This window comes from Cyprinodon tularosa, unplaced genomic scaffold (assembly GCF_016077235.1).
Source record: "Cyprinodon tularosa strain WSP-4 unplaced genomic scaffold, ASM1607723v1 ctg824, whole genome shotgun sequence".
Lineage (NCBI taxonomy): Eukaryota > Metazoa > Chordata > Actinopteri > Cyprinodontiformes > Cyprinodontidae > Cyprinodon > Cyprinodon tularosa.
The window spans coordinates 202,227-274,315 of NW_024039590.1; the positions used below are offsets into that span (position 1 = coordinate 202,227).

Sequence of the window (72,089 nt, forward strand, 5' to 3'; positions counted from 1 at the left end):
CAATCTCGCCTGTAAACGAGGAGCTTGTCCATAAGGTGAAACATGATTTCCCCATTTTGCAGAGTTTTTCCAATGAAACAATATTTGTTTCAGGTTAAAACTGGTGTTACACTCTACTTGGCACCAGAAATGTCCACCATCTTAATTATTGCTACTGATACCAAAACCAACAGTAGAAAATGTTTCTCACTTAGACTGTTTTCGGTATTTATAATATAAGATTTAATCAGTCATTGACATAATTCTTTTCAGTGTTCAGAATAAGAAATATTTCAACACTGTTCACTTACAGAAAATATTGCTAGATCATTGTTGATATAGTGCTATACAAGTGGCAATATACAGGTGCTGGTCATAAAATTAGAATATCATGAAAAAGTAGATTGATTTCAGTAATTCCATTTAAAAAGTGAAACTTGTATATTATATTCATACATTACATACAAACTCATAAATTTCAGATGTTTATTTTGTTTAATTTTGATGATTACAAATGACAACAAATGAAAATCTCAAATTCATCATATCAGAAAATTAGAATATTGTGAAAAGGTTCAAAATTGATGGCCCCTGGTGCCACACTCTAATCAGCTAATTAACTCAAACCACCTGCAAAAGCCTTTAAATGGTCTTTCAGTCTAGTTCTATAGGCTACACAATCATGGGGAAGACTGCTGACTTGACAGTTGTCCAAAAGACGACCATCGACACCTTGCACAAGGAGGGCAAGACACAAAAGGTCATCGCTAAAGAGGCTGGCTGTTCACAGAGCTCAGTGTCCAAGCACATTAATAGAGAGGCGAAGGGAAGGAAAAGATGTGGTCGAAAAAAGTGTACAAGCAAGAGAGATAACCGCACCCTGGAGAGGATTGTGAAACAAAACCCATTCAAAAATGTGGGGGAGATTCACAAAGAGTGGACTGCAGCTGGAGTGAGTGCTTCAAGAACCATCACACACAGACGTATGAAAGACATGGGTTTCTGCTGTCGCATTCCTTGTGTCAAGCCACTCTTGAACCACAGACAGCGTCAGAAGCGTCTAAAGAGAAACAGGACTGGACTGCTGGTGAGTGGTCCAAAGTCATGTTCTCTGATGAAAGTAAATTTTGCATTTCCTTTGGAAATCAAGGTCCCAGAGTCTGGAGGAAAAGAAGAGAGGCACTTCATCCACGTTGCTTGAAGTCCAGTGTAAAGTTTCCACAGTCAGTGATGGTTTGGGGTGCCATGTCATCTGCTGGTGTTGGTCCATTGTGTTTTCTGAGGTCCAGGGTCAACGCAGCCACATACCAGGAAGTTTTAGAGCACTTCATGCTTCCTGCAGCTGACCAACTTTTTGGAGATGCAGATTTCATTTTCCAACAGGACTTGGCACCTGCACACAGTGCCAAAGCTACCAGTACCTGGTTGAAGGACCATGGTATCCCTGTTCTTAATTGGCCAGCAAACTCTCCTGACCTTAACCCCATAGAAAATCTATGGGGTATTGTGAAGAAGAAGATGCAATACACCAGACCCAACAATTCAGAAGAGCTAAAAGCCACTATTAGAGCAACCTGGGCTATCATAACACCTGAGCAGTGCCACAGACTGATCGACTCCATGCCACGCCGCATTGCTGCAGTAATACAGGCCAAAGGAGGCCCAACTAAATACTGAGTGCTGTACATGCTCATACTTTTCATGTTCATACTTTTCAGTTGGCCAACATTTCTATAAATCCTTTGTTTTTATTGGTCTTCAGTAATATTCTAATTTTCTGATATGATGAATTTGAGATTTTCATTTGTTGTCAATTGTAATCATCAAAATTAAACAAAATAAACATCTGAAATATATGAGTTTGTATGTAATGTATGAATATAATATACAAGTTTCACTTTTTAAATGGAATTACTGAAATCAATCTACTTTTTCATGATATTCTAATTTTATGACCAGCACCTGTAGAGGGATAGCAAATATGATTGTTCATGTTTCATTTTCCAACTTTTAAACAAGTTGAACCCTTGAATGCTATTGCTTAACTGCGTTTTTGGACTGACCTGCTGTTTTGGCCTCTATTCACCTGACTATGAGTATTCAACCCCAGATGGTTTCACCTTAAAAAGCTTTTGTTTGCAGTGATGTTCTTGTATATCAAAATGTAAAAACCCTTTATAAAAGAATATTCATTTTTGTCAAAGAAAACTAACATAGGATCTTTTGCACTTCAAGATCCTAGAAATTGGAGGGGGGGGGAAAGCAGAGGAAGGAGAAGTTTTAAGAGAGTTGATGACATGGTAGAGGTCTGTCTCCATGTTCGTGTGGAAACCGGTTAAGAACCAGTTCTGGTGGAGCTCTTAAACTGCTGTTATTGAAAAACTGTATTATTCAATATTTCTCCATTGGAGATTCCTGATGTATTTTTCTTATGAAAGTATAAAACTTACACAAAGTACCTCTTGGAGGCTTTAGAAAACTCTTTTAAGGCTGAATAGTTACAATTATTTTCTCTTCTTTCAAAACAGCTCTAATGGCAAAAAGTTAAAATTGATGATGAACCACATGCTGAGCTTTTGTAGCCACCTCTTTTAGAGAATGCAAAGAATAGCTGCCATCACATCAACAACAACCTTCGGATAAGAAACAACATAATATTTTCATATATTATAATGCTGGGGGAGAAACAGGTGTTTGTCACAGCAGTGATTGCTCTCTCTGCATTGCAGTAGAGGAGCTCCTTTAACTCAGACCTGTGACATCAAAATAGAGCAGAGTGAAAGCAAAAAGATGTAATTGGACTGCAGAGTTCCAACAGCTTCTGCTCACTCTGAGAGGTAGGACAAAACAAAACTGCAAATCATATCCATGTGTTTTATTCCGGGACAAGATTGACAACTTTTTGCTATATATCATTAAAAAAATAAATTAATTAAACTGAACATGATCCAGGCACAAAGACTAGCTATAATTTTAGCCAAAACCATAAAGCTTGCTATAAACCACTCTCAAGCCCTGCTCACAATATTTTATAATGCAATCACCCTTATCCTCATGCCAATGGTATGAGATGAAGAGATTTTCTAAAATTATATTATAAATATTTACATGTAGATTACTTGACAGTTATTCCACTTTGTTGTTTTGTACCATCTTACACATTGTATTATGACACTATCATCATTAATATTCAATTATGTTTTACATCCTTAAAACAGCCAGGAAATTCACTGACCATATGTGAGGGAATGAGAAGTTAACAAATAGAAGACATAGTACAAGTCTTTAAAATATTTTGAAATCTTTGTGTAAGTAAGTTGTTTTTACTTAAATTACCCACATTTTTATTTGCCAAGTATAGAGGTTAACCAGCAGCTGATGATATCGTTTTTATAAAAAAAAAAAACTGCTTTTTGTTATGCAGTTATCTAAACACCAGAATCAAAATAAATTTTTAATTATTATAATTTTTTTTTCTTGCATATGTGGTTCATATTATTATCACAATCTGCTTCAGATTTATAAAATGCCAAGTTTTTGTTTTTAACATCATCATTTAAGTAACCTATAATTCTAAAACAGACTCCTTTCACCAATAATTTATATCATTCAGTTTGTTGCTTTTTCATGCAAACTGCTAAAGAGGGGAACATAAAAAGCAACTACATAGTTACAGTATCTTATATAAACAATAGATTTAACATCTGACATGTTTAAATGCATCTGGGTCAATTTGCATGTTGTCTAAGCCAAAACTTTTTTTGGGCTACTCTATAAAGCTCCAAACTCACAATAAGTCTGATATTTTGAATTAAAAAAACTTCCTGGAAGGGAAGCAAAATGTCTTCAAACTTTGAAACAAAGTCCAGTAGATTGTTTTTTTTTTTTTTTTACTTTTTTTTTAGAATAAATCTTACAATGTTTTAGTACCATAAAGCTTGCTGTTGTGTTCTTTTCCTAAACCTTCCTCAGGTTCAAGACCTATTTTTGCTGTGTTTATTTTATCAGGTAAATATGTTCCTCGTGTATGTTAACTTTCCTTAATCAAGTTGACAAAATTGAAGGTGTTTCTTTAATTCAGTCTTCCTTGCTTTCTTGAAATATAGACATTAAATTAGATGTGGATAACATTTATTTTGTTCGGATCATAATGGTTAAAACCAGCACATTGTTACATAGTTGAGGTCTGACACAAGGGGTCAGCAAAGTGCCTTATTTCTATCTAGGTCCAAAGGTTGGATAATTTGATCCAGCAAAGACCACAAGTGATAGATCTATAAAACAGACTAATTCTTTCTTGCAGCAGCAATCTCACATTAAGACTTCAACAAAACATCAGCCTTTAAATTAAGTTTATTTGATGAGAGGGGCAAATTGTCACAGTCTTGGTTCTGTTATGTTTTCTTTTGAGTATTAAGTTTTACTTTGCTCCATGTTTTCTAGTTTTAGTGGTTTAATTCTTATTTTGTTTTGTTTTTTTGGTTGCTTTTTGTTTTTTGGCATTTTTTTTTTATGGTTTCTTGCCCCCATTCCCTGGTTCACCCTCCGCCCACCCTGGGTGGATTGTTTTTTTTTTTTGGACATTTTCCGGCATCTGGAATCCGCCCTTGAGTGGGGGGTACTGTCACAGTCTTGATTCTGTTATCTTTTCTTTTGAGTATTCATTTTTACTTTGCTCCATGTTTTCTAGTTTTAGTGGTTTAATTCTTATTTTGTTGTGTTTTCTGGTTATTTTTTCAGTTTTCAGGTTTTTATTTGTTGCCCTCTGCTGCCCTCTTGTGTTCTCCTTTTTTCCCTAGCTCCTTTCCTGTCTGCTCTGTTCACACCTGCTCCCAATCTGCTCATTAGTCCTCTCTTTGTTCTGTTTCCAATAAATACACTCTTTGTGCAGTTCCCCAGTGCTGGTTCCTCATCTAACTTCCTGAAACGCTGTCTCTCTGAGTCTACCTCGTCGTGATTGTTTTCCCTTGAAGTCCCCATGGTTTCTGGTTTGTTTTACTTTTTTCATGGTTGTTTTTTGGATTTTTGGATTCCTGCTTCAGTTGTCTGTTTACATTTCATTAAATCAACAAGAAACTCACCTCTGCCTCCCTGTTTCTGCATTTGGGTCCTCAAACCACAAACAAATCCTGACAGAATAAAGACATACTCCGAAATCTTACAAGCAATTGAAACAAATTTTAAATGATACATTTTTCTTTTTAAGAGGCACATATTGTTGCAGTATATTTAATTAGTCTGTGTCCATTTCCATTTCTTGCAGGAAAATTTATTTTTGGCAAAAATCGAGGGTCCCAATGTTCCTATTGGCCAAATGGAGTCTTGGACTTGCCCTGTCTGTATTAATACGTATAAGCTAGAAGGTGGCTACAAGACATCTACGTACTGCTTGTCATACACAAAAGATGAAGAATGTCACTAGAATTATTATGGGATTATAAATATGCGTTATTTTGAAAAGAGATTATCTTGTCTTAGCCCCATTAAGGGGGTGGGAAGGAGGGAAGGTTAACATTTCCTAAAGCAGCAAAGTTTTGAGTGCAAGAACATACAACTGGTTAAGGATCTATTTATTTTTTCCATCTGATAAGAAGTAAGCATTTAAGCTCTTACAACTATGGAGCTGTATGTATACAAGAAGAGGTAAAATGCATTGGTGGTCTTTTATCAAATATTTTCCTTGTCTTGTTTGCTTTTTTTGGTTTGAAGGTGACTATGTAATCATCTCTGGACCTTGAATTATTAATCTGTGAGCTTGTCCTGAGTAATGTCCTAGATGAGTCTTATGTCAGTTGTGATGGGTTCTGCATTAAATCTGAAGCAGTGGAGATGTAGGTCATGAGCTTGAGAGTGAATCCCTCCCTAACAAAGTGATCACTGACCTGCTCATGTGAAGCAGACAGGGTACGGTGTCCTGTTTAAGGACACTCAAACATACAGCTCAGAATTGAGGGATTCAATCGCCAACATTTTCATTACCAGATGGCCCACAGTTCCACCAGACCCTGTGGATTGTGTAATGCACTGCAGTATTTTGGGCAGGTTTAGGGATAAACTGCAAGATCCAATTATAAAAGCCTTTTTCATCAATGTCGCCTGTCACAGGACTGACCTTTGCTGCATGTCTTCAGCACGCCCTCTCAATCCCATTTCCTGTCAGCTGACTTCTCAAGTAAAGGCCATTAGTGCTAAAAAACAAATCATTAAAGATAGGCTTTACCACGATGTGTAAGACCATTATCAAGAATGTGTATTTACCACAGCTAAGCTTAGGGGTCGTCAATAGTGGGAGAATTTTGATGTACATCAATTACAAAAAATATACTGAGTGCATGTTGTGCACACAGTACAATGAAAAAATAAAGTTGGCATATTTACAGTTAACAGTATATCATACAAATCCTATTTTTTAGGTTTATGTCTCTATTTGGGTAAAAAAAAAACTTTTTTTTGTAATGAATAGGAATGGTTTTATTAATGTATAGCTATATTTATGCATTGATCATGCTCACCTAAAATGACAGCCCGAATTGCTTCTGTTTAGATAAGGATCTTTGCTATATCAGTGAAAAATGAACCTGCTGCTTTCTAATATATATCTTTGTGTGGAGCAAGCAGGTCTGTAGCAGCATGATGCATTCCCTTTACAAGTTGTCCCTTTGAGGCCTTAGCTTTTTGCCATTAATGCAGTCAAATTCTTGGAAAGCATGAGAACTTTACACAAAAGGTTTTTCAGTTATTGATGCTTCCTTCTGTAATGTTGCTCCATATTTAACTGTTTCATCCTTGCCAGTGCCTCATCACAAACTAAGCAAACAGCTTTTGTTTTCTCTTTATATGAAAGACAATCTTTCATCTATTTCTCTGGAAGATACATCATTCAGCAACCACTCTTCTCTTTTTGTAGTTACTATAATTGATACCCATAATTCAACCTCTTGATCATACAACAGCCCTCAGTTACTCAAGCTGTATGCTCACTGACCCTGATAAAGGTTCAGATATTATTTCTGTCTAGCTGTTCATTGCTGTCTAGTAATACAGAAATACTATGGTTTATTAGTCAGTTTTCCCTCCAAGTTTTTATTGTTTTGATTTAAATATTTAATATTTTACATAAGACTCAATTTCTTTTAAATTACATACAAATTATCACAAATCTTGTTGAGAACAAAATTTGTTTCCTACCTGCACTGCTATTTTATGTTGGCTTTTTGGTATCTTTTTTTTTTTTTGGTATACTTGGAAAATAATTTGGAAAATAACATTAAATACCAATTACAAAAGCTTATACGGTAACATTACATTTACCAAATGAGCAGGTGTCCATCTGGTAAAAGAGATATAGTTAACTGTATAGCCTTGTTAACTCTGAAAGCAGAACAACAAGCTCCCATTCATCCTCTGATTGAGAAATTATTTTGAAATCTTGTGATTAAAATCAAATTGATAATCCATTTGGTCATATGAGGCCCCTTTTGTCCCCTTATTTATTGAAATAATTTTAGAGATTCAAAAACACTCAACCATAGATTTAAAATTCCACAGTGTGTATTTTGGTCAAGAGGTTCAAACAATCTTTGCTGTTTCATGTCATCTAGTCTCCAGCTTGGAGCAGAATATGTAGTTTTATTTTCAGCATCCTATCTTTCCACACATCAAGAATGTTTCCTATATGAGAGAAAAATGAAATTGCTGGAGCATTTTTCTCTGTCCAATATAGCTGAACACATTTATCTTTCTCTACATATTCAGTAACTGCTTTATCCTGATACAGGCAGCTCACGGCCATCATATGGCCAACACAAAAACAAAGGACACACATCCATATATAAATCAGGATACTTATGGGTAATTGAGACCTACATAAACATATAATACATGTTTTTGTAGAGTTGAAGGAAATATGCAAACTCCAAGACTTAGAGGATCCATTCAACACCTGTTTAATCAAACGTAGCAGTAGGCAACTGATTGAGCCAACAGGTTTCACTGAAATGTCATTAATTATTTTGGTTTGACTCAGAACAGAGTTTCAGCAGATTGATTCAGCACACATAGTGTGCCATCTGCACACATTCATTCCTCATTACCTCAGCTTATTTTACGCACATTTGCAGCTCTGCCTGCAACATACAGTACAGTACAGCAAATAAATTACACAGAAAATAGCTTTCTGTAATAAAGATTTCACACCATTTTATTGCAGTTAGCTGATTAAAATATTGTGAAATGCACTCAGTCATTCGCAGTTTAATTTCCTAGTATAGTTGAGCTTTTCATGCTTCCCCATGTACAAAAAAGTGGCATTTTAAGTTGAGCTATGCTAATTTTACAAAGTTATGTCAAAGCCCTTTCTTTTTTTGAAGTAGTCTGGTCCTGTAAAATACAGATTATCACCACATTTTGTAGAATGCAGTCCAAAAAAAGGCTTTAATTAAGTGATTTCTTTCTGAACTTCTACTGTTTCTTATTTATTCTAAACCTATAAATGTAGTTTTTTTTTGCAATATATTTGACTGATTTTGTTTCATTTCACTAAAAGAAGGTAAGAACATCATGTCAACATCATTAAAAAAAAAGACAAATGTCTGCTTTTTCTTTTAAGACATGGATTTCACAGTGGAATAAAAATCAAAGTTTTTATGAATTAGTCAGCTTGTCTGGCTTTTTTTTAATATTACAGGGAGCGTGGAGTGAAAAGTGATTCAGAGAGGCAATTTGACCCCTTTCTTTTAATTCTTTCAACCCAATCATGATAAATTACTGCCCTCGGGGTACTAAAGGTTTTCCTGTTTGTCATTTTTAGTAGTCATTTATCTGCTAGTGCTTTATTTTCCTTTTTTATTACACAGTAATTCTCCCAGTCTATATGACACCCCCTGGCCTTCGAAATGTGCTACCTAACAGAAACTCAAATTCACTACATAATGGGCATCACGGCTTAAAAGCTATAATTTCCATCTACTTAAGGAAACAAAGACTTTGTGTTTTCTGTGGTCAAGTCTTCATCCAGAATATTCTTGATTATGGCCTCATATCATTTGTTGCTCTGATCAAACACCAACACCCCACCCATTCATTTTCCAAAAATCAAAATTTCTACTAGTCTACTAGTCTTTTACAGCACATGGAGCACACTTAAAATTACAACTTACCTTTGCTAAACACTCTTCTTAAGTCTAAGTGTTAACAAAGTTAGTACATGTGACTGTAACACCTTGGTTTACATCAACACAACCCATATTATGCTTTGACACAGACAAATTTCCATGAGACCAAAATCAAAGTCGATGTACCCCACTACTGACCTCTTCTGCAGAGCTGAGTGGCATCAGCTGTGGAGAGCATTTAAAAAGCTTTGACTTAATTTATTTCTGTGATGTGAGCCACATTTCATAGATCAGAAATCATAGAGTGAAAATTTCTAGCTAACATATCACACATATACACACACACACCTACACACACTCCTTTGTTTTCATGATATATAGGGATATTTCTTTCACTTGCATCCATTTTATATGGTCTAACCTAGACCCAACTATCACTAACATATATCTAACTCTAACCCTTACTTAAAGTGAATTCCCACCTTAGTCTTAAATGTAACCCCAACTCAAAGAACAGAACTTTACCGTATGAGGACAAGTTGAATGTTCCCATATGTACCTGTAATTCCCCCATGTAGGATATTTAACAAAATACTTGCTCAATATTATAAATAAAACAAGACCATATATCTATGGTGGTGTGTGTGTGTGTTAATAGTGATGGTTTTAGAAATCTTATAGGACATTTCCAGATTAATTATGTAGAACATGTTTCCATTTGTTTTTTGTTTTCTATTTTATCACAGATATTGCTGTCAAGCTAAACTACTTGAGGGAGGAAGGATAAACTGTGTTATGATGACCATATGGCCAGATACACTGCCAGGGTTTCTTAATGAGAGTCCTCAAACTGACAGTGACTTCCTTTTGATTCCACATCACAGACACATGCTCAGGTGCATTAACATGCAGGCACGTGGCAAACACACTCTTGAAGATTAAATTAACAAACCTTAATTACAGAAAAAATATGTTCAGTTATCTCAATGCACATTCATACAACTGAAATGAAAAAGATCATTCAAGCATTGACGCAAACCTTATTAGTTAAAGCTCTATAGTGACACACAGTGGTGATCAACACAGACAGGCTGAGTAATATTGACATGGTTGCTTTAAAAAGTATTTTTTTTATATATTTTTACACCCCTTAGCCTCCAATATCTGTAATCAATAATCATCTGTGGTGAGCTAAACATGTCTGGTGCAATTTGTTAAGAGAATGTGTCTTTATGAAGACTGCTTGTAATGCAGTATTTAAAAGTATGATTCCTTAGTTATCTGTTAGATGTTCACATTTTTCTACATTAAAACTGCAAAATTCAATATATTCGATTGCTTAAATGAAAGGACCAACACAATATCCAATATTTCACCAAGCATTGTTTGTATTTATATTAACCTAGATTATTCATTTCAGAAGCACCACATGTTGTCTGTGGAGCAAAATTTTCTAGTCTTGCCTCAAATCCAATTTCGGTTTTAGCATTTTACTTTGGCTGAGCCATTGTAACACATGAGTATTTTAATCAAAACTATTCAGAGTTTTTATGATGTCATTATAATGCAGGACATTTAATCTCCAACCAGATCTCCAGTCTTTTACTTCCTCTAACAGTTTTCTTCCGACATTGTCCTGTATTTAGCTTTCTGTAGCTTCCATGTCCCGGTCACAGTAAGGATAGTGCTCAGCGTATTCTGTTTATGTACAACAGCATTGCACACAGATGGCATATATAATTGCACTATCAAGAAGACACAGTAATGATTGATTTTCTATTTTGGAATGATAATGACTTGGGGGACTGAGAATCTTCACCAGCACAATTCAAATATTGGTAATTTTACAATTTTACCATTTTCTCTCTTTTTCCTGATGGTGGATTAAGAGATAAGTGAGAGATGTAAAAAGTTTTTAAAACCAAACTAAAACTTGCTATAAACCAACTTTATCTCTGGCCTGTTTATATCATTAATAACTCAATTATAAAGTAACTCAACATATTGTTATAAAATCTTTAAAACAAAAAGTGTTATTTGTACTTTATGTATTGCAGTATTCATGTATTACAACTGGGGCGCCAAAACAATAACACATGCCAAAGACCACACTCACATAAAAAAATTTCCTGGTTCATGGAATCTAAAGCTACATTTGAGGATACTGTTCAGCTATACTCCACCTTGTCATGTGTTTCAGTCTAAATGACCTTTGGACAATCTTACAGCTCTCATAAAAACTGCTTAGATAGCCTAAAGTTATTTATTACTGACAAAGTTTGATGAGTCTACTTCACACGCACACACAAACCCCAGATCTGGAGTTATTACTGTAACTTATGCTCATGGTGAATTGCTTATATATTTCCCTTAGACGTACTTCCTGGCTCGCTTATCTTTCATAAACTCTGATAACAGTGAACACACCTGAGAGGGCTGTAAATCACTGCATTTATGGGTGTTTCTTTTATAAGCTTCATAGATAACAGAAAATAAAACAGCTTTACAAAGACGAAGCTGCTTCACAGACTGGCAGTGACTGACTCGGTGGGAACTACACACGTAGCTGTCGATTACAATTAGTGATGTCTTATTTTTTTAAGGTTTGCTGACATTTGCCTACGGAAACGAAAATCAGGGTCTAAAGTTTGTCTAGAAGAGGCAGAACAATAATTTCGGATTGCTGTCATTTAATAGAAGAATTATCAAGGAATTGAATCTGCTATTTTCTCATTTCTTTTCTTTTGATGTTCCTAAAAGTTTCCCTTTTTTAAAATATGTTGTAATGTTGGTAATGAAAAAGGAACCATTACTGATTTCAGGCCCTCGCTGAAGCTGTGGATTAGACCAACCCAATGGAGGATCTAAAACACAGGGGGAGGAAGAGAGAGGGAAGGCACAGGTAAACAGCCCTGCTAATTTTGCTTTATTTGCTTTTTATTCAAAAAGAATCTTTTAAGAAGAGGAGCTGAGACCCATATTGACAATCTGTGAATGTAGAGTGGTGAATCACATGCAGGCTAATGGAGGTCCTATTAGCAGACTTTGATCATAATTATTTTTTTTTTACTTCTTAGTTTATCTATTTTGTTTAGGGAGGCAAATGTAAATGTTATGGACACCTGATATTTTTAAAAACGTCTAAAAAATGCCTAATATATTCCATTTTATACATGCAGTAGAAACTGATAACTATGTATAATAAAACCCCAAGTACTGTATTTAAATATGACTCCTAATATGTTTCTTTATTTTATGTCATTTAAAATTAAAAATATTTTCTATTCCTGAAATTCCAGAACTATGAGCAATTATTTTCTTATGTATTTTCAGTAACTTTCTTTGAAGTCCAATAATTACATACATTAACCTCCCTTTTTACAAGATAAGGTTAATTTTTAGTAAACCTTCCACAAGCTTTTCTCTTCGGTTTGCTGGAATTCTCAATCCTCACGACACAATTCATGGAACCACTTCCTAATATGTGTTGCAGTATGTTTATGATAACTGCTTATTGACAAGCTTCCAAACTTAGTAGTTAATGTCTTGAGATGCTTCTTATTTATTAGTTTCCAGATAATGCTATTTCCTTTTTATGTATTTTGTAAAGAACACCAGTCCTTCCTGTTGAAGAAATATAAAACAAAAACACAATTTCCACAACATGAGGTTGCTCCATAGTCCATAGTTGGGATGGTGTTTTTGTTATTCATAAATTTTCCATTTTCTTCCAAATGTAAAAGAAATCTGTTATTGTCAAAGCTTATCCATCTCCCTGCTGAACTGAATGATGCAGACATGTTTATATTTTTATTATTTCACAAGATAAATGAGACAACTTCCTGCTTCTGGATATTGTAATCAGGATGAATCAGGCCTGTGGAGGTCCACAAATCTCTTCCCAAAACCTTGACAGTTTTTATAAAATTTTCTCATGATGTCACACCATAAGGAAGCAATGGGTTTGTTAGGCGTTGCCATGAAATGCTCTCACAGGTGCACTATTTAAGTTAAATATGTAAACTAAGAAAGACCTCTTTAAAAATTAAAAATATATATTTTTTAAAGTGCCTAGGCTGAAAATAACATAGGAGTGAGTTTATTTTATTATTTCAACATCACATGTTCTTCAATAAACAGAGATCTGTAGGGCATTTTATCCAGTCGTCTCCTAATACCTGTTTTAAGAGAGAGTGAGAAACAAATTGAACAGACAGGTTAAATCTCAGAGTCTATTTTATTTCCTTGTGCATAGGCACACAATCAAGCTTTATTAACCTCTTCATCATTGTTAGGAGGTTAATTGTTGTTGGGGATAGATATTAGTATCGGATAAGATTAAAAAATGCTTGCTTGTATTACCAGGTTTCAATTAAATATTATTTACAGTTTGAGGGAACACTTAATTTCCCCTGAGTACTGCTGCGTTTCTCTTTATTGCTATGCCGGATATCATCCCCCGTTGATGTTGCCTGCTGTTAGATGGGGCATGAAAAATGTTAAATACGTACCACGGCTTTAATCATATCCTCTAAATTGGTAGCTGTGAGGGACATATGGAATCAGGTTACCTGGTTTAGAAATAGAAATAAACATTTTAGAATTTCTGAGACAAATCTTAGTCTGCAAGATTATGGTTACTAAGGTCATGCATTTTGATTTTATTTATCAAAATGTAAAGTATATTAAGTATATTTCCCAGTTTAACTTTGAGTCTTTTCATATTATGTTGTGATTTAATCTGGCCACTTTATAACACAAAATAAATTATGATTTTTTTAAATATAATTTAGGATTCAGTTAGTGTCTCTTTCAGCACTATATTGTAATTATGATTGACCATGATCTTGTCCAATGTGTTACCCACTCCCATTAGCAGCTGGAACAAGCTCTAGTCCCCCCCCCTTATTGGAAGAGTGATCAGAGAGGTACAGAAAACAAGTGAAAAATAAAGACATTAATTAAGTTTAGAGGGGAGTCTAAAAAGAAAGTATTGTATTGCTTCCAGTTGTTTATAATCTAAGCTAAAAACATATTTCTGTATTTTCAATCATGTCACTAGGTTAGCCTATAAACCCACAAATAATAAACCATCATTTACTACTTATAGTGACATATTTTCATGCAGATCCCTTACTGAAATTTAAGAACTAGAATACAATTCTGAAGATAAAATTAATGTTTTATTATTAATATAGCCAATATTTTGTATTTATTTCTTAATTGTTAGAATTTCAATTAGATATGTTGTTTTTTTATTCAAAAATTGGCAAAAGAACAAAAATTAAACAAAAGTTTTTAGAAATTTTAGCAACAATATTATGTATTCAAATATAAAAGTGCAAATTGTGCACTTTGAACATTTTTGTTACACAAACGCTGTTATTTTTTACTTTGTGTACATTAATTTGTTAAATAATAGTAGAATTTTTATAGTTTTGTGTATCTGAAATACAGGTACGTCTAAAATAGCAAACACATTAAATAATGAAATATGCCTTCAAAAAGTAGAAATGATCTAGTCAGAAAAGTGTCCACAGCGACTTAACTCAATAAAAAACTAACTCAATCTTACTAAACCATAAAAGCATATAATGTTTTTGTATTTGATCTTCTGGACATCAACACACAAACAGACTTCTAGTTTGCCCATTCTTCTATTTAATGCAGTAAAAGATTTTAAATGTTAAATGGCATGTACTTATATAGCACCTTTATTCAAGTCAGGTAACTTGACCAAAGCGCTTTACACTACATTCATTCACCCATTCACGCACACACTCATGGTGGCAAGCTACATTGTAGCCACAGCTGCCCTGGGGCTCACTGACAGAAGCGGGGCTGCCGTACACTGGCACCACTGGGCCCTCTGACCACCATCAGCAGGTGAAGTGTCTTTCCCAAGGACACAACGACACTGAAAGTCAGGGCCGGGGCTTGAACTGTCAATCCTTAGATTTCAGGGCAAACTCCTATATCCAACGCCACTGTCACCCCAATTTTAACTTTTGTGCCCATTTCTGCTGCCTTCATTCTTGCCAGACAAAGACGTCCCCTCATCTAAATTCAATCATACTTTAACAACAGTAGATTGCTCTATATACTAAATTGTGCTATACAAATAAACTTGCCTTGCCTTGCCAAGCCACAGCTTCAAATAGAAGGTAGGGTAATCTGGTTTTTAAACAAAATGTTGCTTGGGAAGAAGACATTTGGTTTCACAAAAAATACTCTTATACTTTCATAAATATATTGAAAATGTTTTCCGAGGCTGTTGGTTTTCTAACCTCACTATTAGAGTCTACTGTAACAATAACCTTAATTAGAACAGTACTGATGCTAAAAGTGTGGATGGGTAGGTGGGATTCAGGGAGTAAAAGTGCTCAGTATGATTAACTATAGTTCATCCAATCCAGTTCATTTTAAACAATTTGCTGCTAAAAAAGCTGAAAAAAATAAAATTTACTTCTAAAAGTTCTTGTAAAAAAAAAAAAAAAAAAAAAAAAGATAGCTTTCTTACTTAGCATCACAGTGATATCTATGAAGAGCCACAACCTTAAATATGCCTAATTTGTCTTCTGCCAGCAGCTTGTTTTGATTTGCAAAGTTATAGAAAATTGATGGAATGCATGAGAGCTGCTTTTTTTTTTCTTGAGTTGTTGCCAATTAGCCACAGAGCAGCTGTTACACAAGAGGGTTTTATTAGGTTGACCTAAGTGAAAGAAGAACAGCCATGTTGACTTAAAGCATTTATTACAGTTCAGGGGCTGTGATTTCTACAAAGATTCATCTAAAGGTGGACTTTGTGCTCTGTGTCTACATATTCACACAAAGCTGTAGAACAGGGAAAAGGAAATGGGAAAATTTTAAAAAGGTCAAAAGTCCTGTTTATCATTTTAGTGCCTGGAGATCAAGTAAATACTTACATCAGTAGTATTTGGAGAATACTTCCTTATTACCAGGTGTATTTTAGATTTATGTGCTTTGTATAGTGTGAAAAGAGGTTATTTTCACTTATTGTAAGAGATTCTGTTAAAATGCAATTTGCATTAATTATTTTATCCTAATTGTTAGTTTTACATTTGACAATATAATAAGTTAACTGAATAAATAATCACCAAAATGTTAATCAGTTTATATAACAACAGATTGTAAAGAGCCTTCTTGAAGCTGTATATCAGCTATATCCCATATAAACTAACCACCTTTGTGGCTTTGCTCATCCTCAATCTGAAGTGTTTTTATGGTTGTTATGCCAAAGCCAATGATAAATAAAGGGTTATCTGTCCAATAACAGCCTACACCCTGATTACCATTTTATTTATGATGATCAAACTAGCAGCAGTGGGGGTGCAAAAGTTAAGCAATTCGGTCGCCTGTCGTCTATCAAAGTCAGAGATATAAAGCTATATTAGTGGTTTAATATTGTTTCTTCATTTCGTGTTTGGGTTTGACTCATCAACTGCATTTACCTAAATTAGGATGTAAGAACTAATACAAACACAAATACAGAAAAAAAAAACATCAAAAACAAATCTATGTGATGATCTTTGACAGAATGTAAAATCCTTTATTTTCCCACAATGGAGAAATTGACTCTCTGCATCTAACCCATCCCCTTGGGAGGCAGTGGGCTGCCATTGTGTGGCACACAAGGAGCAGTATGGGAGTTAAAGGCTTTGCTCAGGGAGACACAGTGGAGGCTGTGGTAATGAACCTGGTACTTGCAACGTTCTTAGAGAACAAGTGCACTACTCTAACCACTAGGCCAACACTTCCCGTTTGCGAATTAAACCGTTTGCAAAGGAATTTGAAAAGCAAGGTAACACATAATTGACCACAACTGTACAGCATGTATTTTTTCCAACAAATTATAATAAATCAAATAACAATGATGAAAACTATTCATCTTACTGCGGACCGAAAAATAAAATGCAAAAGGAGATAGGAAAAACTCAAACTCAGAGTTTTTACACACAACGAGTCTTATCTCAATAAGAGGCATTTGATCCTACAGTAATTTTAAGAAATTGTTTTTAAAGAACATGTCAGATCAGCAGATTTATGCTATTGGTATTCAAAATAGCATCCTCTCAGAAAAGGAGGCTGAGCTTGTTTTGCTGTGTTATGTTTTATCATTCAGCATCATGTTTAAAAAGCTTGATTCTTGTATTTCTCCCTAGAGAAATCCTCTCAAATTCCAGCCCTTAAGGGCCAGTGTCCTAAAACTATTAGATACTTCTCTATTTCCACACATCTGAATGAAATATTATCTCTCAGAGAGCTCTTTATACCTTGACTGCATACTATTGAGGTTGTTTGGTCCTTTGATTCAGTTGTTACAGGCAGGGTACACATTAAAATGTTAAAAAGTAGCATAGACCGTAGAGGATTTGAGTTTGGTCACACCATGTACTGTATAGCACTGCTTCAAATGCTCTACAATGGTTGATGGAGTGGTGGAGATTTCTGTTGATCCAGACTTTTGATGTCACTCAGCTTTCCTGTGTAGACAGAAAGGACTTAATTAAACAAAGAGGATTCAGTTTAAAAGATTACTAAAGAAAACACAGAACAAAATAGGTGCAAAATTAAAAAAAAAGGTAGATACAATAGAAATTACCTGAAAAATGAATTACTTAATCTACATAACAAACATTATGAGCAGTTAAATTGGACATAATGGTGATCAATACTAATTGACTCAGCCAGATCTGGCTACTTTGTTGGAGTAAAGTGTTTTTTCAGAGTTTCTGAAAGTCAAAGTTCAATTGTTGATTGAAACTCAAATACCTATGGTTGTCCTGTTTTATCTCTGGTAAGATTACGGGTAATTTAGTTTGATCTCCAAACAATCATTTGGGGTTTTGTGACTCCCCCGTCTGGTTATCAAATAAACTTGGGGATGACTTTCTCCCAAATTATATGTCTCTCTATATTTTACTCATTTATAGAGATTTAATTTAATTCAGTTTATTTATATAGCTCCAATTCACTACACATGTCATCACAAGGCACTTTACAGAGATAATTCTACCAGATCATAGAAAATAGTTCAAAGTTGTCTATCTAAGAAAATATGTAAATGACTATTTATTTTGTCCAGAGATAAGCTGATGGCTTACATATCGGTTTGTACCTCAGGGACACATGGGATCCATTCCAACTGAACCCTGTAGGAGCGGAAAAGGAGAAAAAAAGAAGATGCTTCCAATTCGCTCAGTACCTTGTGGCTGTCATTGTTGGGCTTGCCGTCCTGGCCAGTGCTGTCGTTTCTAAGGTACAATTATATTTATCCCAAAAGAATGTTTGCTACTTTTGAATATTTATTTTTCAGAAATAAAAATAATAAACCTCCAATTGCCAAGTTTAGAATTTCAACAGAGGAATCAAATTATTTTTTTCTTACTGAACTGGTGGATTTTAAAGATTTTCACACAGCCAGTCGGGAAACCAACAAAAAAACAAAAAAAAACAAACGTCACTTGAATTTTTAATTTTTGATATTAACCAACGCAGACGGTCCAGTTTCCCTGGTCATGGATCTTTGGACCAGCTCTAGAGCAAGCTTTATTTTCTACATTTCTTTCCTAGTGTATCACATCCTTATTACACCAAATTAATCTTTAACAGATGCACTTTTTCTGTTTTATATCCCCCTTTGTTCTTTCCCTTTTCAGACTTCCTTTTAATCTCTCAAGATAAAACTTTATCACTGATCTACTTTCAGGGGTCTCTCTTAATGTTGGCGGCACTATCCAGTCCAAAGTCATTCCGTGAACCCGGTGAGCGACAGTTCTACATGCTGATGCTGGTGTTCTGCCTGGTCTTCCCCAACTTCTTAGTATTTTTGAAGTCACTCTGGCGCTGCCTCTTCAAGACATTTGAATCACCCAATATGAAGACCATGGCCTTCGTACGTTTCCATAACTTCTTTTAGCAATTCATGTTACATCATGTTACATCATGTTACTTATACTACTTACTGTAATAAGGCTGTAGTATACTTAACTGCTAATTTTAAATCTTTGTTTACAAGATAAGTGGTCTTTTAGAAAGTTTATAAGCATGCTTAGAAATAAATCCTGTTAATTACTGGTAAATGTATCAAAGGAATAACAAGTTATGACATAACTAATGTATTACATCATGACATACAGCACAGATTAAATGCTTGGTTTTGTTTCTTCTTATGCATTTTTTCGATGAAGTTTAATTTTTAAGTTTTTATTCTTATTTTTTGTCTTTTTTAGATTTGTCTCATTGAGTGTGTGGTATCTCTTGGTACCTCAGTAATGGTCCTCGTAGTTATGCCTCAGTTTGACGTCCTGACGAATCTCTTCATTAGTGGAGGAGTCTGCATTATCTCTGCTGTGCTACAGATCGTGTTCAGATTGCAAAGGGAAAGTTGGAAAATTCTGTTCCCGATCTGCTCCCTCCTTCTCACCACTTCTGGTAAAACTCCAGAAATCATTCTGACGTTGTGCTTTTTTAAAAAAAAAAAAAAAACGTTTTGCACAGGTTTTCCTGTTACACTGCTACAATGTCACAGTTATCCCTCTCAGAATCATAGAAAACTAATTTGAAAATTCTTTGAATGTTAATCAAAACTGCAACCTTCTATTTAAGATGTGGTAAATATAGATATAAAGGTAAACCAGCTGTTTAAGATTCAGTTTGATAAAAAAGATTATTTCTGTCTGGGGGCCAATTTAAGAACGTAAGTAAAGCATCCAAAAGAAAACACATAAAAATCCAACAGAGTAATACCCATTGGCAAGGTGCATGTGAGCTTTGATGTAAGTAATTTTAAGAGACTAAATAACTGACTGAATTACAGGTTACTGCCTGCTGGCGATGGATTACTATGTTCGTATAAAATCCTTTGTGGATCGACAAAAAGATGATAGCTATTTATACGTGGGCATAGGGATTCTTTCTTCAATCCTCATCTCATTCTGCTGGTGGGAAAACGCTGTCCAGGCTAAAAACCGCATGCAGGTATTATGTTTCTTTTAAATCCATCTTTAGCTGAACATTCAACCCTTGAAGGGCGGGATCTTTATATTACACTGAGTTGACATGCCAGCTAATGACAACCAGTGAAACTATTTTATGTCTTGCTTCACAGGAAACACTGAAGGATTTGGAACGTTACAAGGACTTTGTCTTTGTCATCAGCAGCATTTTGAGAGTACTGGTGATAGGTAATTATCTGCTGTCAATGCTTGGTTAGTTTACATCAGTCAAACAATGCACAGGTAATATTTCACATGATGTGAAATATTATGGCTTGATATCACTGGTTTGATATAGTTGGACAGAAGAAAAGTCACAAAGAAAACCAAGAATATGTAAATAGGTTTTATCAGGAAATGATAATGTTTATTAAACATTTTATTTTATTATTATTATTTTTAGAGCCATGGCTTCATGTCTCTGCTACCAAGTTCTTAGTAATAGAGCTCCTGAAAAAAATGTTTTTTAAATTTGTCTAATGTAGGACATTACTCAATTTTATCACTAAAGAGCACAAAATATCTGCATTTAATCATATTTTTTAAATATATCAATATCTACTGATGCACTTATGGAAACAACATTATGCACAATTTCACAAAAAGTCTTCGGATTTAAAGCCCTATGATGTGTTATAACCAGGAATAAGGAATACCAGGTATTTTTTGTATTTCTGTTCCTACCACTCATAAAGATGGCACATTAATTCTGATCAGCCTAATGACATATAGGAAAGTTGTAAAGAAATTAATATTTCACCTCTAGTCCTGTAGTTAGAGGAAAAGAGACACAAAAAACTCAGCAACCACAGACTATATTACATATGTGCTTAGCTTCCACCCATTGGTGAAAACCAGCTAGAGTTTATTACCAATGTGCAGGAAAACAGTTTTTCTCCCTGGTCACCTGTCAGCAGACGTAGAGGAGCTCTTTGAGAATATCTTGATAAACCCAGTGAATATTTGAGTTGAGCTTAATTCTTACCTACAAACATTGTGAATGTTTATTTTGTGTCACAGAAAGAATAAAAGTATCAAACTTGAATAGTTTTGGCCATGCTCCTTGGTCATTATGCTTCTATTTGAAAATTAATTTTCAACCCTACACCTTTAATAATCTCAGAGTAATCTGAAAAGTCCTTCCCTCTTTTATCCATGAAACTTGACCCAAGAAGGTTAAACTGTATTTACACACACAAAGGATGTTAAAAGCCTTCAAAAAGGGTGCATTAAAAAAAGAAAAAACAATAAGAACTAAGAAATATAATACCGGTTATAATTCATTTTTGTGTTTGGTAAATTTATTAAGTTAGATTTTTTTTTTGTTTCTGTGTTGTTGTTTTTTTTAACATGAATACCAATTTGTATGATGACCTTAAAACAGGCACAATAAAAAAAGAATTTTAAAAAACACATTCATTTCCTATAAGAAATTCAGATACCCTGTGGATCACGGTCCTGGGTTTTGATACTTTTATTCAACTCTGTAGTATTATATTATGATTTCTTTGCCTTTGCAAATAAAATAAAAATCTTATTTGACCTTAAACTTTAGTTTTTCTTTTTTTTTGGGATCTTAATTCTATCTTTGTGCTCTATCCGATGTTTAATCTGCATGTGGTATGATCTTCTTACAGGAGCTGTGTACCTCATCTACCATGTACTTATTGCAAAGACAATTGACTGGCCTAAATTTAATCTGGCAGGTAAAGACCAGAAAACCCTCCAAATAGGCCTTATTCTCCTTTTCTTACAGGTATGTTGAAAACTGTCTGATAGTTACCTATGAAATACCTATGAAAGGAATTGTGTATAATATAATACTGATATTCTCTTTGGTCTTGTTACTGGGAGAGATTTTTGAAAAAACTTGAATATGCTATTTTGCTATTGTTTTAGTTATTTACTTAAACAGACCTTAAATCACATTTAACAGTGCAAACCTTCAGTCATAAAAAAGCCAGTCAATAGGACCACAAGACAAGAATGTTCTCATTATTATCTTTATTAACACTTTCTTTGTTTTTTTGTTTTTTTTTTTTCTTTAATAGGCAAGGTAATATTATCAGTTGGTTACATTGCAAAGCCAGAACCTTAAATTGAGAAATAAAACCGATTCCTCCAAAGGCAAAATGCAAGCTTTAAACAACGTTTACCCGTATTTTACCACAGGCCTTCTGTTCGGCAGCCTGCCACTGGTTTGGGGTGGTTGCCTGTAAGATCCATGCTGTGCGCATGAGTTTTGCACTGCCACTGTGTGCTACGGGTCCTGCAGTGCTGTTGCTGGGACTGATACTTTTGCTGACACAAGGACAGAACTTTGTTGACATAAAGTACAAAAACATCACTGGTAAGTCGACCATTTTTCTAGAGCTCCGAGTCTTGATCAGTGACAAGTTTCTTCCGTCTGCAGATCTAAGGAGATCTATAAGCTGAATAATAAGTCTATGAAAATAATGGGATGATGATTCAAGAAACTTGAATAAAAAAGATTAAAATTATTCTAAAAATCTCAAAACTGAAAAATACTATTAGAGGAAGTGTTTCATTTCACAAGTATCACAGGAAATCCCAAAGTCCTTGGACAGATAATAATTTCGAATAACAAAGTTAATTCAAATTTTGAGAGGGATCAAAGGGCCCACTTGGAGCAGGCAAACAAACATGCCTTGCATGAACTCTTTTGGCTTAGTACAGCATCATACTGTTTCCTCTTAAGACTGAAATAAATATTTAGGATAGTTTGACAAGTATATGCACCATTTTTTGATTGTTTTTTTGCTCTTTATTAGGTTAATTTTCCACACAAGAAACGTAATTTTCATGTGTCTTAAATTGGATATTTAAGCCCCTTATCAGATTTTTTGTTGTAATTTGATTAAATTATATTGGGGCAGATAAAGAAGCATCTTGTTTCTGGGAACTACTAGGGTTTCTGTAAATAGAAGTGCACTGTATGACATCTTATGTGGTGCAAGGAACTGAATTAATCCATGGATATTTTTATTCTTGCAGAATTTTGTACACATTTGCATCTGGCAACGGACAAAAACACAACTAATGTTCCTTTGTTTGAAATGACCCGTAGCATCTGCAGTACTTCACTCAACAGGTATAGCACACTGTGCACAACAGCGCTAAAACCTCCTAGGATTTTATGTTCTCAACACATATATTAATGGGTACATATAATACCCTGGGAGATGTATAGGAATCTTTGTAGATGTGTAAAATCTTCTCAAAAGCATGCATTGTTTAATTGACAGCCACTACTTGCAATGGCCTACTGCAATGTTGTTCCTGGAGGGTGTTTGCATGTGGGCTGGATTGGTCTCCTGTACCTATTATGTGTGGAAGATCCAGGTACTGTATTGCCTGCATTTACACCATCCTTCACTTTATAGAAAAAACATATTATTAAAACTAAGGTTTTATAAAGTATTTATTAACCCAACCACCTGTAAAACCCAAGCTATGTCTAACATTACATGTTAGAGGAAACAAGCTATTTAGTAAACCACACATGAAGGCTCAAATGTTAATGTTTTAATGTTTTTATTCCAACCAGGTTCAGCGAATTGAGAGAACATCGCAGCTCTTTGTTCGTCGTCTCTATGAATCTGCCTTCATCGACCTATCTATGCTGCTCAACACTAAGATAAAGCTACCAAAGGCCCAAACAAATGAGAAGTAAGTCTCAAAGTGAAGTTTTAAAGCTGTAGACATCACCATCAAATGTGTTACATCATTTTGCTGTAGGAACTATTTTAGGATGGAATGAGATATTTTTGAAAATTAGATGCATGTTTATAGATGGAAAGTGTTAAAAAGAATAACACCAAAGTCCCTGAAAATGTCCTTAATTTTACATGCCTTTGGCCGAAGGTGTTTCCATGTATATGTAGTTCAATTAGAGGATTCAGCAGGACTGAAAGCTTCTTATATGATGACTGTGAAAATCATCAGTGTAGCAGTGGAATAAAATCTGATATTTCTTTTAACAATCAAACCAAATGGACTCACTGGAAAAAAAAATTGAAATCTAAATAAGTAATTTAAGTTTTTCTTAAAATAAGTGCATTTGTTCTTGAATTGAGGAGGTGAGTGAGACACTTTGACAATGGAACAAGACAGTTTATATTCAAAATAAGAAAAAACAATTGCATTATCTTATTTCAAGTGCATATTATCTAATTATCTTATTTCAAGAGTAAAAATACGAATTCCATTGGCAAATCACCTTATCTACCTACTCAAATTAAGGGTAAATACATGTAATTTAAAAAATATGGACTTATTTCTGGATCATTTTTGAGGTGTAGATGTTGTAGACTAAGAATTGATCAACTTACATTAAGGAAAGCAGTAGATGATCCCGACCAACAGTCTTAAAAGGAAAGGTGTAGTCTTTAAGTAAAATATCACTACAGAGAAGTTTAATTAATCCCAACACAATGTAACAAACATTTTGTTTAGAATTAGTGTTGTTCTGAAATCTAAAATGAACTAAAGCCATCATCTAATCATTTTTTATCCTCCCCTCCATAGCCAAGATGAACTCCAAAGTGTTGTGATCTATCTCTGTGCCACAATGTGGCACGAGACCTATGATGAAATGCTGAAGATTCTCACTTCAATGTTCAGGTAACAATTGCTTTCAGTACCGAGAGAGTGTTTCCAACACTGAACACTGTGGGTTCAACTCACTTCACACAGCTGTTTACAATCAACTTATCATGACATTTTTTTTTTTTTTATTTGGCCTAGAGATTAATCGTGTTTTTCAGTACACATTAAAAATAAAAACTCACCTCTAAACAGATACACATTTAAATAAGCTTTTTATATTAAGTATGTAAAAACACATACCTTAGATAAATATGAACAATTTATACCCTGTTAAATATAAAACTGGAAGGTTTAATTCTAAAAAAAGGTATTACCCTATTAATTTTTTGTGCTGAAAATAACTTTTTGTTTGCTTCTTTTGTTTTGTTTTAACAGACTGGATCGTTATCGAGGGGATCCCAAGGAGGACCACAAGGACAGCTTTGACTTTGAATGCCACATCTTTGTAGATGATGCATTCATGACAGAGAAGGAGACAGGAAAACGGCTGGTTAATGAATATGTGAACGACTTGACTCATGTAGTAACAGAAGTTTACAGGTAAATAATATTATCTGCCCACTGTGTCATGTTTTGTACAAACACACTCTAACCAATTCACCAATTTCTACCACTGTAGGGTGTTCACCAATAAAGAGCCGGACGATGTATCCATCATAGACACTCCTTATGGCGGGAGGTTAATGTTTGTCCTGCCTGAGGGTAACATGCTCTATGTTCACCTAAAGGACAAATCTCTCATTCGCAACAAAAAAAGATGGTCCCAGGTATGAAAAATGCTTCATATGTTTTGTGTGGGTACCTTACTATGTAGATGGTATTCTGAAATACCTGATACAGCTGCATGCTCTGTATGAAAAGTCAGTGTATGGGCTCACACCATAACATACTCTATCATAGTAGACCACTTTTTACCCTCCAAAGGAACAGAAATGTAACCATGAAGGGATTATTGCCAGTACTAGAGTTGAGGGGGGATGAGGGGGGATGGCATCCCCTTCTTAAAAAAAAATCTTAAAAATAATCTCAATCTTAAATTATCATCTCCCCATACCATCCCCTTTGACGTTTTATTGTTGAATGTGTAACATTTCTACTACCATATATTAACAGTAATGGCAACAATATTGTCCTTTCAACATTTGGTGGGCTGTGGGCTTACGAGCAGCCGGAGCAAAGTAAATAAAATCAAAGAAGTGTCCTACCATGACTATGAAGCTGATCCCAATGGGAAACTAGTCCCTAACTATGTAGGGGCATTGACAGCCATGCCAGTCCAGGGCCTGACTGCAGTTCTACTATAAGGTGCCTTTGGTCAAGGTCAATGACTGGCGTACTTGACATGTAACAATTATTCCATGCATATTGCTTAAGGTTAATAAACTATTAGGCTATACATGCTTCCAAAAAATAAATTCCACCAACCCCCTTCTTTTTTTTTAAACTAGACTACTGATTATCGCTATATACTAGTTGCTTTTTCTTACTTTTTCATGGATTGAAAATATATCCTATATCAGTTTTTGTTGTTTTTTTGTTTTGTTTTTTTAACCCTGTTGGTCATCAGCTTTGTTACAAACTTTTTTTTTTTTTTTTTTACATCAAGTAGATTTGAAATCTCTCATCATTGAAATAAAATTGAGTGCTTGGGTATAATATCCAAAGGAATTGATCCTGTCCTGTTGTAAAATAAAGTAAAGTATTTAATGCACGGTAATGTTTTATCTAATGCAAGGGAGGAAAAAAATGTCATCACAGCAAGAAAAGAAGTATTGAAAAAGACACAGTTCCCAATTTTGAAAATTGCTTTGCATGTGGGAAATGTTTACATTTGCATGTCATCCTTTAATGAATTTGTGTAGTTTGGTCATTAGAATATAATCTGCATATTAATAAATGCAAACATGCTAAAAAAAAATTTGCATGTGCTGCAAACTGCAAACGCAAGATCCGCTCTGCTCGTACAAACTTGTCTGCACTCATTTAAGTGCAAACCCTCTAAAGATCATTTAACTCTATTGATGGTTTGAAATTCATTGTTAATGATTAAAGGAAACTTTGTATACTATGAAAAGTAAAATGTTACTTTTATAATTATTGAAACCTTTTCATCAGATAATGTACATGTACTACCTGCTTGGGTGGAAAGGTTATATTACCAAGAACCCCCAAAAAATGCCGGTAAGAGAAGTCTTCAACTTGTATCCATTTTTATCTAAATATAGGCTGGTAAATATGATTAATATCTATCATTGTGATTCCAGCGAATGGATGCCGCTAGAGAAAGTCTGATCTCTATGGACGGGGAGATTTTCCTTTTGCCTCAGTACGACAATGACAACAAGAGAAGATTCATTTCAGATGACAACACATACATCCTGGCTCTGGACGGAGACACAGACTTCCATCCTAAAGCAGTAGTACTGCTTGTGGACAGGTCAGGAAAGGACCATTGAAACTATGTCTATTTTAACCACTGAGGAACAGTATTTTCCTATTGATAATTTGGCTCCTCTTGCTTTTATATAATTTGATTAGATTTGCTTGAAATCATAACTTCAAAGTTCTCTGATCTTAAAATTATGAAGGTATTTTTTGTTGCCTTAATGCCAGTTTATGAGATTTCTGCTGTGTATAGAAAAGTCATGACATTTTGGAACAGTCCTTAACACATTCATTAAGCACTGATTGAGCTTCATTCATGTTAGATTTAAGCTTGCAATCAGATTACAATGACTGCTGATAATCCTTAACTTGGATTTTAGAATGATTTGAGGTTCTCACTAAAAAACAATTTTCCTCTTTAAAATACTTAGACATTTTTATGACAAAATGATTATTGCTTTTTGGAAGAAAACCTATTTCAAAAACATGTTATAAATATAATTAGGATTTCTGGTTTCAGCTTCTGTACTTTATCTTTAAAGCTTTTTAATTACAAAAAAATAATTTTCTTAACAGGTTGAGAATGTATTACAATGTAGGTGCAGCATGCGGCAGAATCCATCCAACTGGTATGGGTGGGTATTGCCTTTTTCACAACTCTTCTCTACTTTGTGAGTTTCTTCACCTACACATCTATACATATATTAGTTTTAAAATAATAATTTTCCTTTATTTAAATGTCTTTGTGAAAGAAATGCATATATGTACCTAGGATTTCTTTCAAAACAAACATTTTCTTTAAGCCATCTGCTGTCGGTAGATCTTGAGCCGTCCCTTTATACTGGCTGATTCAACTAGCATTGTATTCTGCATTTCAGGCAACGTGATTACATAAATTGTAGGAAACAACAGGGCTAGGATTACATAGCATAAGTAAAACAGAGAATATAAAATAAATGTAATGATTAGAAATCAAAGGCAATACTAGTGGCTGAGCTGTTATCACCGTCAGAGGCCGGCATGCATGGTTTAGACCATAGGTCTTCAACAGGGGGTCTGCGACCCCTAGGGGGTCCACAGAGGTACTGCATGGGGGTCGCGAATGTTTTGGTTGATTAGACTTTCCTTTTATATACCCACTGCAATTCGTTCCACTTATTGAAATGTCTTTAAATTCACATTAACATGAATTCAACACACTGTAGTAAACAGATAAATGGAGGCAAAAGATGTATTTTAACATCAATGCACACATTCAGTGACTCACAGGAGCTCTTTCAAGCTGGGAACCATTTCATTTACAACACCTGTCCCATCAACCAGGAATCAGAATCAGAAATACTAATCCCAGGGCCAAATACTTTTGTTACATTACTCCATATGTAATAGAGTGACCATAGGATCAGTTTGATATAACACAATTTTATACAATAAATATAGTTAGGGGGTCCCCGCTCCATCTCGCCATCAGTTCGGGGGTCCTTGGACTGGAAAACTTTGAAGACCCCTGGTTTAGACGCTTTACCTTTTGAAAACACCTGATCTAAAGAAAAGGATCTTCAGCATGCTCCTGCATGATCTTCTGACAAAAGGCCCAGAACTGGCCCTTTAGTTGCTATACCTGATTAAAGTTTGACCGTTTTTTTTTTTCATTATATTCCTTATTTATCTTGCACACCATAGGTCCCATGGTTTGGTACCAGAAGTTTGAATATGCAGTGGGCCATTGGCTACAGAAGACTGCAGAGCATGTGTTCGGCTCTGTGTTGTGCAGTCCCGGATGTTTCAGTCTGTTTAGAGGTTCTGCACTGATGGATGACCACATCCTAAAGAAGTACACAACAACTTCAACAAGAGGAGCAGAATATGTGCAGTATGACCAAGGTAGATTCTCATCTGATTCAGTCACATAACAAGCTGTGATTTGACTGCCTCATATTAGAGCTCACTGTGTGCATTTCTAGGGGAGGATCGTTGGTTGTGTACCTTGCTGTTGCAACAAGGATGGCGGGTGGAATATAACGCTGCATCGGATGCATACACTAACTCACCACAGGAATTCAAAGAGTTTTACAACCAAAGGAGACGATGGGGACCTTCTACACTGGCTAACACCCTTGACCTTTTGCACAGGTGTATAATCATAGTAATAAGAAATGCAGTTTAACAAGACTCACACTTTCAGCTTCATATACGTACATAGAAATACAAATTATAGATATTCTAACCACAAATTTCAATATACCAAAGGCATTTTAAGCAAAAAGAAAAGCTTTATTTCTGTTTCACTTCTCAATTATACTTAACTTTTTCTAGATCATCTACAATATCAAATATTAATAAAATACACTATAATATACAGTTGTAATGTGACAAACAAAATAAGTGCAAGTGGTATAAATACCTATCCAATCTACTATAAGTACACAATGTGGCATGGTATTTATTAAGATTTGATATCTTGTGAGACAATTTTTTTTCAATTCTGCATTTAATTAATTTATGACATGCTTATGAAAATGCCACAACTTCAAATATTCATATACTAATTATTGTGTTTTCATTATTTAAAAACAGTGGAAGTGAGACGGTGAAGAAAAATCAGTCCATCTCGAGGCTTTATATCTTCTATCAGATGTTTACAGTTGGGTCCTCAATCCTGGGACCCGCCTCTGTGACACTGATGGTAGCAGGTGAGCAGAGCTGGGCTGTCACATTCAATGGAGAGAAACTGTTTATGCTGTTTGTATTATTATTATTACACCCATGGATAATTGATCTTGTATACTCTGGTACCATTTTATGGGTCAAAAGCTGAAAAGAAACTCTGATCTAAAAACCTTTAATAAATTAAAACAGGCTACAGATACTTTATCTACATAAATTACAAGACTTTAGATTTGCACTTATTTATGAAAATAGTTTAGCCCAACAGACATGTTTAAAGGGTCATTATTGTTGGATACATTCAATGTTGACTCAATTGTTCCTCATTCTCAATAATTATTTCTTGCAGGAGCTTTTCAGTTCATCTTCAAGATTGACGGCGCCATTTCCATCATCATCTCATGCATTCCCCCTACCTTATATATCATCATCTGCTTTACAACTAAAGCAAATACTCAAATAACAATAGCTGCACTCATGAGCGTTCTGTATGCATTCCTTATGACTGCATCCCTCTTCTCCATCATTGGTAAGTAAAATCTTATTAACTAGATTTGTTTTTAACATAATTGTTTCTGAATATGTTCAAACACAAGATTCTTCTTTTAGGTGATATGGTGGTGCAGAAGACATTCTTGACCCCCACCGGTGTGTTTTTGATCTCAATGACTATTATGTATCTGATCACAGCCATACTTCATCCAGAAGAGTTTGGTAAGGTTTTATCATAAGCATAAGCATTATTCAAATTCAAAATTACCTGAAAATGTATATTTTAAACAATATGAGTATAAAAACTCTACCCTTACTACCTGTCAGTCGGTATTGAATTATCTGCTGTGTTTTTTTCAAGATTCAATTTTTGCCAAAATCTCTTTCTTTGATTGCTTCTACATACTGTTTATTGAGCTGTAAAGAAAGATAAAAAATAGTTAAAATATTCCTTGTGCTTATTCAAATACAAACTTTCCCAATAAATTTTGTTTCATAGGTTTTTAATTCAAGTAACCTTAACATAATATCATTTTACTAGACAAAAAAAAAATCGAAATAGATCATTTTGTTTTGGGGCATCTAAATACTCGGCCAATGCATAATATACCACCATAAACAATCCACATAAAAGTTTGCTTATATAGTTATATGTTAGCCTATGTTGTGTTATTCTATGTCATGATGGTATAGGCTGCAATATAGCTTGCCACTGTCGCTGTGTAAATGACTGAATGTAGTGTAAAGGGCTTTGGGGTCTGCAAACTTGATAAAGAGTATTTTAAGTGCAGTTAATCTACCATTAGCTGTATTATCCTGTACTAAGAGGCAGTAGCAGGTAAAACCGTTTTGCTCTCTCACAGAATTTTTTTGCTTAGACTGAAATACTTGAGATGATCAAACATATTTTTTAAATTGTACAAAGAGAACCTAAGTAAATACATTATACTTTTTTAAAGATCCAGTTTATGCTGGTGTTAAGTGATTTTTCTTAATAAATAAAATGTGCATTTAAAATGTGTTCTTGTATCAGTTCAATTATTCCTTTACCAAAAAATAGATCATGTTAAGCTTTGCTGAATTTGTGTTGGCTAATTGTATGGTGATATGTTTTGTTGCTTTCCTTTAGGGTTGATTATCTATGGGTTGATGTATTTCATCTGCATTCCCAGTGGATACCTCCTGCTGACCATCTATGGACTGGTTAACATGAACAATGTGTCATGGGGCACAAGAGAATCCAAGTAATGCAATAATTAGATCTATTATACAATATGGTGCCTTTTAACTTTTTTAAATCTATACTTTGCAATCAGAAATGGAATAATCTCATGTTAATTGCAAATTTCTATTTTATTTTTTATCTAAAAAGTTTTTTCTTTAGTTTTTTTTTTCTTTCTTTTTTACTTCCATACCTGCAAATGTGTGGTATTTTCTGTTTTTTAAAACATATTTCAAAAGGCATAAACTGCAAAATACAGTAAATTAGTGATAACAACTTAAATAATTTAATTTAATAACTTGCAAAAGCCCACTTATCTCAATTATATCTGTACTGTTAATATTACTTGGCCATGTATATTTAAATCTTTTTGATTTTCCTTTTTAAATAGGGAAGAAGGAGAAGAAAAGAAACATCACAGCGTTGTGTGCAACAAAGACTGTAGACTGTGCTGCTGGGACTGGAAGATTCAGGTAGTGTTAGAGAAAACCATAAATAAACATTTAAGCAAGTGAATATAGAGAGGTAAAGACTTCTTCTGTTTTACAGGTAACCCAAGACGCAGAAAATGTAATGCTTCAACAGATCGCAGGTTTTACCGGACAGAAAGCGCCTCTTCTTCAAATTACCAACAATGAAACACAACCGCAGGCCCCCTCAAACCTCCAGTCTCAAACTAAACCTGATAACATCACAGAAAAAGATGGAGATGTTATAAATCCTCACACTGACAAAAACAGAAAGGCGTCGATCAAAAACAAGGATCTTTTAACCTCTCACCGGTATTCTTCTGCTAATTATTACTGTTATTGCTTTGCTTTGCGTTATCACAATGTGTTTTGAAGGATAAACCTTAAAAAAAATGTTGTTGTGTTTGTAAACAGTGATGATGATGATGATGATGATGATGATAACCTTAGCCAAAAATCGTATTCGTCTGATTCATCTAATTCATCTCACTCATCTGATGAAGTCGATGGTGATTTAGAAGAAATGGAAGACATTCCTGTCCGCGGTAAGAAGCGATAAAATTGTTGTTTTTTTATATGCAATGTGTGACTCATAATGTGAAATAAACAAGAGAAAAGGGTCCGTTTCAAGAATTAGATTTAAAAAAACTCAGATTAAAATCCTCAACTCTGAGTTTTCTGTTTCAACCGCTGCTATGAATTAGTTTAATCAACTCTAAGTAGATCCTCTCAGAGTTGAACACGTTCGTTCCAACTTTAAAAAGCCGTTATCAGTGGAGCCCCGATTCGATGTGTTAAAATGACAACAGGCAACAGGAAGTGCCTATTTCACACCAGTGGACAAAACAAAGAAACAGCTGCAAAAGACAGGAAGATGGCGAAGGAGAAGATTGCTGCTGGAGTTAATGCGTAGGATTATATGAAGTGGCAATTTTTACATTTATTAAAGCCGCTCTCCTCTGTGTTGTTCCATTTGTAGATCAATAAAAAAAGGATTCTTCCTGATCAAAATACCCTTCCTAATTGGAACTGTAATAATAGATTTTCTAAATTACAGCTTTGACGGCAGAAAGTGAATTTCAGAAGAATTACGTTTATATACCTACAATTGTACACATTTTTACTGGCCAATTTTGACTTTAATCAGCTTGACTGAATATATATTTATGATATCTGAAATACATCTCTTCCTGGTCAAAATAATACAAATGCTGACTCGTAGTAATGGAGATCTTAAATTATTTTCTAGGTATCCAGAATGATTATTCTAGATGTGAAGAATGTTATTCTGTTTGAAATGGTCATTTTGACAAGGAATCGATTTTTCAGACATCAGAAAAACATATTTACTGAATCTAAAACATTTCAAATCGGCTTGCCATAGCCTGTTGTAACCACAAAAACATTATGGGTTTATTTCTTGAATGGTAGTGGATCATCGTATTCTGTCTAGGGAAAATCATCTAACAGCAGGTGAAGATGAAGTCTAAAAATGTTCTAACAGGTAGGACTTGTACATTATCTGATGGGGTTCTTCCTCAGTTTGATTCTGTCTTCCATTACACAGTAAATAATAAGTGGCTGCCTCAGATTGTCCAGTAGGCTCAGTAGGGCGTTATCATTTAGTGAATCCTAATCTTAACCAGAAGATAACCCCCACCACCACATCCCCCACCAATCCCACTGAACACCTAATGTGTCTAATTGTGTCTGAATTATTTTATTTTTTATTGTGTGCGCAAAACTCAAAATCAGAAAATGAAACAACTCTAAGGAGAGCAGAGCTCTAGGACACTCCAAGTTTAAAAACCTGCTCCCGATCAGGTTTGCTCTGGGGAAAATGTTACTACGAATGACTGAAACAGAGGTTGATTAAACTCTCTTCGTGAAACGGAAAACTCAGAGTTTCCCATATTTCAGGTTTAGAAAACTTAAGAGTTATTAGTAAACGTGCTTCGTGAAACGTACCCTAAGTTTAGAAAACTTGAGAATGTTCAGTAAACTTGCTTCTTGACACTGAGCCATATGAGTGTGTTTTTTATGCAGACTGGGTGGAGCCTGTAAAAGAAGAGTTTATGAAGAAGTTAACTTATTTCAACATGAAGAGAAATCTTGAAGCACAACTACGGTAAATTGTGATGTTTTTTGTTGTTTTGTTAGTCTTTTTGTGAGGTTTTTGTAACTTCTAATTGCATTAGGTAGTGTCAGTAAAGAAACATCCTAAACTTGGACGTTTTGACAAATCCAAACTGGCAATAAAGAGTTTTAAATATTACCCTATGTAGAGGTAATCAATTTTTATGAGTTTTAAAATCAGAGGTATACAACTATTGCCTATGATTTGTTTCCCAACATTTCTGTGTTGGTTTGTTTGTTAATTTATGTCTTAGGTGCAAATGTTTCAGGTGGCTTTAATCATTGAGCAGCAATGCCTACTGATATTTATTTCTTCTTTCTCCTAGATGCACACTCAACAACAAAAGTCATGAGGATTTATGTGAAGAACTGGTCCTAATGTTAACAGACACGATCAATATAAAGCTAAGCAAAGCAGGACCGGAAGATATTTTGGATCAAGCTGAGCTTGATGACTTACAGCATGAACTCACTAATCAGGTTTTGTGTTTTGTTTTTAGATTGTTTTGTTTTGGGTTTTTTTTTTTTTTTTTTTAAACATTAAAAAATGTGTTCAGTTGTTTCTGGAACAGTAGCTCTAGGAATAACAGTTTGGTTTTGGTTAATTAAAATTACTCATTCTCTTTGAATAAGGTCTTCAAGGATAGTGTGAAATCACCCAGTAATTTACTTTGTTTATTCCCCAGGCTCGACGCATCTTGAAAAATGATAGAATGACTAAATTAGAAAAGAGAGTGAAAAGAGCTATAGAGAAAACCCTCAGTGCCCCCCAGGTGCAAAGGCTGGATGAGGTGAGTCGCCCAAACAGCTCACAGTCCAATATAGCTACATACAATAACACTACAAGCGTACATTCACCAGCTGCTTTTCTGGTTAATCATTTCTAAGACCTGATTGAGCCTTTTCTCTTCTGCAGAACTCTTAGTTATTTGCAGCATATTTTATACATGGTGTCAGAATTATTGTCCAGAGATGTGGGTCCATGTTGACATTATAACGTCACATATACTGCAGATTTTTTAGCTGTAACTAATAGGTGGTAATATGGTGACTGCCAACCAGAGGGATAAAAGGAACCTGCTATCATGTCCGTTTAACAAGTTCGATATCATCGAAGATTTGTGACTTGGTGCATTAACCTACTAGAAAGAGCCATTAAAAAAAGACGGTACAAGGTGGTTGTTAAGAGAGTGAACAAAAATACAGATGGAACATTTAGGGATTAAACAATATTTGTACTCATATTTATACATTATGTCCTAAAAACATCTCACACCACTGCACCAACACTAGCAATCTGAGCCAATAATACAAGGTGGTGTTAATCCATGCTGCATGTTGTTTGTCCCTGACATTTAAATGTCTCATCTTAAGTCAAAAGTAAAGCAGGTAATTTTTCCTCATCCAAGCCAGTAGAGATAATAGCTTTATTTTCCTATTGTGACAGTATTGTATCCAGTGTGGTCTTTTACTACTACATGTTTCATCATGTGGTGTTTTAAGAGATTCCATCCACTCATTGGATTGTTTTCCTTTCAGACCATTTTTAGTAAAACTTAGAAATGGTTGTGTGAGGAAAAACTAATTTTATCAGCAGATTCTGAAAATGTCAAATCAGCTTTTCTAGCACCAACAACCACAATGCCATCAAAGCCCATTAATGATGTTCTTCTACATTGCTCATTTTAACCATAAGTAAATTCTTCTCATGACTTCTAGATGCATCAAGGCACTGAGATGCATCCATGCAATGTAGTGAGAGTGTGGTTGATCTGGTGCTTCTTATGTCACCACCTGTATGGATGGATGGAATGGATACACTTCAGCCAAAATAAAAACTTTTTAACTTGCAAAGAACACAATTAAATTACCTTTTTTAATGCTAATCTAATCTTAAATAAAATGCTTGCATAAATATATCTATATATACATATATCTATGTGTTTAGGGTGAGAAGGACTTCTGGGATAAGCTGATCGAACGATATTTGACACCTATCAATGATACACCGGAGCACAAGGCAAGAGTCAGCAAAGAACTGAAGTCACTGCGAAACAAGGTACGTAAATTGTTTCCTATGTTTCCTAAATGTTTTTTTTTTTTTCACTGGAGGAACAAGAACCTGCCTTCAAGCATAGATTTGTCATGGCAGTTTTTTAAAGGTCTAAAATCTTTAACAAATTAAATCCTTGAGATTCTGCTCCTTGTTAAATCTATTTTACACTGATGTTGGCGACTTAGTCTCTAAATATTATAGTTTAGATTTAATTGAAAATGCGGTCGCCCAGTTTGTTTAGAGTAGAAAGGAGGGTTTTTTTTCTGTTGTTAAGACACAACTAAAGCTCTGAAACCTGTCATCATTTCCACAGGCTGTCTTCCTGTACTTCATCATTAATGTGCTTTGGGTGGTAGCAACTTTCTTCCTGCAGCTGATTGGAAACGACATCATCAGCATCAAGATTCCTAAACATATCCCGGGTCAAAATACTACAGAATACCTGAAGGTAGGAACATGTGAAAAAAAAGAGCTCTACACAAATCTATGCAGTGCTAAACTAACTGAACAAACAATGCTTTCATTTTACTTTGACAGGTGGAGCCTCTCAGTTTAATGTTCCTGTTTTCCTTTGCCATTCTTCTTCTTGTCCAGTTTGTGGCCATGTTGTATCACAGGTACACAAACCCTTTTGTTTACATGGTTTATAGATGGATTAAAGAATGTTGCTTCTTCAACTAGTACTTATTACTTTATTTCTTTAACTTAATTGATATTTGATGAATGCCATCATGTAGAGAGTCATGAAATCTAGATTTACATCAGCCATTCCCTTAAGACTGTACTGTATTGTTATTCACCATAGATGCCAATGTTATTTTATCTTTATGACTCTTTGTACGCAGGGTGTACACTCTGATCCATGTAGTATCCTACCGTGGCACAGAGAAAGACTACAAAAAGAAAGACGAGGTAGGTCCAGACACACATGCAAATGCATAAATATAAATTGGAATGTTATCAAAAACTTTATTCTATAAGTTAATTAATAATATCCAAATACATACAGAAATATTTTTCCAATTTAGAATATGTTACACTTGTAAATTAAATCCTTTTCTCTTCATGTGGAAAGCTGTATGAATTAAATAAAGATTTGGATTTATATATTTTTAAGTGTCAATCTCTGGTTGTGGCTTAAAGTTAATGAAAACCATTCCTGTATTTATTTCAATTTAGAAGATTATATAAAACCAATTTAAAAACAGGATATTCGATGCTGAAATGTCACCCTATGCCAGTTTACTTTACAGTATTTGTGCCTATTACTTGGTTGGGACTCCATTCACCATTGCATTAATACATTTTCACATATCGATTGCCATGTGTTTCTGCTTTAATATTAAGAAAGCCAAGATTGTTTCAGAAATGGCCTTCAATTTTCCCTTTTTTCAATCATTATGGTTATGTTATTTGTTTCAGAGGTTTAGAACAAGTGAATTTGCAAGAAATCACAAATTTGCTTTCATCTTTAAAAGGAGCTTTTCTTTTGCTTCTTATGTTTGCTGTTAAGGAATTTCCGAAGAAATTAAAGATTTTTATCTAATGCCATATTTGAGATTATTAAAATATATATATTCAAAAGAAATAGAGGCTTGTTGAGGCACACAGGCTCAAATTCGAAGAGATGAGTGCATGTAGATTATCTGTTTTAAACTCTTCTTAGCACCCTTATCGACAATAAAATAAATATTTAATAAATAGTAAAAAGGTAAAATTCAAAGATTTGTAAAGTGTGAATATTATGGACTATTGGGTTAAAAGAAATCACTACCCAACATATTCATTAATGAAAAAACATCAAATAAATCAGACACACCAATCATATATAGTTAACAGAATATATTAAAATGTTGCAGTGAGTTTAAAATATGGGCACTATCAGACTCAAAACCTTACACGGTTTTGCTTTTAAAAAAAAGAGCATTTCCAAAGAACAATACATTTTGTCACAAGGTATTTAATAATTTTCTGTAATTAAACTGGATTTTTTTTTTCTATTTGAGCTAAAATGAAACCAAGAGGATTAATCTAAAACAATGCTTAATCTTGTATAAGTGGCAGTGTAAAAAAAAAATATTTCTCTTTTCCTTGTAAAAACATTTTTCTTTTGTAACACAGGAGGAAGAGGAAGAGGAGGACGCCACTATTGAGAACCAATACGCAAATTCTCTTTACAGCGAGGACTTCCAGCTGTAGCATAGGAACTGAATCCTTCTCATCGCCCATTCCTTCCACGGCTGTTTCATATCTTATATTGTTCACAACTCATTAAAACTATATATTTTTTTCATACAGCGAGGTTAGAATTTCTGGTTTTTGTTTATTTTTGTTAAAAAAAAAAAAAGCTATAACCTAAATTTGTCCTCACAAGAAATAATAAACTTTACGTTTGCTCTGCAGCTGTTTCCCCTCCAACAGAACTGCTTGTAATCAATGTGGGGAGGAACAAATGGCACAGGGGAAATCAGCTTTTACAAATTCAATAAGTTTTGTTTGGCAATGCAAAAGGGGAATGAGAGCATATCTTAGCCAAATCACTGGAGAGAGTGGTTTTAATAACTGTTTTAGCTAAATGTATTTGCTTTTAAGGTTTGTATTTATTTTGTTTGTATGGATAAAAGCATCCTTTAGGGTCTAATTGTAGAGGCTGCCATAAGTGTGAGCATGTCACTCTGAAATCATTTAGAGGAATTGAAAACAAAGATACACAGACAAGGTCTACAGAAATGCTCTGCTGTTTTGTCGTAGTTATTGTCTGACATTTTAAGCGTCTTTCTGTTGAATAATTGACAGATGTGAGGATTGTATAATGAAAATCACACTGCAGTACATTTTTTCTCGTACATCAAAAATATGACCGTGAACCGTGAACAAATTCTAAAGCAAAAACAAAGATTTGTTTTTCCAGGAATCACTTAACATTTAACACGTGTTAGCTAGAAATACTGAACAATTGAATACCAACAAGTGTAATTTGGACAGTGTTGCATTGCCTGCACTTTATAAAACACTGTAATTATGTATTAATCATCACAACGCACTTTGGAAACAAGAGGACTTTTCTAAAAATCATAAATACAACATGAACAAGCAAAATGTATTTGTAAAATGAAATGTAAGCTGTAAAATAAATTCTGTTTCTGCATAAAATATTAGTAGTCATTTTTGTGTCACACAAGAAAAAAAACTTCCACAGACATCATTTTTGTTTCTTCAAAAAGAAAAGTTTTTTTTGCTGTGATATGTGGCACACTATTACTTTATTTTGTTAAAGCCTTAATTCCATAATAAAAAAAGACAAAGGGCCGGATTTATCAAGATCCAATTTTGCGTGCAGTAATTTGCGCTCGCAAACTGGAATTTTGCGCGAGGGGCTGAGCCATGGTTTGCGGGTGATTTAACAAGAGCGATTGCGTAACTGGTGGCAGGTGCAAAACTGTTGGAGACGCCCTATTTAAATGATGGTTTTGCGCGTTTTGTGGTTTGCGGCAAAGTAGTTTGTAGTTTGTGCAAACTAGTGCATTAAGAAATTTAAATCTTACAGTGACCCCCAACAACAACAACAAAAAAAAACAAAAAAATAATAATAATAATAATAATAATATATATATATATATATATATATATATATATATATATATATATATATATATATATATATATATATATATATATATATATGGCAACCTTTATTCCCTATGGTATGTGGCTGAATATGTGTGCTGCGCGTACTAGAGGTGGGCGATACCGGGATTTTTTAATCGATCCGATACCAAGTAAATACTGGGTCAGTATCGCCGATATCGATACCGATACCGATACTTTTTACATTTAAGCTGCACTTGCCTGTTGCTTTTTTTCTATAAAGTTCTCAATCGTGGAATAAATAAGAGATTATCTAATGTTAGCTTATTTTAGCTAACAATTTTTAATGGGATAAATGTACTGGGTTTTTTCAAGGTCTTAACTACACTTTCTGAGTAATATATGATGTATAATGAAGTGCTGCAGACGATGACCACTGTTATCTACCTGGATATTCTCTGGAGGACTGAAACGCTTGGGTCAAAGATGTCTGTCTGAGGCTGGAGGCGGGTCTTTGGTCTCTCTCTCCATCCAAGTCTGAGTGAGCACTCACCCAGCAACCGGCAGCGCGGTTGTCTGTGTGACATAGTGCTGAGTGGGCAGGCCAAGCTAAGCCTGCGCGCTGATTGGCTGGCGCCGCTGAGCCATGTGACTGTAGGAGAGGGGAGGGGGAGCAAAGTGCTGTTACACATATGGGGAAACTGGTGACTCCGTCAGCGCGCGCGAGAGAGGATAAAAAGTATCGATCTTGTTAAACGAATATTGTTCAATATAAATACCAGCGTTGGTATCGATAGTATCGATCCTGGGATCGATCCGCCCACCTCTAGCGCGTACGCATACCCGCAGCATTTGGCACGTTGCTCCACAGGCGCAGGGGGAGAACCTCGACCACGTCGGACAGCACTTCGGACAGCACTTCTGAAAAAACGAGATTGGGAGATCCCAGCTCTCGCTGCAACCGTACGCTGGAATGACCCAGATGCAAAAAAGTGCAATGTTGCAAGGAGTTTTGTGATATCTGGTATTGCGTGGGTCCTCCTTGTGGCTGGCTCCAAATCCATTCGGAGTTCCCCCAACAGCTCCAAAATGGCAATGCTGGATAAACGATATGTTTTGATGATCGTTTCCTCGTTCATTCCAAAAATATTCACACGGAGTGAAAAAATGCGTTCTCTGCGTCTCCTTGCTTCATTTCCATGTCTCCTTCTTGCGACAATAACCGCTGCCATGTGTGCGCAATTACGCATACAGACCATTTGCACCTTCTTTTGAAACGTGTTAAATATAGAGTCAGATACCGTTAGCAAAATTGCTTTCAGGTTTGATAAATCACTTTGCGAGTGCTAAATTAATATATTTACATGTTCTCCTCCCACAAGACGCACTTTTGCGTGTAAACGCCCCATATTGCATATTCATTGCAGAAAAAGTACTAAATGGATAAGAGGCGCTATTTAGCACGTTTTAAAGACCAAATCCTTTTAGCACGCTGTTGATAGATTAGTTTGTACATTTTTTAGCGTGCGCAGTGAAATAGCTCACGTTTTAATACACGCAAACCTTTGATAAATCCGGCCCAAAGAGTGACAATAAACAACATGAATCAGTAAACATCAGCTAATAAATTTATAGAATTGACAAACTAATTCCCTTTAAAATACACTTTTAATACTCAAAGGAGAGGAAAGTGAAACTGTGGTTCAGTCACTAAAGTCCAAATCCAATCTTGCTCATCTCGGCTCTTTAGGTTCAAAATTTATATTGCTTATCAATATATTTATACACTGTAAAATTAATTTCCAGAAAAAATTGTGCATTTTGGTGTCAGATTGAGAAAGTGCTTACAGTCCTCTGAAAAAATAATGTTTCTGCTACAGATTAAAGTCTCCTTTAAGCACCGAGTTGTCTTGTGCTATAAAATCAACTATAACCTGAGGATACTCAACAGTAAGCTGAACTGAATTAACATTTTAGATGAGTTACAACTCATGCCGAGGTCTTTTCAGGACAAAATCAAACCCTGCCGGTTCAGACTGTGACCAAATCATCCAGCAATGACACTTGGATTAGCCTAAAAACCTCTAAAAGGGTTTTTTTCACTCCATTTCCCTCAATGGAAAAATTTCTTGAGAGTAATAAAGTGGATCTTTGAAAATAAATATTAAAAATTGAACCTTAAATCCTAAGATAACGGGTGAAAGGCATTAGCATGAAGGGTCTTGCCTAAATACCAACGCCGGCAGCTCATTCCCCCAGGTTAGGAAGTAAACCCAGGCTTCCTGTTTGCAGGATGGGTGACTTGTTTGTGGTCATTATTTATCTGTTTAGAATTGTAAGCAAATAAATAATGTTAAGGTTTTAGTTATTTTTCATAGTTTTTAATCAAACTATAAACTATCTTTATGGTGCAGATTTTTCTGCCAGGATAGTTTCGAATTCCCTTGATACTGAAGAATTTTAAAGGATAACATGATTTTGAAAAGTTAAGGGTTAAAGGTCTTTGCTCAAGGACCCAGAGTGGCAGTCTGTGGGAGTGGGGCTCGGACCTGGAACTTTGGGTTCCGAGCTCTATGCCCGAACCACTTGGCCGCCACTCCATTAATATATATATATATTTTTTTTTTTTTTTACAAAACCAAAAATACACTACTATGAACATATATTTTACAGTGTACTCTTCTTGGTATTTTAGTATTTTCAAATTAGTTTCAATTATTTCTTTCAAAGAATCACATTCTTGTTTTTCCCGGTTTGACACGGTAGCTCTGACACCGATTCTCAGGTGTTCGAAGTCTCACCATATTGTTAGGAAGGTCAGCAGACTAGTATGTCAATATCAGAGGGAGCTACAGCCAAGAAATAACCCTCATAGGACTTTAGCACATTGTGCAGATTTTATCTGATACAGTTTATAGTTGCAGATGTGATAACTGAATGCTGGTTAAAGTTCATCTTTATTAAAGCTCGTTTTATCTTTTATATGATGCAGTCTCCTATACTCTACATGGGTGGCCTGCACAGCTAATTAAAAAAAAAAAACATTGATAAAAATCATAAACCTGAATCCCTGCTCTGTACCCACATATTTACTTTCAGGTAGAGATGTTCCGATACCATTTTTTTCTCTCCCAACACGATTTTGAAGCTTGTGATGTAAATAGTGGCCGAAACTGAGTACTGATACCAGTATGTTACAAAAACTATATATATATATATATATATATATATATATATATATGACTGTGACATGGTAAGGCCTGGCTGAGGTTAAACCTGTGAATGGGAACGTGAATGAATACAGCAAATTTAAGGCATTTATTTTTTTTAAACAAAACAATATAAAAACAGTAGCAGTAAAAGTAGTAGCAAGCTCCATCTCCGACAGGTGTAAGATCTGCTCCTGTCTTAAACAACAGGCACTAAGTGTCAGCAACAGGCAATTGTTTTAAGAGTGGTGAAGAAGAACTGTGTCAGAACTAACCTGTTAATAGAATCCTATATTCCTATATTAAATGACATGGTATCGAATCGGTGCCTTGAATCCAGTACTTGCTGATGGCAGCATTTTCTGCATGATCAGAGATATTTCTAATACTGGTATCTGAATCAGAACAGCTCTATTTTCACGAGGACCCCCATATACTGCATAAAAGCAGGGGATCCCTCAGTATTAATGGGGTCTCCTGCTGTTGCTCAGACAGAAACAGTCAACTTTGTAAATAGGTTTAGATTTGGAAACCTGAAGATCATTTTAGCATGAGATTTTTGGGGGTTTGTTTGTGCCATAATTTAATAGGCCTATAAACTGCCTCTTGCTTTGAGCTTGTTTACTGATATTTTCTATAATGGGGTTTCTAACAAAACAGTTTTACTATTGGTAAAAAGAAAAAAATTGGTATAAGATTATCAAGCTTAGCTGTTCAGGCAAAATGCATCAACAGCTTGTTTAAAATACAAATAATTACCTACAATAGAAGAGAAAAAAAAAATATTGTGCATCATCACACAACACCTCCATAATTTCCTCCAAGTCAGCAAAAACCTCAGTGCTGCCATTCAGCACCTGCTAAACACTGGCTGCTCTGGGACTATCGGGGTAAATCCTGGAACAAGTAAGGCTTTGGTGCAGGATTTAGATCTACAGGTAAATGAAACCAAGCTCTGAACTACAGACTTTAAGTGTACAGGAGGACAAAGTCTAGCATTTATATGCTAATATTAAAGGAACCTCAGACCCGTTTTTAAAAATGGTAATATTTATACCCATTTGTTTTTGCTTTTTACATGTATAGCATACTAAACCACTGCAGACATGCTGGCATCAATCAGTGTTGTGCATAAACAATTTTAATAAAGAAACAAGATGCTGCAGCCTGAATGAATTCCGGTGTTTGCAATGTAGTTTTCATCTCAAATGTGTAACAATAAATGTCTGCAATTCCAAATAACAGAGTGAAGGAATCAGTGCACATAAAATGTCAAGAACTACCATAAAATACAAAGGAAATATGAAGTGAGTTGGTCTTGGTGTTCTGCTCTTCCAGAATGGCATCTAAACTGCCAGCTCTGTGATATTTGCAACGATTGAGATTACAATGAACATGTACCTGTGTGTCAGCTAGCTCATAGAATGTGCCATCTCTTCCTTTAAATGGTGCTGGATTGATCTGAAAGCTCAGCTAATGCCATCATATCAAATTACTCAGAATCCACTATTTTATCTTTAAACAAGGAACAGAAAGAGCAATAAAGGGTGTTGTGGTTGTTCATCCCGTCAGCAGTTGTTCCATTCTTTACCGTGACTGGCTGAAACCAAACTTGAGGAGGCAATTGGTGAAGCTTCGACTAATGAGCATCAAAGGTTCCACTGAGTACCTACTTTTCAAAACAAATTTGATGGAGGATCCCCAAATTATTTGTGTAAAACTAAACCTAAAAGCTACATATTATTAATCTGGTTTGTCACTACACCATGACTGCACAAGGTTACATAGATTGTAGAGTAAATAGATCCAAATAAATGCAGAAATTCGAAAAAGTATTTTGCCCTTGGTATCAGAGCACCTTCTCCTTATAGAGAGTTGGCTACATTCAATGCTATGCATACCAAGAACAAGCATTTCTTGTGAGAAGTCAGTTGTACAGAGAACAGTTTGGTAATCAAAGCTAATTACAGAAAGGTCAAGTTGTGTAATGCTGTTAAAAGTTCTTCCTGTTTACCAGTAGATTTTAGAGAGCCCAGGTGACCTTTTTCTGTAATAAAATTTACAGAATTTGACTGTGGTTACAGCAATCACAGCATACCAATATATATATATAACAGTGTCCATGTGCGGTTTTCATGTTTTTGACATATGCAAAGTAAAAAAGATTTTAGAATTAAAAATCTTAATACTAATCTGTGCAGTCCTTTCCTTTCACTATGGCAAATATTACCTAACATAATAAAACTAACATGATAATGCAATTGATCATTTCACACAGTTTTACCATGTTAGAACAAACAGGTTGAATTTTCCATAACCTTAAAAGAACACACACAGTACAATTTGACCTTTAATAAGAAGTTTCATTCTAATGAATGGAAGCAGTACAGTTCTTAAATAGAAGCAATTGCAACGCAATCATTGCACATAACATGTAAGGATAAACGTTTCAGCTGATGGTAATGCAGAAACCTGACTGAAAATGCTGTAAAAGTTTCTACCAGCTTAATTCGGTGTCCTCCACCCATACAGATCCCACATGGCAGACATGGATGCTATACGGCACGGTATGTTTGATCTTACAAATTACAAGCTGATCTGCACCCTGGTTATAGATGGTTGGTAAAGTTGCCTTTACATAGTTAAGGGGAAAAGTTTTAATAAATGCTGTTCCCTAAACAGTCAGAACAAAAAGGAAAAACAGCCAATAAGAGAAGGTGACACAATCAAACCTTTAGTGGACTGGAAAGGATTATATTATTATGTCTATTAACTGAAAAACAAAACTAGCAAATTATTTGCTAATGGGTTTTGAGAAATGTTTTTACATTATAAAATAATGAACCAAATTACAAACAGCAGTGATATAATATCACGGTATGGTATTAAAATGGCAAACAAAAAATCTCAGCATTTCTCCCACTTGTAGCAAAAGGATGCAGTTTTTGCTTATATGGTATGTGGATCTGATATCTTATATCAGAAATATTTTCACCAATCATGTTGATTCTAATGATAGTCAATAAAATCCATCGGCATCAAACATCAATAGCTTGGCGTATCAGTACTCAAATGCTTGACTAAAGGTCCGTTTGTGTCCACCTCTACTGTTGCTGTAGCCTCCTCCGCCGGCACCATTTCGAAAGCTGTTGTTACGCCCACCATTTCCACCGAAGCCGCGCCCCCTCCCACCTCTAAACCCTCCTCTGTTCCCACCACCAAAGTTTCTTTCTCCGCGGTTGGAGAACTGCTTCTCCTCAAGCTCTGGGAGCTCTGTGGCTATAGTCAGCTGCCAGCGGCGACCGTCTGTCCAATTATCCTAATCAAAGGAGAAAATGGAGTAATTAGGATTTTAGAACAATTCAGGACACTAATAATATGTATTACATAATATATATTCTTTTATTTCTGCAACAGTTCAAAAAGCCATTTTATTCTTGAACACGAACGCTTGCTGGTGTTATTACCTGAATTTCTTTGACTTTATCAGCTGGGACATCGAAGCAAACTCCCTATTACAAAGAGATAAAAATGGTGAGCAGATTTACCAAGGATTTACCAAAGATTTACAAGTTCTATTGACATAGTCCAGAAGAGTTCTGATTACCATTTTGCCTTTGAGGAAGGTCATTCTGTAAATGTGGTTTTCAAAGTCCTCTCCCAGCTGTTCTTTAATGGTTCTCCAGGCATAACCGAGATTATGCATTTCCTGAGAACACAGCATCTGCATTGTTGCGAAACCCTGCAAAAAAAAAAAAAAAAAATCTCACAACATAAACACACATTTCAAAAAGGAGCACATTTCCAGTGAAATCATTCCTGGTATGGCCAAAGTGATATGTAATCTCTTATCTCAATAAGAGAAGTTCTGCTCTAATCTGAGTTAATTTTAGCCACTTCAGTTAATCTGAAAAACAATACAAGTTTCCAATTGAGGAAATCCAATTATCACAGAGGAAACTTACAGCATCAGAGTTCAGTAGAGACCTCTGCTCTAGACTTGTGGCTCCAGAAATATGAGCCAGAGCAGCGGCTAGAGCATCTACTGCTCCCTTCTCTTCTATGAGCTTCTCTGCTGATTCCCGAAAATATTCAATCGCAGTTGCTGGAACAGAATCCAGAAACCTGCAAAAATAAAATAAAAAATGAGTACAAAGATTAAGATTGTAACATTTATGGTCAAAATCGTATGTCTGGCCAGTTCCACACTGCATACCTGACAGCATCTTTGCTCGATGATTTGATGATATCATTGGCAGTCGGAACACCAACTCGCCTGAAAGTGATGCCCTGGAATAACATCAAACAAGAAGCATTTAGTACCAACTTAATAATAAAAAAACAAATTAGACAGTTTAAATCTTTACAAGTTAGTGACACCCACTGCTTTGTTCTCTACATAGCGCAGCTGGTCCTCTTCCTTCCTCTGGTAGAAGCAGATGCAGACTCCAGTCCTGCCTGCTCGTCCCGTTCGCCCTGAACGATGGATGTACGATTCTACATCCTGACCAAAAAGAAAGAAAAAAATAGACTTCTTTCAGTTTATTCTAATGAGGTTTGAAATGCATTTTTATTTTTCCATTTGTAAAAATAATTTCAAACTTTGTATTTGTTTTCCTCAGTAGACAACTTCATAAAGAAGAACAAAAACTTTTTTCAGTCTATGTTGATTCTTAGGCAACAACATACAGAGATACACCCTTTCCTATACACCTGTATTGATCAATAAAAAGAACACAATGTACCTGTATGACCAGAACATGGCAACTACTCCAATGTAAACCAGGGGTCTGAAGATGATCAAGTATTTTAATTTATGTTGGACATAGATTGCTTTTAAATCCTTTTCCAAAAATATCAGTTAGGTATCAAAAGCTAAGTTGTTTTTAAAAGAAATAAAAGGCTAATATTATTTATCACTCTAAAGTAGTTTTATTCAGATAGACTAAATGTTCTTTGGACACTAAATGTTGCCCATCCCTGATCTCTGCCAACAAGCAGCCAGAACATTTTTCTCTTACACTGTGTGTAATGCTTTGCAGCAACCACAAGGTGGGGCAATACACCAAATAAGGAATAAGCTGCTCATCACTAGGGACAATGGTGAATGAATTACTTGCACATGATTAAACTTTTGTATTTTAAGCTCTTCAAAATCTGCCATAATCTAAATTATGATATTTTATATTTTGAGGTGTCATTAGTTTCCTGATACCCTGATTTAAAGCTTTGGATTTAACATTAGATTCTCATTGACAGGAACATGTGTATCCAGCCATTATCCAGAAATGTTGGGTCCTTCTCCCAAATTGGATCAATTGTAGCTCCTTTATTCTTTTCCTGGCTGCTATCCCTTTAATTTTTGCAGGGTCAACAGTAAGAATACTATACAGGGTAGTAGAGGATCTATGGTCTCCTGAACTGAAACCGGAAAGCTTTATGGACATCGTTACATGATGAGAACACACGGATAACACTTTGGGACTACTAGAAACAACAGTTACACAAACATGGTGAACAGCTGAAGCTCTCCATTATAAAACCCTAGACATATGAAGGTCCTTGAATGTGCATGAGTCATACAGAGTAGTTTAACAAATGCATTTTGTTAAACTGTGAGGCTGGCTGTGACTACACATCCTGTAGCACAAAGGTTTCTGGGAATCCGTACAGCTAAATATATTAGTATAAGAACGTCAGAAGGTCCCTATACTAACTTATCTATGGATAAAAAGCATCCTACTTCCTTGTTTTACCTCTTTCCTTACTGCTAGCCCAATTCAAATCTTGCTTTAACATTGCCCATAGTACTCTATATAAGCTACTGGAACCAGAATTTTCCTGAGGGAGTGTGAAGTTAAATTTCTGTGTTCAAATTATATCTTTCTATTTAAGTAAGCAGTGTATTTGTTGAAGGTCACAAGGGTGTAAGATGACCTTGCAAAAACTTAGTTTCTTAACTAGATAAACATCTGTGCAGAAGCAAGGAATGGTCAGTTTGAAATAGGTGTTCTTTAAACAGTAGCAAGCAAGAGCAATTAGTGGTATAACAGTTACTATGAAAAACCTCAAGAGGTCAGTTCCGTGGAAACCATTGTGTCGTGCACTAGGGTTTCTGTTAATGTGTTTTGTAACCTCTTTTACACACGAAAGTGATCTATATGTAGAGGGAACAAGCCACCCCGGTTAGAGCTCACTGACAAATTCTGTGTAACTGGGAGGCTCTCGCCTTGCATGTGTTTAAATTAAAAGGGAGCTTTGGTCCTTGCAGTCTGCTGTGTCTCAGTCTCCAATTTCTAACAGACTTTACATGGAATTAATCCCAAGGAATAAATAAGGTTGAGTCAGTCTAGAAGGCATCTGCCAAACTTTCATGAAGAAATAATTAAGCCGTTTGATCCAGGTGTGTTGGAGCAGGAATGGATTCAGAAGTTGCTGGTCAATGGACCTTTAGGTCGCTTGAGACACCTGGTCAAGATAAAGAGCTTCTGAGATGTTAATGGACAACTTTCTACTCTGTGCTTGAAGCAAAAATATGAAGTTAAATCATTTCAGGGTTTCGACACCTTGGTTATCATGAAGTTTAAGTACATTGTAAAACAAATGTCGCTAAATACAAGGTCCATGTGTCGCAGCATTTACATCCAGCTACCACAGTATCACACTACAGCTTGGTTCACATCAATGGATGTTTTTGTTGTGTAAAAACCTTGGGTGGAGAACACTGGACCACCAAGTCGACCTCTGGGATGTCTAATCCACGGGCTGCAACGTTTGTGGCAACGAGAACCTCAAATGCACCATTTCTGAAACCCTTAAGAGTCGTCTCTCTTTGTTTCTGTGGAATATCACCGTGGAGGGACTGGGAACTCTGAAAGTATTAATCAGGAGAGGAAAAAAGTCATAAATAACTTATAATGACAGCAAATGTGACAGTGGTAGAGATTCAAGAACCTCTTTACGTAAATAAACCTAGATTCATAAAGTGATAAGAGTGCATCACTACCTGTTTGATGGATGCATTCATGGCCAGTTCATTAGCCTCCTTCTTGGTCTCACAGAAGACGATTGTTCTGCCATGGCTACCACTGTACACCTGAACAACATCTCCAATCACTGCAGCACGTTGACTCCAGTGACACGCTATGGCCAAATGCTGCAAAGGGAAGATCCGTATGAAAGTCAAGAAAACGTCATAGGCCATTTTTCTAAAACAGGTTGGCAAATACAAGATCATGAAGGCATTCCCAATCTCGGTCCTCGAGGCCCGCTGTCCTGCAGGTTTTAGATTATAATGACCGCAGTAGATCAAAAGCCTGTTAATCAGCTTTCAATTAAAATCAGTTGTGCTGGAGCAAGGAAACCTCTAAAACCTGCAGGACAGGGGGCCTTGAGGAGCGAGGTTGGGGATGCCTGTATTAGATTATTTTCAATAGCACTTATAACACTACATTTATACTCACCTCAACAGTTGTTGCAGCCTTTTGTGTTTTCTTGCCAATCAAGTCAATGTGCTTGCAGCCTGGCCTCATGTATTTCTTGGCCACATCATACACCCATGGAGGGCAAGTAGCAGAGAACAGAAGGGTCTGTGGGTTGGTGTCACTGTCTGAAGGTCAGAAATACAAGTCAGCTTTGTTAATTGCTAAATACACTCTCACATTATTACTTGAAAAAAAAGATCCTATATATAAAGTATGGGCCAACACCAAAAATCTAAATATAATGCCACTGGTCAGAGATTAGAACTGTAACTTTTCCTTTAGATTGGTATGAAGATGACCATTTTAATATACATAATCTATCTTTCCCTATTCATTTCATACAAAAAAATACAATATCGCTGTTTTTAGACTTTAGGATCAATAAACAACATGTACCTCAATTTCCATTGGATTCAAACAACCTTTAACAAAAATATTGTTTCCAATTCTATGCACTTTGGTCCCAAGAATAAATTGGCATGTGAAACTTAGAACTAAAAAAAACTACATCGGCCTGGATATACCCGCTTCATTATTTAAATATGCTTTTATGTTGGACATTAATTTACCTTTCTTATACGATGAACTCAATATCTCTTCAACTTGTTCTGCAAACCCCATGTCCAACATTTGGTCCACTTCATCCAGAACAACATGTTTCAGTTTGGAGAGGTTGAGTTTGTTGTTCTGAAGGTGATCTTTGATGCGACCAGGCGTTCCCACCAAAATATCAATTCCATTACGAATGGCATCAACTGGAAAATAAGAGAGGTGTAAATATTAATTGAAACTAAACATAAAAACCCAATCATTTGGATCCAGAAACAAAGAGCAAATTACATTGGTTTTAAAAATACTGAGATAAAAGCATCCATAATATTGTCCCGTGGACAGAGCTCTCTATAGAAAAGTTGGCTGTTTGAGTTGGTTGGACACATAGGAGAGACTTCTAAGGAATCAAAGTCGCTTAAGTCTAAAACCAGACTTAAAATGGTATGTTGAACACCACCTGGGTGTTCAATGATCTGCTGTTGCTCAAGAGTTTAAAACAGCATTGATATAAGCAGTTAATAGTAAGACATAAACATACTCTGTGGATTGTATGGGCTTCCTCCATAGAAACATGTAATAGACAGTCTCTTGGAAATGTCTTTGAAGTCTCTGGTGACTTGGATGGCCAACTCTCTGGTAGGAGTCAAGACTAAAACCTATTAACAACAACAACAACAAAAAAATACAACTATTGAGTTTTGACAAACAGATGGAGGAAAGAGAAGAAAAAAATAAAAAATAAAACGCTAAATTTTCAGTGACTGGCAAATACCTTAGGAGGGCGACCTCTGGTATTTTCTGGTACACCATTCTGGAGCTTTTCTATCAGCGGTATGGCAAAGGAGAACGTTTTTCCTGTTCCTGTCCGGGCTTGGGCAATAACATCCTCTCCATCATACACAGGATTAAATGACTTTACCTGGATATCAAACAAGTAGGAGACTCCCCGAGCTGAAAAGACAGAAGTAGAAGGATATTCAAAAGCATAGCAAAAAAAACGGACATTTGAGAAAAAATATTAACACTGCAAAAGGCTGAATGAAGCCTTTAAGGCTGTAAATAAAATGCAGACCAAATGCATTTTGACTCTCAAAAAGGCATTCAACTTTCTCTATACAAATCTTAAAGAAAAAAACATCAAATTAAGTGCAGTTTATCAATAAAACCAAAGCAGAGCTGGATTGACGGATAGATCTCCCACTATCTTTAATTGGCAGAGTTACCTCAATCATAATGACTACATTACCTACATTTATTTACTTATTTTACTGCGTCCCCTTAAAAGTCTCAATGACATTTTTTTGAGATTTGGATTCAAGCAATATCTCGATTTTTATGGCAAAAGAAGGTCCCAAAAGTTAAACTTCTTCCTTTACAGGCTCCCTATACTAAAGGTGGATTCAATCTTCCAAATTTCAGAATGTTTTACCTAACTTCCCAGTTTCGTACTCTATGGATGTGGATTTATTCAAATGCAAATTATATTAGGTGGTTATCGATAGAACAACAAGAATAGAAATCCAGTTCACTTGCTACAATCCCTTTCTTAAATTCAAAAAACCAGCTCTCTACAATCAAATCATTTAATCTTAGCTACCAACAATGCATGGCTTCAGTTACACACTCTTTTAAACCTAAACATACCATTGTTGATTAACACAGCACTTGAAGCTAACCCCAGCATTCCCCAACCTATAAACTGGTTTGTAGTGTGTATACTACAAACCTGGGTCAGAAAAGGCATTAGAACAGTCGGCGTTCTTTATAGTAATAATGTATTTGCCAGCTTCAGTCAATTATCTGAATTCTATTACATGCATAGGCACAATAATTCAAAATATTTGCAGATCGAGCACTAGATTAAGAGCTGAAAATTAGAGACATTTCCTAATAAACCAGAGGAAACCCTGTTTGAATCATGTTTATTAGATCCCAAACGTACCACTACAAAAGGACTTATTTAATGTGTTTACAAAATTGTCTTGACTATTTACCAGCCTATGAAAATCAGTAAAAAAAAATAAATCGAAATGGGAATTGGACTTAAACTGCAATATTGATCTTTACTGTGTTTCAATTATTACAATATTTTTGTCCTTTTACCTTAATTCTGACCTTTTGAAAGGTCAGAATGAAGAGGGTGGGTTTGTTATGTTGTTTCTCTTTTTATTTTTAGAGGCTCCAAAAAAAAAAAAAATCACATTTTACATTGGATGTAGATTTTATTTGGACATTTATTCTTTGTGTGTGTGTATATATATATATATATATATATATATATATATATATATATATATATATACACACACACACACACACACACACAATAATTATGTGCAAGTTTTACACCCATTTGGAAATATGCGCTTACCTTTCAGTTTATCTATGGTGGCTTGAGATATTCTGAAATTAGAGAAAGCTCCTTCTCTCTGCTCTGGTGTCAGCTCCTAAAGGTGTAGAGAAATTATTGTTACATTTTTTTTGTGACTCCAGGCATCTTTAAAATAACAGAAAGAGCAAACGCAATATGATACAAGTTTGAAGATGTTTGAAACATCCTCAAACTTAGAAAACAAAATCCAGTGGATTGTGTTTTCTACTTTTTTGGAATGATTATGCCCTGGATGACTGAGAATCTTCACAAGCATATCTTACATTTTCACAAGGTCATCACTTGACTGGAATTATCATTTTTTATTTATTTTTTACTTCTTGCCTTTAAACATTGTCATAAATATCTTAATTTCTAAAAAAAAAACTTAAAAAAACAATCCACTGGACTAAGATTTACAAGTAGTCTGCTTTTGAATGAAAAGCTTCCTGGATGGGAAGCGAAACATCTTCAAACTTGAAAAACAAAGTCCAGTGGATGTTTTTTTTTTTGTGTTGGAATGACTATAACCTGGATGACTGAGAATCTTCACCAGCATATAGACATCTTACATTTTCGCTGTCACTGGCTGAGTCATCACTTGACTGAGATGGGGTCTGTGTAGGGGTCTGGGCTGGTGTGCTTGGTGTGGAATGTCCATTGGTTGCTGCCTCAGTGATTGCTTTCTTTTGCTTCTTGTTTTTCTGGACATCCAGGAGAAAAGTGTTACACAAGGAGCAAAGTCACTGAACTAATACATTATCTTTTATTCCAGAGTCTAAAAATGCCCCAAAGCCATATAATGATAATCCTGTCTGCAGAAAAATGTACAAACAAGAACGAAGAATATTTGAATTGTAGATATATAATCACTAAACACAGAATCACTTGCCTCTGATGATTCCTTTTTCTTTTTGGTTTTCTGTTTTGGTGACTCAACGTCATTACTGTTTCCGTTTACATCAGCAGCCTCATCGATGTGGCCGTTAACTTGGTCCGCTGCCAGCTTTTCCTTTTTCTTCTTCTTCTTCTTTGGTGCAGGAGGATCACAGTCTGGATCCTCCTCCTGTTCCTCTGACTGCTGCTGCTTCTGCTTCTTCAGTTTCTTACCTTCCTTGGTCTTATTTTCCACCTTCAAGAGAAAAAAATGCATTTACATGAACCAAATATTTAGAACCCAAACAAACAGCAGCAGTAGTGTTTACTGCAAAGTTAAAAAAGCAACAAGTAAAGCTAGCAAGCAGCTACTTCCTGCATTAGATTTACCATCAATAAAAACCTTAACAACACAATGAGGGAGACTTGTTTAATAACAAGTTACACCATATATTCATTGACCTACTGTAATTGTGTGACAAAACAGCCTAAAGCTTAGCAGGTCATGAACACTGATGATTGGTCTCTATTAGAACTCTTACGGTCTATAATCGTTGATGGTACAAAAGGGTCCATAGCTGACATAATTTTTATAAATGTTTTTTGTTTGTTTTTTAATTAAAGCATTTTAAATGCTTTATTAAAAAAAAAAAAGAAGAAGAATTTCATGAGTTTTAATGACTGGTTTACCATCTATATATTTTTTTTCCTAAGATGGATAGTTTATAGCTGTAATCGTAATACTGTGATATCTTTGCTGAATGTTGTCATACCATCAGAGTTTTACAGCTACTCATGTCTACTCCTCATCCCCTTAAATCGTATATTGGTGTCCTCAAAATAATAAAGCTAAAAAGATTGAATAAATCTTTATAATCTCAAAGACATCAGGAGGGCTGTTAATTCAGCAGGATGTCTAATAGTGTACTTGAAGCTCTTTTATGTCAGACTGCAAGTGACAACAAGTCTATACAGGACAAAGTGGGGTCTGGCAACAGATAAGAAATGTCTTAAATAAGACATCTTCATGTCTACAAACGTTAAAGAAACTAAATTCCCTGCATTTCAATCTTTCCAAAACCTCTAACTGAACGACTATGTCCTCCAGTTGTTTAAACCCCACAAACGTGGTTGTTATGGCACCTTCCAAATTTGTGAAGTAGATTTTTCAAGATGTCCACTTCTCTGATCATGTTGTTCAAGATGAAGTATATGAAACATCAAAGTTTTGGTACATTGTGTTAAAATATTTAATCTGAAAAACACGAATCTGTGCCCACGGGACAGATGAGCTTTAGTGTCTCACCGAAACAGAACACCACATATCGGTGTATATTCACCCTGAAACAGGCTACCTAGGTACACACCGACTATATTTCAGAACACGATTTTCATATTTTTAATTGTTAATAAAAACACCTGTATTTTGACTCTGACTTTGTTATACCAACTCTGGTTGACGTCACGTTAGCCGCTAGCAAGCACAACCACATGTTGTTAAACATGGAGGAGCCTTGGTAGTCAATTTATAGATTTCTAGTTCGATATGGATCATTAGACTCACCTTGAAGGTTTCAACCTCCTCGACAGTGTCCATTGCTTTCTCTGTTGCTTCTTCCAAACTTTCAAACTTGATTTTTGATGGCATTTCTCTTCCCTGATGGAAACCCTCGACGTGGACACAGGCTAACCTACGGGCACGCGGATGGAAAGGAACGGAAAGGGTGGAGCGAAGTGATGTCACTGTTCGCTAGAGACCTGCTCTTCTTCTTTCTTTTTTTATGGTGGTTGGCAAGCAACTTACTGATGTTCATTACCGCTATCTACTGGAATGGAGTGGGTTGCTATATAACTTATATTCTTCTTCTTGTGAGGTTTTATTGCGGTTGTCAAACTGGTTAAAAGTGCATTACCGCCACTAACTGATAAGGAGTTAAGCAAGGAAACAGGAAACGATTCACCCCAGGAAAAAATAATAATAATAATAAATAATATTTTTTCGAACTGTTTAACTTAACACAACATAATACTTAATCACATTTTCCCTCATAATTTCTATCTTTAAGATTCCAATCTGCAAAAGAGTCTGTCTGATTAACTAGTTTGAATATGACTTTGTACTCATTTTATTTTCCTTTTATAGATTGTTCATCACTTCACTGTTCTGAACCGGACTCCCCCTCAATTGATCTCTGCTTTTTCCGCTTTTTCTCATTTTTTTGACTCTACGCCCTTCCAATCTTCTTCCATCCCACAAGAATCGCTCCCTGTTTCCTCGCTACTTATGGCCCAGGTCATTTCTCCACAAGCAACTTAGACAGAAACGCGAAATGCCCTCCCTATAGAACTATTCAGGGAACAATCACTAATATCGACTGGGATGTAAACAGGTCGCAAAATCTACCTAAAACCCGAGTTTTACATCAGTTTTACATCTTGTGTGTCTATACACTTTACAGACAGAAAGATTAAGCAGTTGTCTTTAAAAAGTGGAAAAAGGTTTTGCGTTTTAAAATAACGATATTGTTGAATGGAGATGCTAGGAGTCACAGAACTTCCATAACAGAGAAATTACCCATCATCACTGTTGCATCCATATCCTTTTAAGCTTCTTTTCGCAAGGTCCCCAAAATAATTACATTCCAAGAAAATATAAGGACATTCGAAATTCTAGAGAAAAGCTACATTGCAAACCACTCCTTAAAGCTTCAGAATACATGTTTTGTTGACTTATATCCCTATCACAAACTAAACATATACCATTATTTTGAAGGATAAACAACTCGAGAAACAAGAAGTTATAAATAATTTTTTCATCTTGATTTCATTTGCTCTTAACAGAAACACAGTCTTAAAAAAAATCTCAAAATTCTTTTAATTTTGTGCCCATTTTTTAAAAGGCCAGGAAACAAAAATAATATTATCTCCTTTCACAAGGCACTTCCCATGTGACATTATAAATATATCATAGGCCTTATGTGTCTTTAAAAAGACAGAACATTGAATGTGCGTCATATTGCATTAATTATGTATTGAAGAAATGTCTAACAATCTATTTGCATCACTGATACAGGGTTGTGGGGGAGCCAATACTCGTCTATAAACTTAAGACAGTATGAAACCTGTCAGCGAAAATAAGTTGGTTTTTTTTATAATTATTTCTGAAAAACTCTCTTTTGAAAAACCGGACCTATCCATTTAACTTGCTGTAACTGACCCTCAGGGTGTATTTGCATCTATCAACCTCTAGATGTCACTGTCTCTAAATAAAATAGTTAAAGCTCACTGGGAGAACTGGGTTAGGTATTTTTGGGCAAATTACCTCATACCATAGCATTATCTTCACCAGTAGGAGATGAAGACCAAAATGAAATCATCCTTCCATTTGACTAACATTTTCTCAAGTTTGAGATAAGTCCATCTATCCATCCATCCATTTTCCACCATGTTTGATCCCTTCTGGGGTTGCGTGGGGGGTTCTGGTGCCTATCTCTAGCTGTCAATTGGCGAGAGGCAGGGTACACTCTGTAGAGGTGGCCAGTCTATCACAGGGCAACACAGAGACAAACCATCATTCATGTATGGGGCTCTGTTTGTATAAAAAAAAGCAGATGTATGCGTGTTGTTGCATGTGTTGTCTGAATGTCAGAATCAGAAATACTTTAATAATCACAGAGGGAAATTACTTTTGTTACACGCTCTAGTTACAGTTTTACATGATATATACACACATCCAACTATACAATATAATAAAGATAAAAAATAAGAATAAAAAGAGATAAAATATATATACACATATAGCTCTTCTTCATATATATATATATATATATATATATATATATATATATATATATATATATATATATATATATATATATATATATATATATATATATATATATATATATATATATATATATATGTATATCTATGTATATGTAAAACCTAAATCCAAATAGAGTGAAAAGTCCAATTAAAGTGAATAAATCCAAGTAAAGTGATACGTGGCGTGCAAAAATAGTGCATAAATGTCAATTACGGGGGGGGGGCTGAATCACTTGAGGGAGGCGTTATATAGGTTGATGACCACAGGTAGGAATGATTTCCTATGGCGCTCAGTGGTGCATCTGGGTAGGAGGAGTCTTCTGCTGAAGGAGCTCGTCTGCTGGACCAGTGTGTCGTGGAGAGGATGTGAGTCATTATCTAAGATGGACTGAAACCTGGACAGCATCCTCCTCTCTGCCACGGTGGTCAGGGTGTCCAGCTGCTCCCCCACAACATCACCCATACAGGATATGTATAAGTTGCAAATGTATTTTTTGCATAAGTAGATATTGCATATGTCTATATTGCCCAAGTAGATGTTGCATATATGTGCATGTCTCTAGCTGCCTTTGTGGTGTTTATTCATTGTGATCTTGCCAGTTAATGTGCAGTAAACTAGCCTACACCTTGCAGTTGTTTGATGATGTTGTTGCCTCCTGTTGTTGGTTCGCAGTTCATACGTCTGTGATTGGTTAATATCATTGCTTTTTTTCTTTCTTTTTTTTTGAATTCATATAACAAACAAACAGTATAAAAAGACTTGTTGATGAATAAAATATCACAACCTGGGTAGAAAGAAAATAGACAGAACATGGGGCTAAAACTAAGAACAGATAGCTAAACAGCAAGGCCAATGAATGAAAATAGAGCAAGATTTAAAACAAAAGAAAAGTAGAAATACTGGCAGTTTTTTTTTTTGCAGAAACAGACTTCAAAATTTTTAATGAGGTGTAATACAGTTTAAATTGGAAAAAAAACTAAACAAGGAGTTCTCAATGAACTTCTTCAATTTTAACCATTTTTTTATGTCTGTCCATAGTTTAAAAGAATAGGAAAGGGGAAAAAAGAGATGATTAACGTAGATAAAAATGGTGATGAGCACGTAGGACGGCATTACATAAACATATCCCCAGAATGATTGACAATTAGGAGGACCGATTGTTTTGATGATGCACCAAGAAAAAGAACATCCTCCACTATACCTTTAAGTTGAATGGTGGGGATGGCTTTCTTTCCAAGCAGACATGATATTTAAAATCTTTTGGGCTCTCTCTCTTTCTTTTTTTTTTTTTTTTTACTTTTTTCCAGCATTTCTATAACTTCCTGGGTCAACCTAACAGCCTGGCAACACTCGACCTCTCCAATACAGACTTGCTCCCTGGATCAGGTGAGGCGGCTGCATAAGAATCTAATGAAATTCATATTTTTTGAGTAAGTGTTTCAATGCATTAGCAGAACATATGCCCAAGATTTATAGTAGTGCTCTCTGTGAATCATTACGTACTGTATGAGTTGTAGCTAACTAGAAAATGAAGTGCGAGCCATGAATAACGTTGTTGTAGGAGGTTTAATTTAATTCTGCACACCCATTCAATTTGCTGTTGCAGGTCACTGGGTGATGAAGTGGTTCTGAATCGTGCTGGTAATTCAGTATATTGACGTGGGTCTGAGAGCCAGCCACGGATTATTGATTAGCTTGAGATGTAGCCAGCTGTCAGACAGTCAACCTCATCGATTTACCCCTGAATCATAATTAGCCTTTTACAGTCAGATGGACGTGTGAACGCTTTCGATTCTACACAGCAGAATCGTCTGTTTCCATAGAAACTGCTCGTTTTAGGACTCGCCGACAGTCAAAGTGCAAAAACAAAGTTACAGAAAGAAGTTTGGTAACTTGTGGGTTGTTTTTTATGTTCCAGGTTTGCTCAGCTCTGCTGCGAGGCTCTGCTCAACACCTCTCTGTTCTCAGTGTGTCGAAAAGCAACTTTCCTCACAGGTAAATGAATATCAACATTTTATAATCTAAAGCTGAAAAGAGGCTGTATCTTCCTAATCTTAAATAAATAAAACATGAGGCCAGTAGACTAAAATTAGTTTTTTTCTGGTGATAGTTTGAATCCTAAAATGACTCAGAGAGACTTGATCACAACTAAAGGTTTGATAAAGAAAAGCCCTAAGCAGAGTAATGTGTGAGAAATACTAGAGGTTTGTTTATCATTTGAAAACTCTGGATGACAAATTTAATAAGAGAATTTATTAAGAAAAAAAACTTGTATTTACTTTGACTTTTTTCGTCTCTCTTTTCTTAAATTCTAAAAATGCTTTAACGGTTTTCACTTTGAATTGAGTTAAACCGACACATTTTATTTTAGTTTTGCTTATATTTACCCATTAGTGTTTCACTGTGGGCTGTGCAGGAAAGGCAAAGATGTGCCTCCATCGTTTAAACATTTCTTCAGCTGCCCCGCGTCTCTCAGCTCCATCAACGTGTCAGGAACCAAGCTGCCGCCAGAGGCTCTCAAGTGAGACAATAATCTGTTAACAAGTTCATCTTTATTTCCTTACAATTTAGCCCTTATTCCCCCAAAAAGTGATTCTCATTTTGTTTTCACAGCTCTTCCCATTCAAACACAACACCTTCCACATTTACAGCATCAACAGCCATAATAAAGGTCTTTAAAAAGACTTCTTAACAGATTCATCTTAGTGGCAATATTCCACCCAAATACATAAATAAACAATCTAAATTGGCAAATCTTTAGTTTAAATCTACCCATCTGAGAAAAAAAAATGACATTAAAGGAGCAATAAGAAATGAGTCATTGTTTTAGATAGAAATAACTTTAAAGTAGGGATGTGAAGAACTGAATTTATGATTTGGTGGGATGGTGCAATTTCACACAACATTGCTTTGTGTTGTTCTCCAATTGTTTATAAGCTGCATTATAAAGTTATGAGTTACCTACTTCATTTGACATGGTCTTCAGAAAGGTGATACTGTTTTACTTTGTATTTATCCCTCATAAATATTAACATATGAGGCAGCGGGTAAGAGGGGAGAGGACAGACATCCTCATATCATGCTGATTAATTCACCTTTGCATCACAGTCTACTGACAGACTGGTACATAAAACGTTAAAAGGACACTCTAGGTCACATATTTTCTGTTTTTTCACCAATCAGACCTCACAGACATTTCCTAACTGTTAAAAGGTAGTTTTTTATTTCAGATGTTTCTTTCATTTTTTAACATTTTCTTCCAAATGTTTCTGGTTTGGGGTTATACAACATTTAGCTGAGCAGTCTGATTTTCTGCACCTGACTGATCCATTTTAAGCAGGTTTTAGATGAATGTGCTATAACTAGGATGTAGAGCCTTATCTGCCTTTGTCTTAAATTAAAACTCACCTGCTTTGCTATAGTAGCAGCTTTTGCTGCCTATTTTTTCTTTATGGAACAAAGAAGATGGTTTTGTTTAATTTATTAGATGCATTTTTGATATCTTTTGTTCAATGTAATGACAGATTTATTTAAAAGTAAAATCTAAGCTTTACACATTTACTTCCCATTGAAAAAAACTCATTTTAAATTAGAATTATTAGAATTGTAATAACATTTTTAGAAGTATTTTTCTTAATCTCCTCTGGACATTATCGGTCCTGTATATCCACCTCCTGCCCCCCCTACAAGATTCCCTGTAAAAATTAAGTTATTATTTTTTCATGAATACCTAAAAGCATTTCATCATAAATTAATTACACAGTTTAATCCAATTGAGACAGTCTTATTTTCAAATGCAACAATTTTATTGTGTTATATTTATAATAAACATGAAGAAATTATTTAACATCACAGAGAAGAGCCACACCCCTGAGGATCCATTTCTCTGGAGGAAACACAGTTTTAAGATCCACAGCTGCAATGTAGTTCAAGTCTGTTCTTGCTGGCTTCTTGTAAATTGGAGCAGAATAGTTCTGTTGATCCCTCACTCCTGCAACACAAAGCAAAAAAAGTCTTCTCAAAAGGAGCAGCAGCTGGTAAAACTGCCTGTTAATCACACATCTTAAGTGGTACTACTTGAAGTTTCTGAAATACTAGCATCGGCATGGTGCCACAGAGACATCCAGTTGTGTTTAACAACATCTGTTTTCATGCAGAGTAAGTGGTAAAATAACTCGAATTAGGATAATATTGTTATAGTTCCTTTTTCAACGTAATTGTTTTTAGCAGAGATTTGGCTCCCCTTTGTCTGCGAGTCATTATGAAAAAATAACTGGATGTTTTCTGTAAATCAAATCTTCAGTGAGTCTTTATAGGTGATGGTCGAGTGATCAAGAAGGCAGGACTTTTGTAATCTGCACATATTCAGCCTCTTATAACATGGATCTCTGTCAGGAACCAGCCTCCTTGTAAGAAATGGAAACAAGTGTAAACAAACTCTTTTATGTGCCACTGCAGCTTCATTTACCTCAAAGGCAGTGATGACAACAGGTTTCCATGGAAAAAAAAAGTACGACTGATGTCTGCCTCCATATACAATTATTGGATACATTAAAAGCACCAAAATAATTGTCACACTAACACACTAGACAGGTCAAGGATAAGAGCGGGAAGACATGGGCATCCACTAAACTGACAGGCTGGTTAAGGAGAGCATTAATCAGAGAGACAGCCAATGGTCCCATGGTAATTCAGACATCAACATCACAGGTGGGAGATTCTGTTACCAAGACAACCATAAAACCTGCGTTCCTCAAATCTGGCCTTTCTGAAAGGCTGCAAAAGAGAAACTATTGTAAAGAGAGAAAACCATGAGAAACCCTGTGTAGTTTTCCAAAGGCAGTGTAGAAAAGAAGAAAGGTGCCGTGGCCAGGAACTTTGACCACTGTGGAGAAAATTTTAATTTAAACTGTTAACATGCACAACATTTTATGATTTAATTCAAATAAATTTGAACTAGATGTTTGTGTGGATGCAAAATGATCAGATCATGGCACATGTTTACGTGTGGCATGCTTGATTCAGATTAGGAGCACTGCCGAAATGTAGAGTTGTCCAACTCCCCCTATAGACAACAAAGCTAGTTGTGTTTCTGCCTGTGCTGTAAAACAATAAAACAAACAGAACAGTGTTGATTATGAGTGCCCAGAATGATGGATGAATGGTAGAGGTGTTATTGTTTTCCATAATTAAGCCACAAGTTTAATGTGGCTTTAAACCAGTTGTATCCCCATGTTTATGTCTTGCAACCAAAGGCAGAAATGTCAAAATGGAAATAAATTGGCATATATTGTTGTATCATGACACCCAAGGAAAGTTCATCACAAAATCCCTCCTAATTATGGTGATGTAATGAAACAAAATGATGACCCTTATAGTGATCCTTAATCTTATGATCAGTTTACAAAATTTCATGCCAGTGTAAAGTTTGCTTTATGCCCTTTCAGCTCTGCTCATTGCATAATGATGTTTAGGTAACTGTTGTTAGTGTTAAAGCAGGGAGCAAAGGGCTGGCTGCTGATCATTGTAAGCAGTAATACTATATCTTGCTGCAAATCAGTACACTCTGGCCTTATCTTGCACAAACTGGAGGAAATGTATTTCCTAAAAGAATAAAATTTAAGTCTTCACGACATTTAAATCATTCATGTATCCAGTGACTCTGTGGGATAAACACCATGAGGGGGAGTGAGACTTTAAGATCATCTTAAATTGGGCAGGATTAAAGCTTATCCATTCATATTGTATGTCATGCTTTTTTTTCATCAGAAACCTTACCATTATTCTCTGCGTACATCCTGATCACCGGCATCATCTCAAAGAGAACCTTGGGCTTTGAGTCTACAAGTCTGCAGTTGCGGCGGTCCCAGCCGGCCCCCTCCAGGTAGAGACCGTACACATACACCCCCTCTCCAGGCGGGTTGTTGATGTCATCCTTCATCCACCTGGTTACCTCGTTACGCAGCACCATGCGGTCCAAGGCCCAGCCTTTGTTGGCGCGAGTAATCTCCTGAGAGTAAATGTGCAAATCTTCAGGTTAAGGTCACAATGTTACCACTACAACACAGCAGTTCATAAAAGGGGGCAGATACACGGCACCCTTTTTTTTTTTTTTTTATAATCCAAAAAACGGTTAAAACAACAGGATGATGTCCCTGTGGTTGAAGACATTTCGTTTATTATTTTGGAATAATGTCAGATAACAGGGCTGTATCAAAGTAAAAAACGTAGGATGTAAAGATAAATAATGTGAAAACTGAAAAAATGAAAGGAAAAAAATCTTCTGTTTTTATCACTTTGTACACAAACTGATGATCTTATCAAGGAGGTGATGTTTTCTTTAAAAGCTAAAAAAAGGAATTCCTGTGGCTGTTACAAGGTCTACAAATCTGCCCACAATAAAAATGAGACTGCTTCATCATCCATACTTTCTGTCTCTAAAGAGCTGGGATTTTTCTTCAGTGCAAAATGGGGGGAAGAAAAGCTGACAGACACCGAAACCTGACATAAATACTAAAATGACTCCAAGTTACTCCCACTGCAACCTTAAAGAGCAAAACAAATTGGTTTGCTTAAAAAAAAAACAAGCTAAAGATGAACTTGTTACAAAAAAAAAAGCTCTACTTCTCAGTTAATTTATATGCAGGTAATTTCAGCAGCTTTTCATTATGGAAATCTATTGTTTTGGTCATTTGAATATCTTTGTGTTCAACACTATCATTTATCCAAAACCAAACATAAAGGTTAAAGTTTCCCATTTTTCAATGCAGTCAAACAGCTTTAAAAAAAAACGGAAACCCAAATTTTTATATTTTTCTCTAAATTTAACTGGATATTTTTAACCTGGTTTATTTACTTATGTAGCACCAGTGGCTTTGAAATCTCAAGAGATCAACTAGAAAAAGCTGTTTCGGAGAAACAGCAAGTGGGAATGCTCTTGCTGAATGAAAAAAAGTTGAAATTAACTGCAGAACATATGAAAATGTGATAGGAAGTCATCAGAAAGTTCAAACTGCAGAAAACAATTGAATCATCTGAAGATTTTGTAGGGTAGAATCATTTGGCAGTAAAATGGCAGAAACAAACTCATCTTAAAAGCTGCACAGCCAAACCATACATAATTTCAAAAAAATGTCTTTAATGTGTGTACTAGAAGGGTCTTAATATAATGTCTCCCAAGTTTCTAGAAAAATTTCTAAAGAAATTTTGAAGGGGGGCGACCTACTGCCCAGAAACAAGTCAGGCATGTTATGAATTAGCAGCAAACAGAAGAGCTTAATTCCTGTCAAGAAAGAGAGAAAAATGAAGCCAAAGTTCTCAGCATAGGCTGAAAAATATTCAATTAGCTGAATCAGAAAAATAAATTACAAAGAAAAACTTGAATCTTATCTGGTTGAAGAAAATATGAGTAGCTCAAGGATGGGAAGTAAAATGTTGAGGAAGATGGTATTGAATAAGTATCAAAATTTTGAAATTGTGGAAATGTCAAGACTTGGCAAAACAATTTGAAATGATTTAAAATGTGTCAGTTGATCAGCATAAAGAAAACAGTGTCATCCTTTGAGGATTGAAAATCTACAAACCTATGTGCAAGATTGACCATGAGAAGCAGATGAAGGACTGAGAGAGAAGCTTATAGAAAGAGAGCTAATACCACTTAAGGAGCTGAATTTATCAAAAAATTGAACCTGCATGTTACAAGCCGCTGTGTTGATGACAGCACCGTTGGCAGGCTTAGGCTGCATGTTACGAGGTTAGCAGATGCTTTATTACAGTGTAAATCTTAGAACCTGGTTAAGAAATATGCACTGAGGTGTGTGGTCAACAGGCCTTGGTAGTGTAATTTGAAGAAATTGGTTGAGTTTGGGTCATAGCTACAAGCCATACGGCACAATGAATGAGTGTATGTAAGAAAGAGGCTTTTATTTTGTAGAGTCCCTTTAGTCGTATTTCGAAAGTCTATCATGGATGTGTGTCAAGGGAAGGGTCATGCCCAGCAGTGATAAAGAATCCATTTCTAAATATGAAATCACTGGTTTTCCATGGTATTGGGTGAATAGATGCTGTATTAGAGCGTAAATGGGAGACTTTCATTGTGAAATTTGCTCTGGGGTATGTTTTGAAAAGGTCCCTAGAGTCTAATAGAAACAAGCTGGTAGAGTTTGGGTCATAATACTGAGCCATTTGCATCAATTAATACACAAGTATAATATAGAGGCTTTTATTTTGTAGGGTCACTGGAGTCTTATTTTAAAAGTCTAGCATGGTCGTGTGTTGAGAAAAAGGTCAGACCCAGCAGTGATACTTGATGACTTTTCAATCCTTAAATCACTCTTTTCCCCTGTTATTAGGGCAGTAGATGAAGTGGCAATGGGAGGCTTTTATTTTGAAATTTGCTGTGGGATGGGTTTTGAAACCCCCCCTAGAGTATAATTCTAAAAAAGTCATTGAGTTTGGGTCATAATGTTGAGCCATATGCTGGGAAAAAAATGAGTTTAATGTAGGGGCTTTTATTTTGTAGGGTCCCCGGAGTCTTATTTTGAAAGTCTATCAGGGTTGCGTGTGAAGGGAAGGGTCATGGCCAGTAGTCATATTGTATCCATTTTCAAATGTTAAATCAGTGTTGTCTCCCTCCATTAGATTAAAATGTGCTGTTTAAAGTGGTAGAGGTAAAATCCCTTTGAAGCTCGGTTACCTTGACAACGCTTAACGAGCCTGTCAGTGACAGAGAGACATGCGCTTCACTTTCATTCCTTTCCTCTCAGGCTTTTTTGAATGGGAATGTCATCTCCAAACAAACGAGTGTTGAAGACAAACCGTAAATGGTATCTAAAAAATTCTTTCAGTCTAAGCGACAGCTATCCTTTGTCTCCAATTGGGATAACGTTCATTGCTGTACATAATTTACAGCCTTAATGGGAAGGAGAAATATAAAGGTTTGTAAATCCTGCTGGTCTCATTAAATAACATGGAGTTCCATGGTAGAGGTGAGCTGTCAAAAGCAAAACTTCCCCTCCGAACAAACGAGTGGTGAGCCAAAACCGTAAAAGGTATTCAAAAAATTCTTTCACCGTGGACATCAGCCATCCTTCGGCTTCGACTGTGCCAACTTTCATGTTTCTACTAAAAACTATTTGGCCACGGTGACGATGTAAAAATGTGCATTTTCTGAGTTTGAGGATTTTTCTCAGAATCAACGTTTTCCTATGCACGAACAAGTTAGCTAAACAGCTAAATCATAAATGATATTGAATAAATTCCTTCAATGTGAGTGCTAGAAGGTTCTGAAGATGTTCTATACCAAGTTTCATGTTAGTACATCAAATAGTTAAGAAATGGGAGCGATACGAAAATATGTATCGTTTTGGATTTTGTCTGTGATCTTTGGAAAGTCTCTCATTGGATTTCTATTGGGGAAGTGTGGACTTCTTCGTGGTCTGGGCCAAACTGTCGGAAAATTGTAAATGCCACACAAATGAGGGTTACATTTCCTGAATCCTGACAAAAATCCCCACATTTTGATGTATAATTTATTTCAATTGAGTGAAAAATGAGGGAGTGAGAAGAATTTGTTCGGAAAAACCAGAACAGCTCAAAAGCTAGAGCACGCACTCTAGCAGTTGAAGAATTCCGTCCATAGACTTCCATTATAAATCTGAAAATCTTAAAAATTTCTTTTAAAGTTTGAAGCTTCACTGAAGCAAAACTGTAAAAGTTAGCAAAAAGCTGAGTTAAACATTAAAGGCAGAAAGATACAGAAACATTTTAAAAGTTGAATGGTGTTTCTAGCTGAAAGTATGCTGAAGTAGTTAAAGGTCGAAGATGATAAAGTTTTAGCTGAATTTTGCTGAAATCTAAGAATTCTACATGCATTTCAATGGGACAAAAAAACAGCAGAAAAAGCAGAATATCGCGAAAACTACAAAAAATATCTTTACCAAAAGACATAGCACAATTCTGCTGAACAAGCTGAACGTTTTGATACCAAAATTGTTGAAATTGGTCGAAAACTGCGGGACTAGTTAGAGTCAGAAAGATTTAAAGTGAACAACAATAAGTGGGAATGCATAAGCATTCCCACTTGATAATGAAATATCATCTAATAATCAAGGATAATAAATGTTTTAAGGGGCTCAAACATGCTGAAAAAGAAGCGGGAACAATACATAGGTGTGAGGCAGACCAGCATTTTGTTGAATTGAGGCAAGCCTATAGTTTCAAAAAGCCACAGGAAAGGATTGGTCTGATAGATTTAGGAACAATATTTCAAAGCAGCTCCTGTTAAACCAATACAATAACTTAGCCTATTAGGTATGATCTGAAGTCACTCCCTGTGGGAAATGTATCTCTTTCTATCCAAGTTTTTGTTTTTGTCCCTCTGAGAAGAGCTGAAAACTGAATCAAATTAATCAAGAGTGCTTTTTTTTATATGGGTCAGCAGTTAGTACCAAGCACTGAAGTTCATTTTCTTATTTCTTGACAAAATGAAATCAATTCTATTTTCGTCTCGTATGGTTAAAATTGTAGATTGCAAATATGTTAACACAGATAATACAGTGAAAAACTGAAGGAAGCTTGCTTTAAAGCCAGTGTTTCATACGTCGGTACAGTGATCTTTTATGTGTGACAACATGGAGGACTCTATAAAAGGCAACAACTGTGTTCCTTTTATTCAAGCAACTTAATTATTTTCCCAGATTTGATAGCTTTTTATTTGATCTTAAGATTTATGTTTTTCGTTTCTAATCTGAATCTTGGATTTAGAACTGCTTTAGTGAGGAGAGAGATACTGATGCCTTCTAACATGAGGGCAAGCCTCTAAATGTGGCTCCATTAAAATTAAACATTTAAATTATTTCTCTCCTGTACTCATTTGCTCTACATTAAGATAAATTAGTGTTTATACTGGCCGGTCTGTGATTGTGTGTCCACTTGTGTGTGTTGTGGTTGTGTGCCTGCCTGCCCCTGTGTGCGCCATCTGGTCTCCTCTCTAGCAGAGAGTATTGGGTAGCCAGATTGAGGCCATGTGTACCTGTTTCATTGCTGTCAGGAAGCCCTGCGGGTTGAAAAAGCCCGTCATCCAGAAGCAGTTAGGTCGGCCCTCAAATATCCAAGCCTGGAACTGGTGGTTCCGCTCAAGCAGCTCTGTGAACCAGAACCCCAGGGTGCTGGAGGCCCATGATGCCTGCAAGGAAAACAAACAAAAACATAGTCTAAATATTCTTTTGATGGATTAAACACTGTCACAGAGGAGAACAGACAAAATGGGGACAATGCAGACTTCAGCCAGGATGCCTGTCTAAAATGCTCTAATTTTCACTTTGATTTGCTAATTGAACAACATTTGGTAAAGCATTTAATTTGTGAGATAGGTGAACATATTCTCTGTAGCAACTGTGTTTTTTTTAAACCCTGATCAAGTCTCAGCATGTTTGGCTCTCATATTTCATCTTCTAAATTGATTTAAAACATGAATTTTCAGATTGTGTAGAGGGAAAAAAGGGGAACTGGCTTCTTTATGGGTTGCAAGCATAATTCCTACGCAGACTGATCTGAATGCATTTCCTGCCTCCTAATATAAATCATTGCAACACTCTTGGATTATAATGAAGGAAGTAGGATCAGCTTGAATATTTCCTGCTACTTTGATGTAAACAAAACTAAAAAACAAAATGGAACCCCAACAAATCAAAGTGAAGGAATCATCTAAATCCAAGGGGACAAAACACAGTGAAAAGGAAAAGGTAGTCAAAGTTATTACATAAATGCTTTGAGTATGAAAAAATGTGGCTGAGTAACAGGTTAAGGAACATTATTCTTGTGGAAAGCTGACCTTCTTCCAGCGTGCAGGAATGCGTGCATCATACATGCAGTCCAGAGCATCACGCAGGTTCTCGCTCATGATGATCGTCCCATCGATTGCCAGCCTGAGGTCCATTAGAGTGTTTCGGACCAGAGCTATGACCCGTTGCATCTGATCAATCTCCTGGCGGAGGAAGATGTTCATGGGTTGAAAGGGACCCATCTTCTGAAGACGCTCCTGTACCTGATTTAAAACGAACACATTTAAATTACTGTACGTCGTGACCCTTCTGCCCTTTAACGATTCCAAGAAATAACCTCTGTGAAACCATCAGATTAACTTCAATTTAACATTTTAAATAACCTTACAAACATTTTCGGATATTAATATGCAGAGACAGAATAATTTGTTAGTAGTAAAAATATGGTTCAGTTATATGCTAGAGACAGAATTCATAGATGATAAACATGCCCAAGAAACCACCTTTAAATGTCCCCAGATAAAAAAAAAACCCTACAAAGAGGCTAACACAGGAATGGGCAGACTCATGGATTAATGGACAGAGAGGTAAATGACAGAATCAGATTGAAAGTGGATGCATGAACAGCAAGGTGAATAGAATGATGGAAATGGTTGAAGGATGAATAAGAATGTCTCACCAGAAAAGGAGATGGGTAGGAGGATTGAAGAACGGAAAGATAAAGGATTATCTTTGCTTTTATTCTGCTTTCAGTTTTCTTTGAATTTATTGTCAGATTCATGTAAAGCACTCTGATTTGTCCTTGCATTGAATTGAGCTATAGAAATAAATGTGCCTTGCCTTGTTAGAGATGAATGAACCATAAAAGAAATAATGGAAGAATAACAGAAAACAAAATTAGGAAAGATGCAAAAATGGACACACACCACTTTTGAGAATTAAGAAATACATCTTAATTCTCACAATTTAAGATAATTCCAGATGGTCTAAAATCCCTGTTCGGCTTTATTTTCAGAGTAAATAACTTTCCAACTTCTGAATCTTGACCAGTAAGGTCTCTAATCACCTGGCAATCCTACATCTGCCTGTTTCTCTTTTTGGTCTTTTTTATTTTTGCTTTTATCTCATCCATCCGCACTCATCTTCGTACACTCCTAAAAAAAACAACAAATGAACTCAAACAGGCTGTTCATCATCTGATCGAATGTTTAAGAGCACAGCTAAAAAAACCCTGCAACCTCCTAAAACAGAAATTCAATTCAAAAACTGACTCTAGCTTCACCATTATCAGCTGGCACCTCCTTGGCATGCCATTAATACTGGAAGCCATCAAGACAATTAAAGTTAGACTTTCTCTTATCAGTAAATAAGTCTTTCTTCCACCTTTGAATCTCTAGTGTTTGGGCAATTTTGTGGCATTGAAGGAGATGTGACCTTTGAAGTCTTCCTACTGTATGTGGGTGCTCGCTGATGGCTACAGTTAGCACCAGTAATGGCCTTAATGGTTTGTGTCTTGACAGACAGCCATTCCAACACTCCCCCTTTGTGTCACTTGAGATATGTTGGGGTATAAAGCTTGACTTTTTTTGCTCCATAACCCTGAGGATCTTTGAAGAAATGACTGCCTTACTGCGTTCAACCTCAGCAGTGATGGAATGTTGTGAGAAGCTTGTTTATGCAGCTTAACAGTCCCACCTTGTTCAAAGACGGTGAGCTTTATTGCATATGCACATTACGAGATCTTCAAAATGTGTTTACCTGACAGGAAATGACATGGCATTAATTTTATTTTGTACCGACTTTGGCTTTTAAAAGCTGTCTTAGACTTTTAATCAGCTGATAAACAGCCTATTTGAGTTTATTGTTGTTCTGAATAAATTGCCTGCTCACGACTTTTGGTCTCTTTTTTTTTATGCTACTTTTTTTTTTCTTAAAGGTATGGATGGTCTTTTATTTCCAGGTGGATCCTCTAAATAAGCGGACCTCCTAATTGTCAATCATTCTGGTGATATGTTTACATAAGGCTCTTTTTCTTTTTCTGCGGTGGATGTCTGTGGTGTGCAACGGTTTAAGACAGTCATTGAAGCTCACCGCGGCCCTTGAAAATGGCAGAGGGTCATAAAAGAAAAGTGTCTAAGAAGTGTATGAGAAGAAAATAAAGCCCTCAGATGACCCAGATATATCCTGGAATGCTTTGCGTGTACTTCTTCCCCATGTAAGCAAATCACAGGGA

At 35.6% G+C, this 72,089-nt stretch overlaps 3 protein-coding genes across 4 annotated transcripts in view; 1 reads left to right on the top strand and 2 right to left on the bottom strand.

Moving 5' to 3' along the window:
- The first annotated feature begins 11,592 nt into the window (after positions 1–11,592).
- chs1 (chitin synthase 1) lies at positions 11,593–39,320 on the top strand. 2 transcript variants are annotated; one of them, XM_038272336.1, is made up of 35 exons: positions 11,593–11,808; positions 11,913–11,994; positions 18,237–18,372; positions 18,823–19,008; positions 19,346–19,547; positions 19,933–20,093; positions 20,224–20,299; positions 21,748–21,866; positions 22,283–22,460; positions 23,126–23,222; positions 23,377–23,473; positions 23,679–23,800; positions 24,659–24,754; positions 25,115–25,279; positions 25,359–25,506; positions 26,855–26,920; positions 27,004–27,176; positions 27,701–27,759; positions 28,808–29,008; positions 29,089–29,257; positions 29,702–29,817; positions 30,141–30,320; positions 30,401–30,505; positions 31,413–31,527; positions 31,897–31,978; positions 32,055–32,287; positions 32,390–32,520; positions 34,022–34,103; positions 34,438–34,591; positions 34,798–34,902; positions 36,060–36,170; positions 36,481–36,615; positions 36,705–36,784; positions 37,013–37,079; positions 38,289–39,320. In XM_038272336.1, exons 2-35 carry the CDS (start codon positions 11,948–11,950, stop codon positions 38,364–38,366), a joined length of 4,272 nt encoding a protein of 1,423 aa, XP_038128264.1. In that variant the 5' UTR covers positions 11,593–11,808; positions 11,913–11,947; the 3' UTR covers positions 38,367–39,320. The 2 variants fall into 2 exon arrangements, with proteins under 2 accessions (XP_038128264.1, XP_038128265.1); XM_038272337.1 differs by having other exon boundaries at positions 32,393–32,520.
- Positions 39,321–45,301: 5,981 nt separating this feature from the next.
- Positions 45,302–55,975, bottom strand: ddx21 (DEAD (Asp-Glu-Ala-Asp) box helicase 21). Its single transcript, XM_038272338.1, has 16 exons — positions 55,812–55,975; positions 54,264–54,503; positions 53,944–54,075; positions 53,372–53,447; positions 51,773–51,951; positions 51,539–51,656; positions 51,018–51,203; positions 50,428–50,573; positions 49,971–50,120; positions 49,674–49,835; positions 47,349–47,468; positions 47,181–47,254; positions 46,930–47,089; positions 46,572–46,706; positions 46,432–46,476; positions 45,302–46,283 (listed from the first exon to the last, which is right to left on the bottom strand). The coding sequence occupies exons 1-16, from the start codon at positions 55,893–55,895 to the stop codon at positions 46,026–46,028; spliced, it is 2,265 nt and encodes a 754-aa protein (XP_038128266.1). The 5' UTR covers positions 55,896–55,975; the 3' UTR covers positions 45,302–46,025.
- A 5,881-nt stretch (positions 55,976–61,856) lies between these two features.
- LOC119774692 (dynein heavy chain 5, axonemal-like) overlaps positions 61,857–72,089 on the bottom strand; it is a gene marked incomplete at its 5' end in the record, with an annotated part of 10,747 nt that continues 514 nt past the window's right edge. Inside the window, 4 exons of the mRNA XM_038272339.1 lie at positions 61,857–62,064; positions 63,852–64,083; positions 69,106–69,258; positions 69,907–70,119. Coding sequence (XP_038128267.1) covers positions 61,913–62,064; positions 63,852–64,083; positions 69,106–69,258; positions 69,907–70,119 — 750 coding nt within the window. The remainder of the gene's footprint in view (positions 62,065–63,851; positions 64,084–69,105; positions 69,259–69,906; positions 70,120–72,089) is intronic.

Coding starts and splice junctions, on each gene's coding strand:
- chs1 (XM_038272336.1), top strand. CDS start 11,948: ATGGAGGATCTAAAACACAGGGGGAGGAAGAGAGAGGGAAGGCACAG. Junction 31,979..32,054: donor GCTGGGACTGGAAGATTCAG/GTAGTGTTAGAG, acceptor TCTGTTTTACAG/GTAACCCAAGACGCAGAAAA. Junction 34,592..34,797: donor AGCATGAACTCACTAATCAG/GTTTTGTGTTTT, acceptor TTTATTCCCCAG/GCTCGACGCATCTTGAAAAA.
- ddx21 (XM_038272338.1), bottom strand. CDS start 55,895: ATGCCATCAAAAATCAAGTTTGAAAGTTTGGAAGAAGCAACAGAGAAA. Junction 51,204..51,538: donor AAGCCCATACAATCCACAGA/GTATGTTTATGT, acceptor CTTATTTTCCAG/TTGATGCCATTCGTAATGGA. Junction 49,836..49,970: donor TGAATGCATCCATCAAACAG/GTAGTGATGCAC, acceptor TAATACTTTCAG/AGTTCCCAGTCCCTCCACGG.